Here is a 71,399-nt window from a genome sequence, read left to right on the forward strand (position 1 = left end):
ATTGGTTAGTTTGTACATCAAAAGCATGCTCTCAGCTGAGCCCTTGCTATTTCTAGGAATTGGCTAGGCCCTGGGAGAGGCAGTCTCTCCCCAGCTAGAAGGTATTCTAAGATGTCAAAACATTATAACATTCATGACTGACCGGATACCAGTCAGATGCCATTTATCCTTATTTTAAGCACCATCCTAATAACTCGGGTTATTTGTCTATCAGACTGCCAGCAATTTATGGAGTAGCTGCGGGAGATAGACAGCCTAACAGCAATGAGAAGTGGCAGTGGAGATAAGGGCAGAGATAGCAAAACTAGGGAAAGCAGACCGAGAACCCGCAAAGTGCAATAGCCTAGGTCCATTTCAGAAGCAAAGTGTTGCAGGGCCCCTCTGCAGTTTGCACGTAATTCTATGCTCTTACCAATGGCTCTGAATGCACATCTCTAGAAGCTCAACAGGTGAGTTGATGGCTAGGATCGTTCCGACAGGCCCACTTTCATTCATCCATCCAGACAAGCTCACACTCTCTTCAGTATTTATGAGCGATGGTGGTAGTGTTACCTTGCTACCCTCATCACCTTTTCTTTTTGTCCATTGAGGAGACAGCCCAGAAGGAGGAGCCCTGGCCTGGGTGTCTGGTGGCCTGAGCTTGGCCTCCACAAGTCACCCCATTCACCCAACCTTTATTCTTCAAACTCCTGCTCTGGGGCTCAACTTCCTCTCTTGTAAAGTGGAGGTCGGTCCACACAAGCTCAGTCTGACAATCCCGATGTTCAAGGAGAGGCTGTTCCGGGCTGGGCAATAATGATCAGGGACATTTTCGTGGATTTACCATGCCCAGGTGCTTTCTAAGTGCTTTACGTGGTTAACTTTGTTGAGTCTTCCAACCCCCTGAGGCTTAGGCAGTTGCATAGGGTCCCCTGCAATTTGAAAGGCCCTGTGCCTGTTTTAATTCTCTACTGTCGAGGTCTTAAAATTCATGCTAGTTTTGAATCAGGGGCCTGGCATTTTCATTTTGCGCCAGGACTAAAAAATTATGTGATCAGTCCTGGGTTCAAGGTCTCCCTTTTAGAGGAACTGAGTAACTTGCCCAGGGTCAACTAACTCCCTGCCACTCAAGATGTAGTCCCTGACCAACTGCATCCTCATCTCAGAGCTTGTTAGAAATGTAGATTCCCAGGCCTGACAGAGTCAGATCTGTACTTTACCTAGATCAGATCCAGAGCCTGCTCTCTCAATCATTGTTTGCTATTTTCTTCTATTTCTGCATTTATTGGAAACATTCTCAATTGCACAGGAAAAGACCTCAATTTCGGATCTTCAGTTAGAGATGATTCGCCTTCACCCTACTGTGGAAGGTGAGTTTCTAAGGGCCCCAAACTGCAGGACAGTGTGGGTGGGTGCCCCACAGGCGCTCAGAAGTGCCAGCTAATTGAGACATCCTACCTCCTGAAATGTTGCACCCTAAGTTCCTCGCTTGAGAGTCTCGGCGCTGGCGAGGGTGGGATACCTCAATTAGCTGGCTCTTCTGACTGCCTATGGAGTGTCTGTCCACGCTGTCCTGAGATTCAGGGCCTTTAGAAGTGCCAGGCTTCCAGTCTTGGGAATTTCTGATTAGGGCAGTTTCTCTACAGGAAACTCCAGAAAGGAGCGTGATTGGTCAAAATCAGAATTCAATCCTCCCACTATCGCTTCCTATCATTAACCTCAGGAAGTCAGCAGTCACCTGCTACCTGTCACACGTCCCTTTGTTCACAGCTCCGCCTTGGATATTGTTAGGGCTGGCGTCACCCCCCTTTTAATCTCCCTAGCAAACTGCTCCACCTAGCGGCGGGCAGCATCTCCCAGAGGCCGAGCTGGGTGTATGGAGACAGAGGGTCTCTTCAGTGCCAGCCTCAGAGGACAGGTGGGAGGCCAGGATGGAGCCTGGCCAGTCACATCACCTGAGAGTGGCAGAGACTTTCTGGGCAGTGTCTGCCTGGCACCTGGCTTCAGCTGGGGGCTTTCAGCAGGCATGCCATGGTTGTTGGCACTGAGAGGGCCCTTCCCTAAGGAGGGCTGAGAGGTTCAGGGATTTTCCAGGGCCCTGGTTCCCAGAGCCATCTCATCTTCAGAACCACCTGGAAGTGAGAGATTTCTTAAAATGAAGATTTCCCAACCCAAGAATCAGAGCCTCCTGGGTATGGACATGATTCCTGCTACTTTTCCATGAAATAGAAAAAAGCACCCGCTCTGGGGAGATGCAGACCCACTGCCATGTGGCTTAGCGAATGGATGTAGCCTCTTTTTTTTTTGGAGGCGGAGTCTTGCTCTGTCGCCCAGGCTGGAGTGCAGTGGCGCGATCTCAGCTCACTGTAAGCTCCGCCTTCCAGGTTCATGCCATTCTCCTGCCTCAGCCTCCCGAGTAGCTGGGACTACAGGAACCCGCCACCAAGCCCGGCTAATTTTTTGTATTTTTAGTAGAGACGGGGTTTCACCGTGGTTGCGATCTCCTGATCTCGTGATCCGCCCGCCTCGGCCTCCCAAAATGCTAGGATTATAGGCGTGAGCCACCGCCCCCGGCCTGGATGCAGCCTTTATGAGATGAGAACCCCCCTGCTTTCTTTGGGGAAGGCAGCCCTGTGTGGAGGCATGCCTTTGGTAGTTGAATGCAGACTGCACCTCCGGCCCCCATTTGCCTTCTTAGCCAGGTTCCTTTTGTGCAGTAAATAGCCTGCATTGTTGTAAATGATACTCTTAGGTAGGGTTGGGAAAAACAGTGCAGGTGATTTTGATGACCAGCCAGGTGGGAGCCCTTGAGGCCTGGAGAGCAGCTGTAACTACAGGGGCCACGCAGGGGTGAGCATAACACCACGGATACTCCCTTCCTATGCTGGGGGGTCCTCAGACATCCCTAGGCCAAGGTTCTGCCCCTCTCTTGTTTACCCACTCAAAATAAGCAAAAACAAAAGCCTAGCCTCCAGGAATAACATTTAGGGAAGGCAGTGAGGAAAGGAGAATGGAAGGAGGGGAGGGGAGGAGCTCTTATCTATATCCAGCAGGTCCAGCCCTGCCTGTGCACACAGCTGAGTCACACCTCACGTCCTGCTCCACCCCAGCCCTGATGGCCCTGAGACATCTGCCAAGGGGCATTTCTCCTTCCAGGCTGAGTTCTGGGGGGTGGCAAGGTGGATGGCACTGGTGGAGAAGCAATGGGTCTGGGCTCTCATCCCCAATAAAGCCTTGCAGAGCACCCTGGGGAGAGTGACTGACCTCTCAAGGTGTTCCAGCTTTTTCAGTGGAACAGGGAGGTAGGTTTCAGGGTGTTAATGACAGGGAGAGGGCACCCACCCCTCCATGGCAGGGAAAGGCTCCAAGTCACGTAGTCCCTTTGGCATTGCTTTGTAGCATCACAGTGTGACAAGTGTGTCGATCAACTTTGACTAACTTCCATGGTGGTGACAGTATCCTTTACCCCCTCACTCCACCCCAGATCTCAGTGTTTACAACAGAGGCTGACTTCGCACTCACATTGGCTGCAGCGCTCTCTCCCAGTCACCTTCATTCCTGGACCCAGAGTAGGAGCAGCCCCTATCTGGGCCATGCAGGGCTTGTGGCACCAAGCAAGGGTGCTCAAAGCTTCTGCTGAGATATGCATGTGAGGTTGCATTGTCCAAATCGAGTCACAAGACCAAACCTGAGTCAATGAGGCAGGGATGTGTAATTCTATCACAGGGGATAGGGGAATGAATAATTGGGAATAGTAATGCAATCTACCGCCATGGACCCCTGACTTAGGCTGAAAGGATTTCGTCACAGGAAGAGAGAACATAATTTAGCCAAAGAAGACCGTGTGGAGTAGTGGAAAGAGCAAGGCTTGGACCTGGACAGGCCTGGATTTTAACCTGGACTCGACCATATGCTAGCTGTGTAATGTTGGCCAAGTTATTTAACTTCTCCAAATTTTCATTTCCATCTACAGAATGGGAATAATAACTAATTCAAAGGGCGATTTTGAGAATCAATTACATAGTAGATGTTAAGTCTTTGGCACATAGTAGGAACGCAATAAATATGACCACGCTACTCCACCCACTCCCCAGCTTTAACATTTTATCCAGGCCGGGCATGGTGGCTCACTCCTATACACCCAGCACTTTGGGAAGCCAAGACAGGAGGATCACTTGTGCCTAGGAGTTCAAGTCCAGCCTGGGCAACATAGGGAGACCTCTGTCCCTACAAAAACATTAAATAATTAGCCAGGCATGGTGATGCATGCCTGTAGTCCCAGCTACTCGAGAATCTAAAGTGGGAAGATTGCTTAAGCCTGGGAGGTTGAGGCTGCAGTGAGCCGTGATTGTGGCACTGCATTCCAGCCTGGGCAACAGAGTGAAACCCCATCTCAAAAAACAGAGCAACAACAAAAAATCCAAACAAAACAAAAATTTGGCTCATGCCTGTAATCCCAACACTTTGGGAGGCCAAGGCAGGAGGCTCACTTGAGCCCATGAGTTCAAGACCAGCCTGAGCAACATAGGCCATCTCTACAAAAAAAATTTTTTTTAATTAACCAAGTGTGGTGGTGCACGCATATAGTCTCAACTTCTCAGGACGCTGAGGTAGGAGGATTGCTTATGCCTAGGAGGTGGAGGCTGCAGTGAGCTATGATGCCACCATTGCTGTCCAGCCTGGGCAACAGAGTAAGAACCTGTCTCAAAAATAAAAATATTTTATCCATAACTTCAGAGGTGTTGATTACCAATGCTCACTCCTTCTACCAACCTCACAACATGGGATTGAATGGAAATGAAAAAACCTATTGTGTGTTTACTGTGTCCCAGGCACCGCACTACATAATTTGTTGTCATAATCTCATTTATTTTCCCCAAACAACTCCTTGTATGCTATTAGCCCATATTAGAGATGAGGAACTTGAGGATCAGAGAGGATAAGTAACTTGCCATCAGTAACATGGGTGGCATAGGAAGGGTTTGAACCCATGCTGTGGATTCCAGAACCCATGCTCAAGAGCAGTGCTGTTCAAGAGTGATCTGGTACTGCTCTATGATGAAAGAACAGGAACTGAGAGTAAATGCTTGGAAACTTTTATAGCAGCTGGGCATTACTACAACATTCAAGCACACAGTTCGTGTCCTTGATTCACTGAACAGAATATAGACCAGTTTGGGTGACATAGAAGTCTCCAATAAATCACTTGTGGCAGAGGCTGTTTTCTGGTCATGCACAGTAGGACCACTCAATGGTCACAGCTCAGAAGTCCAGTCTTCACCACAGATAGTGTGAGAAGCCTCACCTTTACGGTGGAGCATCTGCCCTGTGAACTGTAGTGTCCCCGGAATTAGTACAAAAGATGCTGTTAATCAACAATGCTGCTGTTAATGGAAAAGATACCTTGTTTACAGTGACATATGAGGCCCCAGGACAGGTCTGTGTGTCACCCATGGCACTGTCTATGTTTTGTGCACAGGACATACTCAGTATCCGTCTCCCTGCTTCAGTGAATGAATGAATGAATTGACAGATGAATGAATATACATTTCTGCTGTAGCACAGCAACTAGCTGGATGGCCTTGGGCATAGCCATGAATTAGGCAAAATTTCTCTTTAGTCTTTTCCTGCCTGTACTTCTAGCTCCTTTCTCCTCTGGCTTTTTGCCTCTGCCCAAGCTTTTCAGTGCCTTCAGGGTGCTCTCCTGGCTGCCGGGGACCCCACACGCCCTCCTTTTCCTACAAGTGATGCCCTACTCTGGGACTTCACTGCCCAGTTCTCTAGCAGTTTTCCAGCAACTTCTTAGTTCTGAGTCTCTTCCAGGGGACGTCCCTCTAGCTGGCTGTCCCGCAGGTAGCAGGGCTCAGCCTTGACTGAGATAACACACAACTTAACGCAAGTGGGGGTTGTCCCTGCTGGTTCTGAGAAAATCAGCAAAGCTTTCTACTCAAAGCATGATGTGGGCTGATAAAAAATAAATAAGCAAATACATTTTAAAAATCAGCTAAGCTTCTTGTTTAGTTATTTTAAGTTTCAGGGTACATGTGCGGGATGTGCACGTTTGTTACATAGCTAAATGTGTGCCATGCTGGTTTGCTGCACCTATCAACCTATCACCTAGGTTTTTTTTTTTTTTTTTGAGACGGAGTCTCGCTCTGTCGTCCAGGCTGGAGTGCAGTGGCGCAATCTCGGCTCACTGCAAGCTCCGCCTCCAGGGTTCACGCCATTCTCCTGCCTCAGCCTCCTGAGTAGCTGGGACTACAGGCGCCCGCCACCACGCCTGGCTAATTTTTTGTATTTTTTAGTAGAGACGGGGTTTCACGGTGGTCTCGATCTCCTGACCTCGTGATCCGCCCGCCTCGGCCTCCCAAAGTGCTGGGATTACAAGCGTGAGCCACCGCGCCCGGCCTATCTATCACCTAGGTATTAAGCCCAGCATGCACTAGCTATTTTTCCTGATGCTCTCCCTCCCGCCACATCCCCTGACAGGCCCCAGTGTGTGTTGTTCCCCTCCCTGAGTCCATGTGATCTCAATGTTCAGCTCCTACGTACAAGTGAGACCATGCGATGTTTGGTTTTCTGTTCCTGTGTTAGTTTGCTGAGGATAATGGCTTCCAGCTTCATCCAAGTCTCTGCAAAGGACATGATCTCATTCCTGTTTTTGGCTGCATAGTATTCCATGGTGTATATGTACCACATTTTCTTTATCCAGTCTAACATTGATGGGCATTTGGGTTGATTCCATGTCTTTGCTATTGTGAATGGTGCCGTGATGGACATACACATGCATGTATCTTTATAATAGAATGATTTATATTCCTTAAAATACTATACTGAATGCTGGCATAGACGCAGTGAGACTGGCATTGTCATACGCTGCTGGTGAGGATAGCATGTGATACATTTCTAGAAAGCAGTTTTGTGATATGCTCCAAGAATTTTAAAAATTTACACCATTTAACCTAAAATTATACCTTAGATGTTTATCTGAAATAATCAGAGATCTGGCAAAATGTGTATGTACAGAGATATTTATCATAACATTATTTACACGTGAAAAAGGAAATTCAACCTACATGGGAATGATTAAATTCAGTCACCATGAAATTTTATGCAGTTATTTAAATTATGTTTTTAAATTACTTTTAATGACCTGGTAAGATGCTTATTAGCTATTATAAGTTAAAAAAAAAAGGCAGGGTTCAAAAATTTTAAATAAAATTTAAATAAAAAGTATGTGCATATAAACATACTGATCATCTGTCTGAGAGATAGATTCGGGATGGTTTTATCCCTTTTGGTATTTTCTAAATATTCTATAATATGCACAAATGTATTTTTATGTTCAGAAAAAAATGTAGAAGGATTTTTTGAAGTCTTTTCCAGTTCTGCAGACAGAGCCCTTCCAGGCCTGCAGCCCCCCTCTCACTGCAGGATGCTCTGATGCAGGTCGCTGCTGGGGGCATTGCCCTGTATTTGCCAGGAGCCAGCCTTGAGCTCTGTTAGCCTGTATTCTGGCCCTGGTTTTACCACTAACTGGCTGCAAGACCTTGGACAAGTCATTTTATTTCCCTGGGCTTTGAGGGTCCTCATTTATAAAACAAAGCATCTGGATTTGATGATCTTTAGGGGTTAGATTCTGATTCTGTGATTCCAATAAACTCAAGAAGTCCAGGCATTTTTTGTGAATAAGTTTCCATGATTTATCCTTTTCCACTCCATGTATCTTAAACAGGGGATTCTTATATGAAGCTAAAAGAATGAATCTCTAATGATAGATTCTCATATCAGGCTGTGAGTCACCTATACTTAAATAAACACAGACCTAATAGTTTTCTGCAACTCAGCATCCTAGGCATTATCTGTCCCTGCCCCTTCAGGACAAAAAGAGGAAGAGCTGAGAGGGCCAGGGACCCTTCCACATCAGCCTCCAGGCCTGAGAGGGAGAGGAGGGGTGTCTCTCTGAAAGCTTCTTTCTCGTCCCTGCCCCCTCCCCCAGCTGTTTACTACTGTCTGCTTCCTTCTGTCTCCATCCTCTTCCCTATAGGTGAGTTGGGCTTATGTCATCATGGTTCCCTGGTGGGCTGGTGGCTCAGCCACCACAGCCTGGGGAAGGAAGGGGTATGACTCATGCCCCAGATCCAGTGAGTCAGGCAGGGTGGGCTGGACCAGGGGTTTCCTAGGACAGGAAGCAGGTTCTAGGTGTGCCTTAACTTCTTCCTGGCAGGGGCCCTGCCAGGAGAGGGTATCCATCTTTCTCCCATTCCCATTTCTGTGAATTCATTCAAGAACCCCTCCTGCCAAAGAAAATGCCACCTCTTCTAAGCCTCAGAAGATTGTGTCTGGGTGGGGCCAAGACAGCCTCTTTGAGGAAGGAGATGGATAGATCACTGTTAGAGCCGAAGAGGATGAGAACTTCCCAGCTCAACCTCTCAAGTCCTGGCTTTCAGCCCAGCTAGGTTTCAGAGCTGGGACAATTCCTTAGGAGGCAAGAGTATTTGCAATGCCCTGGAGCTGCGTAACCTTGGGCAAGTTATTTAACTGCTTGGAGCTTCAGTTTCCTTGACTGGAAAATGACATAATAAGCACCTCATGGGGTTGCTGTGCATTAGATAAAACCTAGCACCTACTACTACAGGCCTGGCTTCAGAAGGTGACCAGCCGATGTTCATTCTGAATCAGAATGGAAGCCCCACTGCTTTGGGGCTTCCTGGGAAGTCTGAAGGCCAGTTAGTGCAGAAGGCTAGAGTGGCCCATTGGGCTGGCACGCAGTGACCCAGACCCTGCAAGTTTTCCTTGGGGCTGGCAGGTGGGAGGGGGGTTGGGGGGAAGTAATATGTCTACTATAGACATGTAGAAGCAGCACTGTGTCCAGAGCTCCAGGGCAGGGACTGGCCTGGGAGCTGGCTTCAGTCTGGTTCTGAAAGGCACCCCCTGCCTTCCACAAGCTGGTTCACCTTCTTCCTCTCTAGAACCTTCTCTTCCCTTACAGGCATCTGAGGGCCTTTCCCATGCCTGGTGAAGAGTCCTGACAGGCCCTTCAAACTGGAGCACAAATAATATGGGCCTGCCCCATGACTCACGCCCACAATCCCAGCACTTTGGGAGGCTGAGGCAGGAGGACTGCTTGAGCCCAGGAGTTCGAGACCAGCCTGGACAATATAGTGAGACTCTGTCTCTATAAATAAAAATAAATTTTAAAAAATGTGTGACTGTGTTCTAAGGATTGCTAGACAGAATCAGTACTATTGTACTGAGTTTCCTTCTGTTCCAGGCTCCAATATGGCCTAATAGAACATTGTTGTTGATCCTATCTATTTAAAATGTTAGCATTTTGTTCATCGTGGATTTTTTGACATTAATTTTGATTTAAAAAATGCATTAAAATATTATTTTTCTAGGTCTTACATGGTGGCTCTTGCCTGTAATCCCAGCACTTTGGGAAGCCCAGGCCAGAGGATTGCTTGAGACCAGGAGTGAAGACCAACCTGGGCAACACAGCAACACCCTATCTCTACAAAAAATAAAAATAAACCAGCCAGGCCTGGTGGTGCACTCCTGTAGTCCTAGCTACTTGGGGAGCTGAGGCAGGAGGATCTTAAGCCAAGAGTTTAAGGCTGCAGTGAGCTGTGATCACACCACTGCACTCCAGCCTGGGTGACAGAGAAAGACCCTGTCTCAAAAAACAAATAAAAAAACAAAAAACCTATCATCTCTCTCTCTATATAATTTATCTAGATTACTGGACTCCTTGGTGTCCCCTTAAATTTTGTCCTTAATGATGGCATTTTTGGCTTCATCTTTTTTGAGGGAGCGGGGTATATCTTGGGGACAGGGGGCCCTGCAAATGTGCCTGCCGCCTTAAAACTGTGACCTTCCTGTTACTGAGAGGTCTTCTCTGCCCCCATCAGAGGCCAGGATAAAATTCCCAAACCAGTTTCGGCTCACCCACTGTCCCATCTCCTACTTCCAATGAGCTCAGGAATGGCTCCAAATCCTGGAGTCCTGTCGGTTATGTTCAATTCGATAAGCGTTCCTCGAGGGCAATGCGCTAAGTGCCCGGGAAGCACCTGGCGAAGGACGCTGAGTAGATTGGAACAGTGAGGGGCGGGGCTGGCCGCTCTGTACCTGGAGGACCAACTACCGACCCTGGAGCACCTTTTGGTGGAAACGTCACGTCAGAAATCCCGACCTGGTCTGACTTCCTGCCCCGGGGCCTCAGGCTCTGGACACGCGCCAGGGAGGCGTCGCCCTGCCGCGTCGGAGCTGCTTCCTGGGCGCCGTGGGCGCGGACTGCGCGGGCTACGCGGGTGCCGAGGAGCGCGAGGCGCGGGGACGGCGCACCTGGGGTGGCCCTGGCGTGCGGGCGGCAACATGGAGGACGGCGTGCTCAAGGAGGGCTTCCTGGTCAAGAGGGTGAGTGCGCGTCCGAGCCTCGGGACAGTGCCCGGGTGGGGCCCCGCCGACGCGGCTCCTTAGAGCGGGGCCAGACGCGCGCCCCGGAACGGGCGTGCGTCTGGTCCCCATCCCCAACCCCCATGGTGGGACCGGGCTGCCTGTGGCCCTAATGGGCAGAGCTGCATGTCCGAGGGGACGCGGGGTGAGCGGTGGCTCTGCGCACAGGCAAGGAGGAGAATCCCACTTGGTTAGCGCAGTATGGAGTCGGGGCAGGGGTACTGAAGCCTGTGCCTTTTTTTTTTTTTGAGACGGAGTCTCACTCTGTCGCCCAGGCTGGAGTGCAGTGGCGCAATCTCGGCTCACTGCAAGCGAAGCCTGTGTCTTAATTAAAACTTGTTAAAATATTATGAATTTAATATTATGATATTTAAATAAAATTTACTAAGATAATATAGGCGTGCTCTGTAATTTACAACCTGTGAAGAAGGAGGAATGCTACTATGTGTCTTAAGCACTTATTGTTGGCCAGCCCTGGATATTGTCTCATGTCATCCTCCCTGCAGCTCTGCGGGTCAGTGGTACCTAATTGCCCCCCTTTCATCAAGGGGGGAAAACGAAGCCCAGAGGAGTTAGGGAACTTGCTCGGGGTGGTGAAGGCAGTGGGTGGTGGAGCCAGGATTGGGATCAGACCCACTCAGGTTGACCCAAACCTTTTCCTGCCTCCCGAGTGCCATACATGGTGGGTATTGACATCACTCTATTACAGATGGGGAAACTGAGGGCCAGAAAGATGAAGTGGCTTGCCCAGAGCTCCAGAGCCAGTAATAGCTGGGACAGGAACTGCATGTTCTGACCTTCCCTCCTCAGTCCTTCCCCACCACCCACCCCAGCTGGCCCAGGGCAAACAAGAGTGCAAACAAAAACTCGGTGCCTGGGATTACGGTAGAAGATGAACAAAAGAGCAGCTGCAAAAGGAAGTTTGTTATTTCAAAATTTTTTCCTGATTTGACCTTTTTTTTTTTTTTTGAGACGGGGTCACCCAGGCTGGAGTGCAGTGGCACAATCCTGGCTCACCACAGCCTCGACTTCCCAGACTCAGGTGATCCTCTCACCTCAGCTTCCCGAGTAGCTGGGACTACAGGTGTCCACTACTATGCCCAGCTAATTTTTGTATTTTTTTGTGGAGACAGGGTTTCGCCATGTTTCCCAGGCAGGTCTCGAACTCCCGGGTTTAAGTGATCTGCCCACCTTAGCCCCCCAAAGTGCTGGGATAACAGGCGTGAGCCACCACACAGAGCATAATTTGAACAATGACATTAACACTAACCATTTATACTGCCATGATGGCATAGCAAAGAGACATATAAATCCAGGGCTGAGCTTTCTGGTTCTTCTACTGAGTTTTCAGCTTTGAGAGGGGAATGAAGAGGGATGAGGGGCCCTTCCTTTCATTGCCTCCTAGGGTGGCTGGATCAGCCCTAAAGTCTCAGATCACTTTCATTTTCCCCACCAAATGTGTCCACATGATGTTGCACGTTATTTGTACGGGAGAGCGGTGGCTGTTTGCTGTAAACAGTAAGCAAGGAGGGTAGAAGCTGATGCCAGATCAAGGGTCAGACTGGATAGAGCAGTACGAAGCGCCACGCCCACTTGCCACTGTGGCTGAACTGATAGGCCGGTTTCTCGCAGCATGTGGAGGTGGCTGCACCTCAGAGAGGCTACACATGGGGAGCTTCCGTCGTCCTAATCTCACATTTAACTGCAGCTTGGGAGGTGGGAGGGAGAGTGAGAGCTGGGCACGGGGCTTTTGCTTGGCACTGTTGATAGCTGGGCCCTGGTAGGGCCTGTGGAAGGATGGAGTTAACATGGAGACAGATCCTTCTGAGAGAACTTTGGGAGTTTTGGGGGCCTCCTCCTGTTCCTGGGGGTTACCTTCCATCATTCCCTGTCACCCCCACCACCTCAAGAGTCAGAGGAGGGCTAAGGGCAGAGCCACAGAGCCCCCAGGATATCGCCAGGAGAAGGATGGGACTTCTCTTCTGGGTGGCCTGATTAGGGAATCCAGGGTGCAGAAAATGAGGAGAGTCAACAGATCTGGTGCCCATAAGCCCTTGGAAAAGACGGGGCTTGGCTGAAATACCTAGAGCTCATTCCAGCCAAACCCAAAGACTGGGATGGAGCCTGACCCTGAGGCAAGCGGAAGTTGTCACACCCCTCCCTGCAGGGTGAAGGATAGAGCCCCAGAACCCCTGTCGTGGTCCCAGCCTGCTGAGTAATCCCAACTTTTTCAACCCTCCATATCCCCTTTCCTCTTAGATGGCAATAGCAGTCCCTATGTCCACTGGAGAAGTTGCAGGCTGTGGCAGGGGGATTCCGTAGTCTTAGGAGAGTTAAGAGCTCAGAGGTGGGGCAGGCCCTGAGCTGGAAGCCAGAATGCAGAGCAGTCATCACCGGTGAAGGCGAAGCCAGAGACAGGCAGGGACATGATAGAGTTGGCTCTTAATCCCGCCCAGATGAGAAAGAAGCAGAGTTCCAGGCAAAATGCAGGGAGCTCATTGGGCCTGGCTCTCAGGGGAGTAGGGGGAGGAAAGTGGGAGATGAGCCGAGAGCAGGAGTGCTTTTCCTGGGAGAAGAGGCAGCAGCACTGCTAGGCGTTCCTGCCCGGCTCATATTGTGAATAACATTGCAATGAGAACATGCTCTGGCCTAGAAATTTTATGTGTAGGGCTCTATCCTTTGTTGTAAAGCTCTGTAAAAGCTTTATAACAAAGAGTTATTTTTATTTTATTTTGTATTTTTGTAGAGATGAGGTCTCACTCTGTTGCCCAGGCTGGTCCCAAACTCCTGGCTCAAGTGATCCTCTGGCCTCCACCTCCCAGAGTGCTGAGATTAGAGGTATGAGTCATCACACCCCCCTGTTATTTATTTATTTTGTTTAGAGAGGGTCTCACTCTGTTGCCCAGGCTGGAATACAGTGGCATCAGCAAGGCTCACTGCAGCCTCAACCTCCCAGGCTCAAACAATCCTCCTACCTCAGCCTCCCTAGTAGCTGGGACTACAGGTACATGTTACCACACCCAGCTAATGTTTTGTTTTTTGCTTTCTTTTTTTTAATTTCTTTTTTTTTTTTTTATAGCAACAGGGTCTCACCATGTTGCCCAGGCTGGTTTTGAACTCCTGGGCTCAAGCAATCCTCCCACCTTGGCCTCTCTAAGTGCTGGGATTATAGGCGCCAATAAAGAATCATTTATGTGGTGAAAAAACTGAAAACTACCTGTCTGTCCCCACCAAATTACTAATTAAATTATGGTTACGCAGATGTTGAAAATGTTTATAGTATTAAAATCCGAAGAGTAAAGTGGTAAAATGTATGAGTAAAGAAAAAATATGCGTAGAAGAAAAAGACCAGAAGGAGTTCTGGAGACTAGAGGTGCAAAATTAAGGTGTTGCCAGGGCCGTGCTGCCTCTGAAACTTGTGGAGGAGGATCCGTCCTAGCTTCTGGTGTTTGCAGGCAACCCTTGGCATTCCCTGGCTTCTAAATACTTCACGGCAACCACTGTCTCTGTTGTCACGTGACCATCCTCTCCCTATGTGTCTCTTAGTGTCCAAATTTTCCTCTTCCTATAAGGACACCAGTCATATTGGATTAGTGCCCATTCTAGTCTAGGGTGACTTCATTTTAACTTGATTACATCTGCAAAGACCCTATTTCCAAATAACATCACACTTACAGGTCCAGAGGTTAGGACTTCAACATATCTTTTTTGGGGAAATACAATTCAACCCATAGCAAGTACCATCCCATCTTTGTTTTTTGTATTTTATTTTTTATTTATTTATTTTGAGACCGAGCTTTGCTCTTGTTGCCCAGGCTGCAGTGCAATGGTGCAATCTCAGCTGACTGCAACCTCTGCCTCCCAGGTTCAAGTGATTCTCATGCCTCAGCCTCCTGAGTAGCTGGGATTACAAGCATGTGCCACCACGCCTGGCTAATTTTGTATTTTTAGTAGAGACAGGGTTTTCCGTGTTGGTCAGGCTGATCTTGAACTCCTGACCTCAGGTGATCCACCCACCTGGCCTTCCAAAGTACTGGGATTACAGGCATAAGCCACCATGCCCGGCCCTCTATTTTATTTTATTTTCAAGAGACAGTGTCTCACCATGTTACCCAGGCTGGAGCACAGGGACTATTCACAGGCATGATCATAGTGCATTGCAATGTTGAGCTCTTGTGCTCAAGCGAACTTCCTGGCTCAGCCTCCAAGTAGCTGGGACTACAAGTCCATACCACTGGGCCCAGCTGGCATCTCTGCTTTTCTCAGGGTTATGGGCAAGACCTTTCTGTGCCTCTGTTTCCTTATCTTTAAAGTTAGGGGTCTGCCGGGTGTGGTGGCTCACACCTGTAATCCCAACAATGTGGGAGGCAAAAGTGGGAGGATTGCTTGAGGCCAGGAGTTCGAGAGCAGCCTAGGCAACAAAATGAGAACTCATCTCTACAAAAAATAAAATAATTAGCCAGTCATGGTGGTACTCACTTGTAGTCCCAGCTGCTTGGGAGGCTGAGGTGGGAGAATCGCTTGAGCCCAGGGGTTTGAGGCTGCAGTGAGCTATGATCATGCCACTGCACTCCAGCCTTGGCAACCAAATGAGACCCTGCCTCAAAACATTTTTTTTTTAATTAAAAAAAATAAGGTTAGGGGCCAGGCGTGGTGGCTCATGCCTGTAATCCCAGCATTTTAGGAGGCCGAGGCTGGCAGATCACAAGGTCAGCAGTTCGAGACCAGCCTAGCCGACATAGTGAAACCCCATCTCTACTAAAAATACAAAAAATTAGCCAGGTGTGGTGGCGGGTGCCTCTAATCCCAGCTAGTCAGGAGGCTGAGGCAGGAGAATTGCTTGAATCCAGGAGGCGGAGGTTGCAGCGAGCTGAGATTGTGCCACTGCACTCCAGCCCGGGCGACAGTGCAAGACTCCATCTCAAAAAAAAGTAATATTAATAAGGTTAAGGAATAGAGGAGGCTTTTTCCTAGGGTCTCTCCAGCTGTGACATTCTGTGTCTCGTAAGCCCATCCCTGAGGTGCCATTCCAGCTTATGGGCCCCTCATCCTTCCCTCCAAAAGGGATCCAGGGAACTCCAAGCACCCCCTGCTTCAGCTGGCCTCTGGCTCTAGCTAGCTGATTACAGACAAGAAACCTAAGAGAGAGGCTACTCTCTGCCCAGGGACAAGTGTCCAGGTGGAGGGAGGCCTGGGTTCTTCTTAGCATACCATCGTGTTATCGGCCTGTGACTCACTTTGCCTGGTGGTTTTAGACCAGTCACTATGCCCTCTGTGCATGGTGTGGTTTATCTGTAGAGCAGAACCGGTGGTGCTTTCCTGCCAGGTTCGTGAGTATTCCAGCAGCCTCCAGCTGAGCTCCTCACTCCAGTCTCACCTGCTTCCTTTGGCTATTCCTGTGTTCGGAGTGATAGGTTTAACATGAAAACGTAAGCTTGCTGTCTTTCTGCTTAAAATCCTTCAAGGACTCCCCTTGAAGATCCAACTTTGTGGCAGAGAACCTGAAGCCCTTGCTAACTTGGTCCCCATCACCTCCCCTATGGAGCCCAAGCCATATAGAACCATGGGGAGTTTCCCCAAAGTGGCAGGAGTCCTATGCTCACTGCTTCTTGACTTCCTGACCTGCCTAACTCCACACAACCAGAAAGACTGAGCCCCAGTATCACTCCTGGGAATGTACCTACCCCCACCTCAGCCTCTCCTGAGCCCCTCCTTGGGGTTTGTATCATGCCCTATGTTAATTATTGATTGCTGTATAACAAATTATCCCAAAAGTTAGCATCTTTTTTTTTTTTTTTTTTTTGAGATGGAATCTTGCTCTTTCACCAAGGCTGAAGTGCGGTGGCGCCATCTTGGCTCACTGCAACCCCCTCCTCCTGGGTTCAAGTGATTCTTGTGCCTCAGCCTCCTGAGTAGCTGGGACTACAGGCACCCACCACCACGCCCAGCTAATTTTTGAATTTTTAGTAGAGACGGGGTTTCACCATGTTGGCCAGGTTGGTCTCAAACTCCTGACTTTAAGTGATCTACCCGCCCTCAGCCTACCAAAGTGCTGGGATTACAGATGTGAGCCACCGCGCCTGGCCAAGCATCTTAAAACAACAAGATTTGTCATCTCACTGTTTCTGAGGGTCAGATATCCAGTAACAGCGTAGCTGCAAGACTGGCTCAGGGTCTCTCTTGAGGCTGCAGCCAAGAGTGACAGTCACCTGAAGGCTTGACTGGCTGTAGGGTCCAATTCTGAGCTCACCTACATGGCTGTTGGCTGGAGGCCTTGGCTCCTCACCTCTCAATCAGGCTGCTTAGGATATGGCAGCTAGCTTTTCTCACAGCAAATAATCAGAGAGAGGGAGAGAGAGAGGCAGAGGGAGAAAGAGAGAGAATGCCAATAAGAAGCCTCAGAAGACCTTTATAACCTAATGTCAGAATTGGGATCCCATCACTCTGCCATATTGCCATACAGACCAACCCTAGTAAAATGTGGAAAGAGACTATGCAAGAGTGTGAACACTAGAAGGAGGGGATCACTGAGGCCATGCCAGTCATCTGTCCTGGAACTTTTCATACTGGGCGGGGTAGGTGTCTGTCTTCCCCACTGGATTAGGACAGAGTCTTGTTCATCTTTGCCTTGGTGCCATATTATTAATCATTGATTATTAAATGAATGAATGATTTCCCTAATCATCTCATCAGGATTTTTGTGTATTTAAATTTAAATGCATTTTTTTCATGGTAAAAATAATACATTTGTATTAGTAAACAAACTCAAACAGTACTCAAGGAAATGAAAATGAAAATAAATTTCTATTCTTTTTTTTCTTTTTTTTTGAGATGGACTCTTGCTCTGTCGCGCAGGCTGGAGCTCAATCTTGGCTCACTGCAACCTCCACTTTCAGGATTCAAGCAATTCTCCTGCCTCAGCCTCCTGAGTAGTTGGGATTACAGGCGCCTGCCACCACACCTGGCTAGTTTTATATTTTTAGTAGAGACGGGGTTTCGCCATGTTGGCCACGGTGGTCTTGACCTTCTGACCTCAGGTGACCCGCCTACTTTGGTCTCCCAAAGTTCTGGGATTACAGGTGTGAGCCACCGCACCTGGCCACCATTCTTATTACTCTGTATCCACTCTTACTCCTTAGGGGTGACCATTGTTTACATTTCTGGGGTATCCCTCCAGAAATTTTCTAAACTACAAGAAATACTTAAGTGTTAGAAATACTTATGTACTATATATATTTTTTCTGAGATGGGGTCTCACTCTGTTGCCCAGGATGGAGTTCATTGGTGTGATCATAGCTTACTGCAGCCTCGACCTCCCAGGCTCAAATGACCCTCCCACCTCAGCCTCCTGAGTGGCTGGGACCACAGGTGCATGTCACCACACCTGACTAATTTTTTTTATTATTTGTAGAGACTAGGTCTTGCTATGTTGTCCAAGCTGGTCTTGAAGTCCTAGGCTCAAGTGATCCTCCCATCTTAGCATCCCAAAGTGCTGGGATTACAGGTGTGAATCACCACACCCAACTCGAAATTTTAAATATTTAGAAGTATTTTCTAAAATACTACTACTAGAGGTTTGTTGTTTAGTTTTGTTTTTGAGACAGGGTCTCACTATGTTGCCCAGGCTACACTTGGACTTTAAGGCTTGGGCAATCCTTCTGCCTCAGCCTCCTGAGTAGCTGAGACTACAGCTGCATGTGGCTACCAGATTTTTTTTAGGTATCATATGAAGTAATATGAGTAAAAGTGCTTTGCTCATGTCAAAGACATTGCCACCTATTCTTGGTGCTTTAGACTGCTGAGTCTGACCTTGAAGGCTGTGCCAGTGGCCTACCATCTCTTAGGATTGGAATTCTTGCACTGCAGCTACACCAGGCACTACGTTGTTACCATATACATTTAGATTATTTTTCATTTTTTCATTATTATAAGTGGTGTTCCTATAAGTGTCAATACATAAAACCTTTTCTATAATCTATATTATTTTCTTTCAAAAATCTTTTTGGCAGTCTCACTGTGTTGCCCAGGCTAGAGTGTGGTAGCACAATCACAGCTTGTTGCAGCCTTGACTTCCCAGGCTCAAGTGATCCTCCCACCTCAGCCTCTTGAGTTAGCTGAGACTACAGGAGTGTGCCACCACATCCAGCTAATTTTTAATTTTTTTGTAGAGATGACTTCTCACTATAGCGCCCAGACTGGTCTTGAACTCCTGGGCTCAGGTGATTCTCTCTCCTTGGCCTCCCAAAGTGCTGAGATTATAGGCGTGAGCCACTGCACCCAGCCTCATATTCTAAATTATTTACTTAACAGAGATCCCTAAAGTGGTATTATTGGGTCAAAGGATTTGAACGTTTTCATGAGGGCCACCAGCTTCTTTGAATTTCTTGCCTACATAGTACATCTTTTGTCATCAGTTTTTCTTCTCAGACTTCTCTCCTTTGCTATCAGTTAGGATTCTCAGTTGCTTGTAACACATTCCACTCTAGTGACTTTGAACAGAAGGGATTTCTTGGAGGGCATATACAAACTCGGGAATATTTGACAGGCCAGAGAATATTTGGCTGGGATGCCATAAAGCCGGGGACCATACAGTCAGACAAAAACCCCCACAGTACTAGGTTGGTGTAATTTCTGTTGGAAGATGTTTCTATTGGAAGCATCACTGCTGACACTGCCACCTGTCCCTGATAACTCTGAGTCTGGGTATCAGAACGATCTGCTCTTTTGCTACTGTCTTTGCCAAAATTTCTTGTTTTCCCATGTTGGACTACCATCAAACATGCATCAGTGCAAAATGGACAAAAAATTTGAATAGACATTTCTCGAAAGAAGACATACAAATGGCAAAAAGGTCTGTGAAAAAGTGCTCAACACCATTGATTATCAGGGAAATGCAAATCAAAACTACAATGGGATATCATCTCACCCCAGTTAAAATAGCTTTTATCCAAAAGACAGGCAAACACAAATGCTGGTGAGGATATGGAGAAAAGGGAACCCTTATACACTGTTGGTGAGTATGTAAATTAGTACAACCACTATGCAGAACAATTTAGAGGTTCCTCAAAAAAAATATAAACAGAGCTACCATGTGATCCAGCAATTCCACTGCTGGGTATATACCCAAAACAAAGGAAATCAGTATATTGAAGGGATATCTGCACACCCATGTTTGTTGCAGCACTGTTTACAACAGCCAAGATTGGAAGCAACCTGTGTCCTCCAACACATGAATGAATAAAGAAAATGTGGTACATATGTACAATGGAATACTATTCAGCCATAAAAAAGAATGAGATCCTGTCATTTGCAACAATGTGGATGGAACTGGAGGTCATTATGTTAAATGAAATAAGCCAGGCACAGAAAGACAAATATCACATGTTCTCACTTATTTGCCGGCTCTAAAAATCAAAACAATTGAACTCATGGACTTAGAGAGTAGAAGGATGGTTGTTACCAGAGGCTGGGAAGGGTGGGTGAGGGGCTGCAGGGGAGGTGGGAATGGTTAACGGGTACAAAAAAAATAATTAGAAAGAATGAGAAAGACCTACTATTTAATAGCACCACAGGGTGACTATAGTCAATAACAACTTAATTGTACATTTTAAAATAACTAAAAGAGTATAATCGGATTGTTTGTAACACAAAGGATAAATGCTTGAGGGGATGGATACCCCATTCTCCATAATGTGACTATTATGCAATGTATGCCTGTATCAAAACATCTCATGTATCCCATGTATATATACTTACTATGTACCCACAAAAATTAAAAATAAAAAAATTTAAAGTAAAAAAATACATCAATGCCCCATGCATGGAATTGACAGAAACTTCCTTAAGTGGAAGGTACTCTGGGAAATGTAACATTTCGTCCAGGAAAGTATAACATCTCTGTATTTTTGTTGTTGTTGTTGTTGTTGTTTGAGATGGACTCTTCCTCTGTCACCCAGGCTGGAGTGCAGTGGCACCGTCATCTTGGCTCACTGCAAACTCCACCTCCTGAGTTCAAGTGATTCTTCTGCCTCAGCCTCCTGAGTAGCTGGGATTACAGGCATGTGCCACCATGCCCAGCTAATTTTTATATTTTTAGCAGAGACAGGGTCTCACCATGTTGGCCAGACTGCTCTCGAACTCCTGACCTCAGGAGTTGGGTGATCCGCCCACCTCGGCCTCCCAAAATGTTGGGATTACAAGCGTGAGCCACCGCGCCGGCCTGTATTTGTATTTTCTGCCCAATATCTGTTGGTTGCATTTTTCTCCTTTTATATCACTAGTCTCCTTCCTTTCCCTATCATATTAGTTTATGAGGGCTGCTATAACTAAATATCACAGAATAGGTGGTTGAAACAACTGAGATTTATTTCTCATGGTTCTGTATGTTAGAAGTCCAATATCAAGGTACCAGCAGTTTGGTTTCTTCTAAGGCCTCTCTCTCCTTGGCTTGCAGATGGCACCTCCTCACTGTGTCCTCAGTGGTCTTTCCTCTCTGTGAGCTCTCTGTGTGTCCAAATCTCCTCTTCTTTTTAAAATTATTATTGTTGTTTTAGAGACAGGGACTCACTCTGTTGCCCAGGCTGCAGTGTAGTGGCTTGATCTTGGTTCACTGTAGCATTAACCTCCTGGGCCCCAGCAATCCTCCCACCTCAGCCTCCCAAGTAGCTTGGACTACAGGCACGTGCCACCGCGCCTGGCTAATTTTTATTTATTTGTTTGTTTGTTTATTTATTTATTTTTATTGATCGAGATGGGGTCTCCCTATGTTGCTGAGGCTGGCCTCAAACTCCTGGGCTCAAGCAATCCTTCTGCCTCAGCCTCCCAAATTCCTGGGATTACAGGCCTGAGCCACCGCAGCCAACCTAAATCTCCTTTTCTTATAAAGACTCTAGTCAGATTGGATTAAGGCCCATCCTAATGACCCCATTTTAATTTAATTCCCTCTTTAAAGGGGATGTATCTCCAAATACATTCCCAGTCTCAGGCACTGGGGCTAGGCATTCAACATACGAATTTTGGAGGCACACAGGCACACGGTTCATCCCATACTATTATTATTTTTTTTTTTTAAGAGGCAGAGTCTTGCTCTGTCACCCAGGTTGGAGTGCTGTGGTGTGATCATAGCTCACTGTAGCCTCAAACTCCTGGGTTTAAATGATTGTCCCTCCTCAGCCTCCCAAGTAGCTGGGGCTGCAGATGTGTGCCACCATGCCTGGCTAATTTTTAATTTTTACTTGTAGAGATGGCATTTCACTATGTTGCCCAGGCTAGTCTCAAACTCCTGGTCTCAAGTGATCCTCCTACCTTGCCCTCCCGAAGTGCCGGGATTACAGGCATGAACCACCGAGCTCAGCCCTAAGATTCTTTTGCCCTCTCCTCTACTCCACCTCCCACCAGTCCACATACCATTAACTTAATTGCCTTCTCCACTCCCTTCCAGCTACAGCCTTGGGTGCCAGCAGTTTACTGCCTTGGATTCGGAAGCACCCAGATGTCCCAGACCAGTCCTGCTAGTGCTGCCCCAGGACCCCTGCAGTTGGGGCGGGGGGTGGTCATAGGAAATGGGGACCTGAGGCTGGGCTATGTGCAGAGCAGTAGAGAACCCCAATAGCTGCGAAGTCAAAGACAAATCTTTTTGTTTCTTTAAACATGTCTGCTTGTGTCAGGTAAAACTGTCAATGCCCATACTACGTGTGGATGTAAGTAAGGAACAAAGAGAGCAAAAATGTGCAATTCTGCTGGACTGCACGAACCCTCTCATGGAAACAGAGTGATCATCACGTAGCATAATAACACTGGGACATGTTAATAAACTCTTGTCAGATTAGCTGTGTTATAAGTCTTATTTAGTTGTCACAGTAAATTCTGTTTGGGCTCAAGTCAGTGCTCACAAAGCTCAGTTATATGCACAAATAAATTTGGTGCAGACGATTCCTTCTACAACTTTTGGCTCTCTAACAGCTCTTAGTACATGCTGAGTGTGGAATAGAATCATAGCACCAGAGATTGAGAACTAAAAGGGCCTTTGATATGAATCCGTGCTAGGCAAGGAAATGAGTGAGTTGGAGCAACGGACTTTGATTCAGGTAAAGCACCTCTGTCGGTTAGAACCTAGCCCTAAGCTGGGCTTTGGAAATATCCCAGGAAGGTGCTTTTGTGACTGTGTACTAAACTCATTCCTTTCTGATCCCTCAGCAGACATTTCCCCATCCACTGATCTTTCTAGAAACAGGCTCTCCATGTTCACCTGACTATTCTGCCCATTGGCTCTACCACACACCTGAGAGCCACCTAAACTACCCTTCTCTTTATTCCTGTCACCTGAGAACCACCTAAATTACACTTCTCTTTATTCCTGACACCTGAGAACCACCTAAACTAACTTCTCTTTATTCTTGCCACCTGAGAACCACCTAAACCACCCTTCTCTTTATTCCTGCCACCTGAGAACCACCTAAACCACCCTTCTCTTTATTCCTGCCACCTGAGAACCACCTAAACTACCCTTCTCTTTATTCCTGCCACCTGAGAACCACCTAAACTACCTTCTCTTTATTCCTGCCACCTGAGAACCACCTAAACTACCCTTCTCTTTATTCCTGCCACCTGAGAACCACCTAAACTACCCTTTTTATTCCTGCCACCTGACAGCCACCTAAACTACCCTTCTTTTTAAGCCTGCCACACCTGGCTAGGTAAGACTGTCAGAGTCCTTAGCTCTGGGAGACTGTAAGTGGCCTCATATTGCACACATCCTTTGACTAGTAATATTCTTTCTAGGAATATATCCAAAGGAAAAAAAATAGATGCAGGTCAAAATTTACATGTAAGGATATTCATTACAGAACAGTGGAAAAAATGGAACAACCTCAGTTGCAAACAATAGAAGTTGGCAAGTAAACTATGTATCCACATAATTGTCATTAAAAATATGTTTTACAGAAATTTAATGGTGTGAGAAGATGCTCAGCAAGGCCAAACAAAACAGGGACCGGGCATGGTGGCTCATGCATGTAATCCTAGCATTCTGGGAGGCCAAGGTGAGAGGATCACAGAAGCCCAGGAGTTCTTCAAGACCAGCCTAGGGAGTACAGTGAGACCTCGTCTTTACAAAAAAATTTAAAAATTAGCCAGGTGTGGTGGCACACGCTTGTAGTCCCAGCCACTCAGGAAGCTGAGGTGGGAGGATCACTTGAGTCCAGGAAAGGGAGGCTGCAGTGAGCTGAGGTCATGCCACTGTACTCCAGCCTGTCTCTTTTGAGACCTTGTCTATAAAACAAGAACAAAAAAAAAAAACTAGAAAATAAAACTATATGTAAAATAATCTTAATTTTTTAAAAAAACCAGAAGGCAAAAACTGAAAGGAAAAAAGACTGGAAGGAAATACAATATGTTAGCAATGGCTGTCTCCTAGCAGTAGGATTACAGGCGAGTGATTTTTCTCTTCTTTTTACTTTGTAGTTTCTTTCAAGGTTTATAACCCGAGAAATGGCCAAATAGGAACTAGAAGGTCAGTGCCAAAGGTCTTTGCTACGTAGTCAAAAGAGATCCAGACACAAATCCTGCTGTCTTCCTTGGAGAGTGATTTCCACAGCACAGTCTGGTTACCTGTGCCACCGGACACCCCTCCCTGAACACCACACCCTCCCCTTGACCACCTCACCTCAGGGCTTTCTTGTCTGTCCATAGGGCCACATTGTCCACAACTGGAAGGCACGATGGTTCATCCTTCGGCAGAACACGCTGGTGTACTACAAGCTTGAGGGGGGTCGGAGAGTGACCCCTCCCAAGGGCCGGATCCTCCTCGATGGCTGCACCATCACCTGCCCCTGCCTGGAGTATGAAAACCGACCGGTAAGTGACGGCCCCTGCTGTCCAGCTCCTCTCTGTTCCACAGCCTTCCCACCTCTGGCCTCTTTGGGAAAGTGGTGTGGGTAGGAGGAAGAGCTCAGAGTTAGAATTGAAGAACTTGGATTCAAATCCTGGCTCCGCCACGTACCAGGTATGTGAGCTTGGACAAGTAGCTAAACCTCTCTGAGCCTTCGTTCCTCATCTGTAAAATGGGATGAAATAATTACCCCTGAGTGTCTCACATGGTTGTGGTGAGGACCATGAAGGTCACAGTGTATTAGAGTACTGTATGGGCTGGGAGGCAGGCACCACACAAATGCTATCTTGGGGTTCACTATGATGGCTTTCATCCCCTGAGGGGTCTGTGTTCCAGAAGTAAGGGGTGGCTTCAACCCTACCATTAAAAAAGTCTAGGCTGGGCCTGGTGGCTCACGCCTGTAATCCCAACACTTTGGGAGGCCGAGATGGGCAGATTGCTTGAGGTGAGGAGTTTGAGACCAGCCTGGCCAATATTTTTACTATTTGTACTAAAAATACAAAAATTAGCTGAGTGTGGTCGCAGCGGCCTGTAATCCCAGCTACTTGGGAGGCTGAGGCAGGAGAATCGCTTGACCCTGGGAGGCAGAGTTTGCAGTGAGCCGAGATCACGCCACTGCACTCCAGCCTAGGCGACAGAATGAGACTCCTCAAAAAAAAAAAGTTTCTCCCAATAAATTATTTATCAAGGGCCCATCATGTGCCAAGAAATTTGCAAGGCATGGAGGAATCAAGGAAGAAAATGGTAAGATTGTTTCTTCGTAGAGTTGCTCATTTTATTGGGAAAGCAAGTGGTTAATTGAAAAACATTTGGCATTCCAATGCCACAGCTATCAGGAGCTGCAGAAAACCCTTTATCCCTAAGAGGAAAAAGATATTTCAGGCTGGGTCAGGCAACGCTTCAGGAATAGAGATGTGGGCAAAGATGGAACAAGGAGAGAGGCAGTCATTCTGGACAGGTAGAATGTCTTGAGTAAAAGTAAGAAGAGAATGCATGCAGAGAGGTGGGTGTGGCTTCTGGGGAGTAGGGCCTCCAGTGTGGTCAAAGGGGAATGTTCACCAAATCAGTGATAGGAGTTTGGTTTGGGCCAGATGGAGGTAATGGAGAGCCATTGAAGATTTTGAGTGAGAGCATGGTCTGATGAGAATTCTCTTAGAGGCCAGGCGCATTGGCTCACACCTGTAATCTCAGCACTTTGGGAGGCCAAGGCTGGCGGATCACCTGAGGTCAGGAGTTCAAGACCAGCCTGGCCAACATGGTGAAACCCCGTCTCTACTAAAAATACAAAAATTAGCCAGGCGGGGTGGTGGGCATCTGTAGTCCCAGCTACTCAAGAGGCTGAGGCAGGAGAATTGCTCGAACCCAGGAGGTGGAGGTCGCAGTGAGCCGAGATCATGCCATTACACTCCAGCCTGGGTGACAGAGCAAGACCCTGTCTCAAAAAAACAAAAAAAAGAAAAGAAAACTCTCTTAGAAAGACCAAAATGAAGGCTGGGTGTGTTGGTACACACCTGTGACTCTAGCTGCTCAGGAGGCTGAGGTGGGAGGATCACTCAAGCCCAGGAGTTTGAGACCAGCCTGGGCAACATAGCAAGACTACATCTCAGAAAAACAAAAATATAGGCCTGGCACAGTGGCTCACGCCTGTAATGCCAGCATTTCAGAAGGCCAAGATGGAAAGATAGCTTGAGCCCAGGAGTTCAAGACCTGCCTGGGCAACATAGTGAGACCCCATCTCTAAAAAAAAAAAAAAATTGGATGGGCGTGTTGGCAGGTGTTGGTAGTCCCAGCAACTTTGGAGGCTGAGGCAGGAGGATCACTTGAACCCAGGAGTCCAAGACTACAGTGAGCTATGATTATGCCATTGCACTGTAGCCTGGGTGACAGAGTGAGACTCTGTCTCTGAAAAAAAAAAAAAAAAAAAGTGTAGAAAGAATAAAAGGAAGAACTAGTTTTAGTTCAGTTACTAATAAGATTTCTAGGTCCATAAAAAGGAATCTCACCATTTTCTTTCTTATCGTGTTTTTCTTCTTTGACTCTCCTATGCTTGCCGTGTTCAGGAGAGGAAAGGACTGAAGACAAATGAGGTCAATTAAGGAATCTTCTAAGTATAAGAAAATATTAATGATGGTTCATTCTGGGTGGTGGGTTTACTGGCATTTGTTATGTTTACCTCTGTATTCTTCTGTAATTTCAAATTTTTCTCAAATAAAAAACAAAAGGAGCTATTAAAATAATCTAGCCATGAAATAAGGCAAGAAGAAGGGATGAACAGGAGAAAGCATTATGAAAGAAATGTCAACAGGACTTGGTGGCTGACTGGCTGTTGAGGGCAAGGGAAAAGGAGGCATTGAGTATCATTCCAGCCTAGGAGGCTGCACAAATGAAATGTCATTCCATTATTTCCACTGCAAGCTTGGAGGTGTCACTGATTAAAAGTGAGAAGTCAGGCAGGGGTAGCTTTCTGCTGGGGTAGCTGTAGGACCACTAGAGGATGCTGAGCCTGGGAAAAGATGGGCTCTGCATCCTCTTCCTTTTAGCATCTCAAGACCAGACACGGCCAGGTGCAGTGGCTCACGCCTGTTATCTCAACACTTTGGGAGCCTGAGGCAAGTGGATTGCTTGAGCCCAGGAGCTCAAGGCTGCAGTGAGCTATGACCATGCCACTTCACTCTAGCCTGGGAGACAGAGCAAGACCCTAACTCGAAAAAAAAAAAAAAAAAAAAAAAATCTACATAAAATTCTCAAATTGTCACCTGCCTGGTTCATGCGTACTTGGGCTAGATCAAGAGGAGCCAATAGATTCCCTAAGAACAAATCATGAAATATATACACACATACTTTTTAAAATTAGAGAACATGTAAAAAGAGTGCCAGAATTTTGTGTGGAATTTTATAGTGTGTCCTAAAATTCTGTTCATTGAAATGGTTAACTACAGGCTGACAGCATGGGTTCAGGAAGCTGGCTGAACTCTGTTCTTCCACAGTGGTGATGAGATCACTGCCAAGCTACTACTACTGGAGGAGCAGCTCCGTGGTGTGTGTGTGTTTTTTAATTTAGATAGAGTCTCACTCTGTCACCCAGGCTGGAGTTCAGTGGCACAATTTTGCACCATGCCCAGCTAATTGTTGTATTTTTAGTAGAGATGGGGTTTCACCATGTTGGCCAGGCTGGTCTTGAACTCCTGACGTCAAGTGATCTTGACCCTGGGAGGCGGAGTTTGCAGTGAGCTGAAATCATGCCACTGCACTCCAGCCTGGGCGACAGAATGAGACTCCTGAAAAAAAAAAAAAAAAAAAGTCTCCCAATAAATTATTTATCAAGGGCCCATTATGTGCCAAGACATTTGCAAGGCATGGAGGTATCAAGGAAGAAAATGGTAAGATTGTTTCTTCATAGAGTTGCTCATTTTATTGGGAAAGCAAGTGGTTAATTGAAAAACATTTGGCATTCCAATGATGCCACAGCTATCAAGAGCTGCAGAAAACCCTTTATCCCTGAAGAGGAAAAAGATATTTCAGGCTGGGTCAGGCAACACTTCAGGAATAGAGATGTGGGCAAAGATGGAACAAGGAGAGAGGCAGTCATTCTGGACAGGTAGAATGTCTTGAGTGAAAGTAAGAAGAGTATACATGGAGAGAGGTGGGTGTGGCTTCTGCCTCCCGAAGTGTTGGGATTATAGGCGTGAGCCACTGAGCCCTGCCTGTGGTGTTCTTTAGGACCATGAGTCAGTCATGTCTTTTTTTTTTTGAAACAGAGTCTCTCTCTGTCACCCAGGTTAGAGTGCAGTGGCGTGATCTCGGCTCACTGCAAACTCTGCCTCCCGGGTTCAAGCGATTCTTCTGCCTCAGCCTCCTGAGCAGCTGGGACTACAGGTGCCCACCACCACGCCCGGCTAATTTTTGTATTTTTAGTAGAGGCGGGGTTTCACCATATTGGCCAGGCTGGTCTTGAACTCCTGACCTCGTGATCCGCCCACCTCGGCCTCCCAAAGTGTTGGGATTACAGGCGTGAGCCACCGCGCCTGGCCCAGCCATGTCTTATTCACCATTTAGTTTAGATGAGGGACATTGACTACGTTTGTAAGCAAAATAATAAGCCAAGAGAATCCTTTGGAAAATAGATTCAGAATGAAATAAAATGCTTGTTTTCCAGCAGAAGTGATGGATCCAGCCTACCACCCGATTGATAGTCTCCTATCAATCCCACAATTGATAAAAAAAAAAAAAACCATAAATGTGCACTTAAAAGATAGAGAAGTGGCCTACATGAAAAAGATTCTCTTCTGACAGCACTGAGTGAGTCTACAGTGCCCTGCAGCTGCCCACAGCCAGTGGGCTCAGGCTTCTCCTGGAGCTGCGTGTTCCATTCCATGCACCGTATTTATGAGAATGTTGACCAAGTGTAGGACACTTAGCACAAAGTGACCTGGATGGGGTCGGGCACGGTGGCTCACGCCTGTAATCCCAGCACTTTGGGAGGCTAAGGCAGGCTGATCACCTGAGATCAGTAGTTCGAGACCAGCCTGGCCAACATGGTGAAACCTCGTCTCTACTAAAAATACAACAATTAGCCAGGTGTGGTGGTGGGCGCCTGTAATCCCAGCTGCTCCGGAGGCTGAGGTGGGAGAATCGCTTGAACCCGGGAGCCGGAGGTTGCAGTGAGCTGAGATCGCGCCATTGCACTCCAGCCTGGGCGACAGAGCAAGACTCCGTCTCAAGAGAAAAACAAAGAACAAAAAACAAAAAACAAAACAAAGCGACCTGATGGGAAGGAGCTGAAACTATATCCTATGAGAAATGTGTGAAAGACGTGATGCTTAGACACAGGAAAGAGGACGGAAGGGAGCATGACTAACCGTCCGTTTGAGGTAGGCATTAATATCCTGTCATTTCCTAATGAGCCCGGGAGTCCACAGCCAAGTGGCAGAGCTGGGGTTTGTGTTCAGATGGGTCTGACTTTAAAGCCTGGGCATTTCCCTCTTCAGTGTAGGGGCTGTCATAGGAGGTGAGTCTTCATCTGTGTGGTTCTAGAAGAGAGAACAGAACTAGTGTGTCCAGGAAGCAGGCCCTACAGTAACTACTTTGTCCACAAGGGAAAGGCTGCAGTGTGAGGCCACCAGCTTCCTGTCACTGGAGGTGTCCAAGTGAATCTTTAAAGACCACCTGCTGTGTGGCCGAGGGCTCTGGGCATTTGGCAGTCACTGTCACCTAGATTCTCCCGGGGCCCCCTCATTTTTGCTGCCCAGAGTCCTCTTGCTCTGCCTGAGTGCTGGCCTGACTGGCTCTCTCTTCCCACAGCTCCTCATTAAGCTGAAGACTCAAACATCCACAGAGTACTTCCTGGAGGCCTGTTCTCGAGAGGAGCGGGATGCCTGGGCCTTTGAGATAACCGGGGCTATTCATGCAGGGCAGCCGGGGAAGGTCCAGCAGCTGCACAGCCTGAGAAACTCCTTCAAGCTGCCCCCGCACATCAGCCTGCAGTGAGTGCCCCGCTTGCCGGGCTCTGTGGCAGCCTCTCCTGCCTGTGTTTGGTGGGCAGGGGACCCTGCCCCTTGTGGGGGCTCTGTGCTTGCTGCACAGCCTGGCTGGTGCCACCACGGTGCTTCAGGGCCTTCAGCTGTTCCTGTCCCATGTATATTATTTTCTCTGCTTGGGAGTGGCCCTACCTACCTGCCCCATTCCTGTGGGATCTCTTGTGGCTCTTGCCACCTCTGCACACCTCCATGACACAAGACCCCCATTCCATTTCAGCCAGGGTGCTCAGGGCTGTGTCACAGCTCCCCCCAAATCTCGTCTTAGTCTGTTTTCTGTTACTTATAACAGAATACCTGAAATTGGGTAACTCATAAGGAGGGATTTCTTATTATAGAGGCTGGGAAGTCCAAGGTTGAGGGGCTGCATCTGGTGAGGGCCTTCTTGCTGGTGGGAGCTCTCTGCAGAGTCCTGAGGCAGTGCAGGGCATCACACAGTGAGGGGGCTGAGCATGCTAATATGCTTGCTCCGATCTCTCTTCCTCTTATAAAGCCACCAGTCCCATTCCCATGATAATTCATTAACTCATTTAACCCATTAATCCATGAATGGATTAATCCATTCACAAGGGCAGAGCCCCCATGACCCAATCACCTCTTAAAGGCATCACCTCTCAATATTGCAACATTGGGGATTTTCAGCATGAGTTTTGGGATAAACATTCAAACCACAGTAAATCTCCACCAACCTCCCAGGCAACAGAACTGTTAATACCCATCAAAGATGTATGAATCCATTCCTGGGCTCACAAAAACTCCCTACCAGGCACTGAAATCTTGACTGTACACCTCCTATGGGTCTAGGGAGCTGCTGAACACTGGTGGGTGCAGGGAGGATCAGCTGCAGATAAGGGTGGATAGGCAGCTGGGTTTAAAGATAGTTCAAAAAGTAGCTGAGGGGGTTTGGACTTAATGCAGGGGATCACAGAGAATCATGTGGGCTACTGTGCACTCTTGGGGCTTGTTTTTCTCTTTTGGGGACGGGGTCTCACTCAGTTGCCCGGGCTGGAGTGCCGTGGCTCGATCATAGCTCACTGCAGCCTTGACCTCCTGGGCTCGTGATCCTCCCCCGTCAGTATCCCAAAGCACTGGGATGACAGGTGTGAGCCACTGTGCCCAGCATACACTCTTGTTTGTAAGTTAAAAGTCACACCTTTTTGGTTTTACTACAAAAGCAGTGTGTGTCTGGCATAGAAATATAAGAGCATTTAGATAAGCAAGAAGAAAAGAAATGTCTGAAAATCCTGCCTCTCAAATTTTGATGCATAACTGAACACCCCGTTCTGTGGTGAGGAGGTATAAACAAACCTACCTACAAGGGGAGCTGAGAGGCAGGAGAAAGAGGCTGACAAATCCAGTTTCTCACAAAGAGGCATTTAATAGGGACTTACAAACAGAAGTGATGTCCCTGCTGGCCTAGAGACAGTGAATCACCACACTTGTCCTCCAGAAAATACCCTTTATATAGCAAGCTTTTTTGGGAAAATGTGCAGCTAGTCGTGCCTCAGACTTTCTTGTGAAACCTGTGACTGCTGGGTGAGCTGTGCTATGGGAACACCGTGGTATGCAGGAGTCAAACATCCATCATCAGGCCAGGCACGGTGGCTCACACCTGTAATCCTAGTACTTTGGGAGGCCGAGGCAGGCGGATCACTTGAGGTCAGGAGTTCAAGACCAGCCTGGTCAACATGGTGAAAACCCGTCTCTACTAAAACTACAAAAATTAGCTGGGTGTGGTGGCACACACCTGTAATCCCAGCTGCTCTGGAGGTTGAGGCAGGAGACACTTGAACCTGGGAGGTGGAGGTCACAGTGAGCCGAGATCGCGCTACCGCACTCCAGCCTGAGTGACAGAGCGAGACTCTGTCTCAAAAACAAAACAAACAAAAAACAACAAAAAAATCAATCATCATGGTGCTTCACTTCAAGATGGCATTGCTCTTGCCATGCAAAAGGCTGCTTTCCTACACCCCCTTGCTTTGTGATGTGTGTCACACCATTTGCCACTTGCTTTATACCTTTAGCAGTGATTCAGTACCCTCCCTTATACCTGCCAGCGTGATGAGGGTTCCCTCTCCTTTGCCTTCCCTTCCGTGTAGTCGCATCGTGGACAAGATGCATGATAGCAGCACCGGAATCCGTTCAAGCCCCAATATGGAGCAGGGAAGCACCTATAAAAAGACCTTCCTCGGTGAGCCTGTCCCCCAGGGCCATGCTGGGCAGTCAACCTGGGACATGGTGATGCAGGGCTCAGCTGTGTGCTTGACCACCCTGTATTGAGGTCAGAGCTGCCTGCTGGGCAACAGGCTGGCCTGAGATGGCCATGTGTGGGTGTGCAGCCACGGCTCTATGCAGCAGGTGTGGCCTTCAGTCTGTTCTTGGGTAGAGCCCGGAGGCTGCCCAGAGGGCCAAAGTCAGTGAGGTCATTGGCCACACACCCCAAGGACGCTGGTCCATCACCCCTCATCTGACTGGTGCGCCCTTGGCTAGGCTCCTCCCTGGTGGACTGGCTCATCTCCAACAGCATCACGGCCAACCGTCTGGAGGCGGTGACCCTGGCCTCCATGCTCATGGAGGAGAACTTCCTCAGGCCCGTGGGTGTCCGAAGCATGGGAGCCATTCGCTCTGGGGATCTGGCCGAGCAGTTCCTGGATGACTCCACAGCCCTGTATACTTTTGTAAGTTGGAGAGTGGGTTCTTCTTGCCACCAGGGCAAAAGCTAAGGAACACACAACAGAGTGGGGGCCTGGGGGCCACAGTCATGGGAGGAGACCTTGGGCTTCGGGGACGCCTTCATCCTGATGCAGAATGAGGTTCCTGTCCTGAGGAATTTCCTTTCCCCTCTGACAGCTGCCATAGCCTGGGCCTGGGTCTTTTCTATAGCAGAGTCCTTGCTCCCTCCTTCCCCCTAGGCTGAGAGCTACAAAAAGAAGATAAGCCCCAAGGAAGAAATTAGCCTGAGCACTGTGGAGTTAAGTGGCACGGTGGTGAAACAAGGCTACCTGGCCAAGCAGGTATGGCTGCTATGAGCAGGGAAGAGAGATGGACAGTTCTCAAGCTTAGGGGAGGGAGCAGTGAGCCCAGAAGAAGGGAAGGGCTGAGGCTGCTGGAGGGCACCAATTACAGCAAAATCTACGAAAGCAGGAGCCCAGCGCCAGCCACCAGGAGCAAGTCAAAGAACAGGCATATGCCCACACTCACACACACATGTGTACCAGACACAAGGACTGTTCAGGAAAAATGTACTATACACACACACAATTATCACAACATCAAAAAACAACTTCTACAGAGTTGCCCAGCTTCATGTATTTGTCTTGGAGGCTTTTGCTGACTGGCTTGAGGTTTTACATTTGCTGGCCTTCTGTTCCTTGGGGTGTCCTGGGGTCTCTGCCTTCCCTTGTGAGATTCTGTACACCCCCTTGATACACTTTCTGAGCTAAAAACAATTTTCTCCACCATGTTGGTAGGTGGAAGATCAGATTCTCCACTGTAAGGCTCAGTGTTCAAAGTCTGGCCACGGCCACTACTCCTAAACCGTGTTTGGGAGAGCAGCTGTGTTGAACCAGAGGCAAGCCGTGTCCTGCAGCATTCCTACCTGTGCCTAACAAAAAGGGTATTCTCTGAACAAAATCATCTGTCCTTGGCACAGGAAGTGTAGCAGACATTTTGCACAGCCTTCGTGTTTGTGCACATATTGTATACCATGTGAATGTGTGTGTCTGCACAGAGGGCACGTACACGGCTCGGCACCACTCCCATCATTATTCAGAGCATGTGCTGTTGCTGTCACCTGCTTCCTGCATGTCAGGATCCTCATCTGCTCTTAGATTCCTATCATCCCCACTGCTGCCTGTCTACACCAAGGCCCTGCTTCTGCTGGGCCTGATAGGAGTCCTTCCCGAGGGGAGGAAGAGAGGCCCCTAGGGGAGCTTGAGAAGGGTGTGGGAGGGACTCTGAGGGTGTTCCTGACTAGGAGGGCTAAGGTTTGTGATCTAACCTTAGCCCTCCTGGTCAGTGAGGCCAAAGAAAGTCTCACACACATACACACACACACGTCAGCTTCTTACACATTTAGATTTTATCATATAATTGATCGTTTCTTGCTTTTTTCCTAATGCACAATGTGAAAGTGGTTTTACTGCACATGTGGGCACGCATGTAGACTGACAAATATACATGTAGCTGAAGGTTTGTTTTTGGACTGACTTGGCCCTTAGCTGGTGCCCTTGGGTTCAAGTTTGCCTGTGTGATCCCAGCCCAGCTGACACCTGCTGCCTCCCTGTCCTCCTTTATGCCCTGAGTATTGTGTGTCCCCTTTCCTTCTGCATGGACTCTCTTTGGCTCTGTCGACTTGACTTAAGGTGATGGCGTTTTTGCTACAGTGTCATTGAGTGGGGGTGCGGGCAGGGAGGTCTGTGACATGTCATTGCTATCCTCAGGTTTCCTACGGATTGGTTTTAGAATGTAGTCCCATTGGAGCGGGCTGGCTTGTTGGGGGTTTGGCATTACATGCATAGATGCAGGAGAGAGGGACATGCAGCTATCACCAATGAGCTTTGAACCATTTCTTTGCCCCAGGGGCACAAGAGGAAAAACTGGAAGGTGCGTCGCTTTGTCCTAAGGAAGGATCCAGCTTTCCTGCATTACTACGACCCTTCCAAAGTGAGTGCGCATGCTGGCTTCGTGCTGGTCCCATGTCGTGATGCCCCCAGACACTCCTCTCCTGGCACAGCGGGCAGCTGGCTGGACATCCTGCCTTCCCCTGGCACCCGCCGTAAGGTCTGCTGCACCATGCCTTTCCTTCCACAGTCCAAGCTGCTCTGCCCTGTCATCACATAGGTGCCTGCTTCTAGAGCGATTTCTTCTATGCCTAATCCCCCACTTTTTTATGGGAGGGCATCTTTATCATTTTCAGAGGAAAAGCATCTTTTGTTCTTCCCCAAAGCCTGCTTTGTGAATAGGGAGGATGAGGTAGGCTGACAGAGACTCCTACTGGCACTTCCCAGCCTCTCCACACTTTCCATTCAAAGATCCCATTAATTCTGCCTCCCTCCACTTTTCCCCACCTATGTTTTGAAAAGTTTCTGTTACCATATGATATTTAAGCCATAATTTACTAATTTGCTTTTTAAAAAACTTTGATGGCAAATTAAAAAAAATCATTTTTCTGTTTCTGATACTAGGTATTACCACATGCTGAGTGGATCTAATTCCAGTCAAAAGCAAAGAAAAAGGGCCCTTTAGTTAGCTGTTCAGCCTTGTCTTGGGCGATGTATGACTTTCATTAGTTTTTGTTGAAACAGTGAAGAGTGGGCAGTTCCTTCCTCACTGAGCTTCAATCAGGAACCGCCTGGACCCAGCTAGGCCACAGGAGGGCCCAGGGCCAGGGAGGGATGTGGCAGGAGGAGCCTCCAAAAAGCTCCAGTTGACCTCTCTGTGGGTCATGGTGGCCTGGCTACAGGATGGAGTTCAAACTCCTTCCTTCCTGGCTACCTCAAATCCTGTTTGAAGCAAGGAAAAAATAAACAAATGAAAAAACACTTTAGTTTTGTATTTAACTCTCACCGTGGTCTAGCCTAACCTACTTTCTTTGTGCCCCTGATGAGTCTGCTGTCTCGGCTTTTAAAATAGGAAACTGAGAAAATATATATACACACATATGTGCCTATACACACCTATCTATAAATACATATACATGTAAATATACATACATACATATATATGTACACACGCACAAATGCTCACATACGTACGTAGATGGAAACAGTGCAGAAGAGATTACTCAAAGCAAGTGTGCAAAGGAAATAAAAGAATTGCCAAATTTCTGGGCTGTAGGTACAAGATAAGGAACCATCTCAAAGGCATTCTGCAATTAATTTGTTCCGCACTTTACTCCCACTCCTCCTGTTTAGGCTGAATGCCCCTCTCCTGTCCTGGGGACCTACTCTCCTATCCAGGCCCAATTCAAGTCTCCTGTCCTCCCTGAGACTGCTCTTGAACCCTCCCGGCTGGGGCAGATCCCTTCCTTCTCTGAACTTTCCTCCCGTTGGCATTTAGTAGTACAAATATTTCCAGTATTTTATTTAACCATTTTATTTTTTGCCCTACCTCTTGCTGGGCCCAACATACAGTATGAAGTTGATTATTGATTAATTGAAGGGCTCCTAGGGCCTGAGGCACGTGGTGTGTAAAATTGCCCTGAATCGTCCAGGGATACCACCGATCGCAGTTTTGTATCACACGAAGTTTCATGCTAGGCACATGCCAGACTGTGTAACGATGTCCTATGTGCAGGAATCTATCAACTTTGCAGAAATAATTACTATAGCTGGGTGCGGTGGCTCATGTCTGTAATCCCAGCACTTTGGGAGGCTGAAGAGGGCAGATCACTTGAGGTCAGGAGTTTGAGACCAGCCTGGCCAATGTGATGAACCCCCGCCTCTCCCAAAAATACAAAATTAGCCAGGTGTGGTGGCGTGTGCTTGTAATCCCAGTTCCTCAGGAGGCTGAGGCAGGAGAATCGCTTGAACCTGGGAGGCAGAGGTTGCAGTGAGCTGAGATCGTGCCACTGCACTCCAGCCTGGAAGACAGAGTGAGACTCCGTCTCAAAAAAAAAAAAAGATTACTATAAATATATATTTCTGATTGCTTTGTAAGATGCACACAAGGGTTAAGGAAGCCAGTGAATGTTTTTCCGGGTAGCATATTGGATCAGAGCCTCTGTTTGAGACATCTCCAGGAATGAAAAGCAGATTTGCAAGTCTGCGAGACTTGGTAACTGCAACATTGACGGGCACTACTGCTGCCAACATTGACGGGCACTACTGCTGCCGACTGTTAAACGAAGAGGCCCCAGCTTCCTTACTGATGCATGCAGCTTTGGCCATATGATGTCCAAGTTCAGCTTCATCTTCTATTACAAATGATTTGCATTGACTTCTTTAGCTGGCCTGAGTTGTAAGGGGAGTGCAACTCTTCCCTTTTGTGCATTCACAAATTCCTAATTGGGTCTCTTTTCCTCTGCAGGACGAGAACAGGCCAGTAGGTGGGTTTTCTCTTCGTGGTTCACTCGTGTCTGCTCTGGAGGATAATGGCGTTCCCACTGGTAAGGTGCAACTTCAGCCCTGGCCTGAAGATCTCAGGGGCCTCCCTCCTGCACCTCAGTAATGTCCCACTAATGAAACGACAGCTTTGGGAGCTGAGCAGGGCTTTCTCCATGAGACAGAGTGGTGTGAGTTTTGAAGCGAATTTCAGAATTGAACAAAGGATATGTTCTTGGCATTTTAAGAATATAACTAAGTAATCCTTATGTTAATAATCTTTCCCCTCAGTTTCTGTGCTGATGGCCTGTAAGCTTCCGCCTAAAAATAATAGCTGAGGCTTACACAATGCTTTAGGGTTAACAACATACCTTAATATGTATCATAATACTAATTTCACAATAGCCAGCCATGGTAAGAAGATATTATTCCCATCTTATGGCTGTGGAAACTGGGGTTCCAATAAGTTAAACAATTTGAGATCAAACTCCAAATTCTGTGCTTGCTTTTAACATAAACATACTGGATTCTTTGATGTGAATGAAATGGTAGATCTATGGCATGCTACCATCTTGACCATAGGGAGCAGGCAAGAGGGCTTCCAGGAATATCCAGACATAACCATTGGCAGGCCTTAGGGCACTGGTGAGGGACAGGGAATGGGAGGAAAAGGGGACCTCATCTGATAGGATTCTCTAACTGTATACCTTTTATTTAATAAATATGTCGTTGTATGTTTTTGTCCATGTCTCAGTTGACTTTCTGCTGGTTCAAGGTGAAAGTACACATGGCTATTCAATCACTGATTTTTCCCCCCTTTTTTCTGCCTAGGGGTTAAAGGGAATGTCCAGGGAAACCTCTTCAAAGTGATTACTAAGGATGACACACACTATTACATTCAGGCCAGCAGCAAGGCTGAGCGAGCTGAGTGGATTGAAGCTATCAAAAAGCTAACATGACAAACACCTGAGGGAATCAGGATTCCTCCCTCCTACCAGATGACACAGACAGGAGTTCCTGGAGAATGGGAGTATGTTAAGACTTCCCACTTTGTAAGTTTTGTACTGCTTTGGAGAGTGAATGCTGAAGAGTTCCTCAGATTACAAACAGCAGTGGTGCCATTTCCTTCCCCATCTTCATGTTACAAACCTGGAAAGGCTAGAACAGCCATCAGGCGTCAGCATCTTGACTTTTCCCCAGCATCACAAACAGCCATTTCCTCGGGCACCAAAGTAGGTTCCCTTTGTTGGAACAATTACACTGGCCATGCCATAATGTTGAATAAAACTCTCTTCTTACGCGGTTCTCTCTTCTTTGGAATTAGTAAAAGCTGACATTTGTTTCTGGCTATTAGAATCCCATACAAAGTTTTATAGTTTTCGAGCAACATTTCAAGTATCTCTGTCATTAAGACATACTTCATCTTAAAGTGGGGATGGTGGCCAAACTTTGTACATTGAGAATATTGTTTTGCTTTAGAAAACAAGCCTGCATAAATATTATACATTACAGAAGTCATGGACTCTGTCGGAGAACTTAATCATATATACAAAAAATACATACATAGCTTTTCTATGAAAAATGGGCATTTAGCAATGCAGAGTAAGAGCGCTCTAAAGGACAGAAAAAGATGTAAATGGGGAAGATTTATATCAAGGCATTAAATTTTGGTTTTAAAATGAACATAAGCTGAGACAAATAGGTACCAAGAAACTTCACCAGTTGGGAGGTTATTCTGTAGTGAAAAGTCTGTATCATACAATACTTTTAAAGAACATTTTTATTACTTTCAAGTTTATACAGTAATCTGGCACAAGCTATTGCCAGCATTCTTGCCAAGTACAAATGCTTGGACCTCCCCTTAATCAACAGATAAAATACATAACTTACATTTAAGGGGAGTGGATATTCAAAGTGCTTAAGTAAAAACTTGTTCTCTTAAATAGTTTGAACTGTCCCTTGTTAGTCGCGTCTAAAACATTGACCTGAATAATGAGAAATCACAAGCTAATGTTTTACTTATTCCTTATATGGTAAGAGACTACCTTTTAAAGCACCATTTTCCATTTGGCATTTCACCAAGGTCTAACGTCCCTGGAATTAGTTTTTTTGTTTTGCCTTTTGAATCTCAATAGGTGTTTATCTGAATTAAACTACTTTTAGTTTGATGGCTTCCTGCCTCCAAATTGGCAAGTGTGCCTCACTTTGTATGGGAGCTATCAGGATCTCCATAGGTTGCAAAGTAGATGACCATTACCTTGGGGTTGGGGCAAATCAGTGAACAAGTCTCAGCAAGGTACTGGTATTTGTATTTTTAAAAAAATCTCTAGCTATTTTGTTCTTGGTGTAAAAGTAGAATGGCTAGAGTACGGCAGCTGAGTAATAACTGTTCTGCTTAGCATGATGTAGTGCTTAGCATGTCTCTATGGGTCCATCTTTGAACATTATTAAGAACTAGTTTGTCTTGTTTTGCTATAACTGATATGAAAAATGGTTTGGGTGGGGCATGGTGGCTTACATTCTTACAGAGGCAGGATAGCTTGAGCCCAGGATTTCGAGACTGCCCGAGCAATATAACACCAATTGCCAAAAAAAAAGAAAAAGAAAAAAAGTGGTTTGAATATTCGTATTTCTTCCTGGCCATTACTGATTTTCAATTATTATTTATGCATAAATGAGACCCAAACTGTCACTAATTTTCAGCTATATGAATTGATAGCCACTTGACATCAATTAAAGGTACAGTAGGGAGTAGATGAAATTGTGTATTTAATGAAAAGGCTTTGATGGGAGATTCAAGATTTTTGGTTTTTTTTTTTTTGAGACAGGGTCTTGCCCTGTCACCCAGGCTGGAGCGCACTGGAGTGATCACAGCTCACTGGCCTCAAGTGATCCTCCTGCTTTGGCCCCTTAAGTGCCAGGGTTACAAAGGCATGAGCTACCATGCCTGGCAGAAATTCAAGGTTTGGATAAACTCACTTCTTTGCCAAGCTATTCAGAACTGGGTGTATAACTTGTCCTCATACACCCAATGTTGGGTGTATCTTGTCCCTGCTGTCTTTTAGCTTAGCAAGGTGTATGAATACTTTAAGTTTTGTTTGTTCTTTTCCTCATGGTATCAGTGAAATACTGATCTATTCTCTGGCTAGGGACAATTTACAAAATTGCCATGAAACTGAGCAAAAGGCCCACGTGGGATAAAAATCACTCACCATCGATGCCACCAGTGTTTTTCAAGTTATGGCTTTTGAAGTATAACAAATTTCAGTAAACAAAATCAAAAGAAAAAATTCCTCTGTGTACAATAAAGGGGCACCTGTTATATTTTGAATGCATTTTTCATGTTGCCAGCTTTCTAAACTGGTTTTTTTGATGCCTCAACAGACAGAAGTGAAAATTATGTGCCACTCTTAAGTACATCCAGGTTCTCTACATATTCCCAATGTGGAATGCTGGCTAGCAATCGTGGCACTCTCTCAGAAACCAGCCAATGGAAGTTAAAACTTCTGTATTTCAAAATCTAGTACAGGCTGCTAAATTTAACAAAGGAACAAACCTTCATAAATGGTACAAACTATCTGCCCAACACACTCTTCTATTTTCCAGACCCTTTAATATTGAGTAGTCTAGTCTTGGATTGACTATAGTGGGTTAGGTCTAATCTAAGTATCTTAATAGCTATCTAGGGATAATGAATAAAATTACATACAACTGGTACCTCAAGTATTGTAAGAGAATAAATTTATGAAGACAAGCAGACCAAAGCAACTCAAGATTTTCTACACCTGACTACTGTAGCTGTAACTTCAAATGTTACCTATGAAACTTATTATGTACAAATTAGTTCTTAAGACAGAAATGATGGAAACATGTTAAAAAAAAAAACACAACAACAGTAAGTGTTCAAACAGATCCCCGCTTTGTTATAAAGAACTGGAGCTCTAGGTGGCACCTAGTGGATATTTTAATAGGAATAAAAATCAAAAATTGGGTGATACTCCAACTAAATAAAAAATGCAGCTGCTTTTTAAATTTTAAAAACATACTTTACCACCCTGAATTATAAACTCAAGGCAAGTAGCTTACTATACCAATAAGGACGTGGTGTGATAAATTCTCTCACACAAGTTGTCATCAATCTCAAATAGATAAAAGGCACAGAACCAATCTAATTCTTTCATTGCATTTTAAGGCTTTGTCCCGCTAAGGGTCAACTTTCACTGTGGTTAAAGTTAAATTTATTTTCTCTAAACTCTTCTTTTGAAAGGATCTGTTATAGAGATCCTTTATTCACCTGCTCCTACAGTTCCACATCAAGACTAAAATAAAGATAAAAGAATGAGGGTCTTAGTATTCAAAATGCTTTTAACTGATGACAAGAAGGAAGAAGCCTATAGTTAAATATCCCAGAAATTTATTTGATGTTTGCTTGAATACATTTTATATAGAAAGATTGGGATTGTTTGCCTTGGATGCCCCTGGTAAATCTCGTGAGGCATTGAACTAGAAAGGGGTGCCAATCTGGAGACATCAGAAATGGAAATTACAAGCCCAATTTTAGGACTATTCTTAAAGATTTGTCTCTAGTGAAATGAGGCCACTCCCTTAAAAATGCTCAAAGTATTGGAGCTACTGTGTGACAACAGCTGACATTTAGGAGGGCATTTCATGTTCTGATCTGTTAGAACATTTAAATACTTAGAAATAAAAAATATTCAGCTTTGAAGTTTTCAATACTGGAAAACTTTCAAGTCTAGGATTTACAGCCAGGAAGGGCTGCTCTGTGTTCCTTAAATTGGACTCTGTTTCCCACAAAGTTAATCTTCAGCTTTGGCTTCCATTTCTTCTGCATCATCATCTCCATCCACTTCGGCATTTTCTCTTTCAAGCCTCTCCATCTGCCTCGCCAGTTCAGTCTCATCTGTATCTGTGACCACTTTGGGCTGTGGAAACAGAGGTATAATTTCAAACTGAAGTAGTAAATACTATACAAATTTAATTTCAATACTATTACTGCCTAATGTTTTCTCTAACACTTTTCTAACAACTCTGTCATATCTGTTCACTTTTGAGTGACTTATCACTAATAAATTCCATTACATAAATAATAGGTGAAACTTATGAGCATAGTATAGAAAAAGGATTTATGTATTAAAATGGAAAATTATTTTCTGTCATTTTTATAAGCTAAAACTGAAAACATGAAATAACCCCAGTGGCTGTATCTTTCAAGATCACAAATAGATGTCCTGTTAAAAAAACCCGTCTTCCAGGCTCAAACTACTACTTACTAGCTTACTAATCCTTTCCATAGAAGGAACCATAACACACACACACACACACACACACACACACACACACACACACACACACACACACACACACGTTTCTTTCTTGTTGGACAAGGAAAAGACAGGAGACAACTGTTTTTTTTTTTTCCAATTCTGAGATCAAATTTTAGACATGCCACATCCAAATTCAAACCATAAAAAAACTTCTCATTTATATTGTTTATTCTCTTGCCCCTGGCTGGGGGCGGGGGGTGACCCCTAACACCATTAGTGATCAAAGGCCTGAATGACCATCCTACGATATGACATTCCAAGGCTGATAGCTCTTATTTACCTACAAGAACTCCTTTTAGGAACCTCCTGAGTCATTATTAAAAATGAATCTATTGATCTCACCTCCATTTGAACATTGAACACACCCCTCTTTTCCTCAATCTTTTCTTTGATAACAGCCATAGCTTGACTGAGGACAGAAAGGCCTTCTGTTCTCTCCAGGGTTGTCGTAGTCATTACATACCGAGGAGGAGCTATTAGATTAATCTAAAAGAAAAAGACAAAAATTCAATTATGAATGTACCTACAGAACCCACAACTATTAGGATGCTTGAGATTTTATTAATCTGCTGTATTAACAAATCACCCCAAAATGTAATTGCCAATTCTACAGACAGTAATTTAGGGTCCTACAGAATTGGCAATTATGTTTTGGGGTGATCTGTTAATGTAGCAAAAGCAAATCAATACAGGGATCTAATGCAGTAGTATAAACAGTCCACTGCAATACTGAATAGAAAGAATGATCATTTCTGTGTATTTTTGGTGGCTAAATTAACTGCAATTATCATCAGTATAATGGATAATTTGTCTCTGAACTAAACTGATGGAAGAATCCTTCTACGACATTCTGAGTTACAGCCATCCAGTTAATTTTATCACTAATGAAAGATTCTGATCAAACCTCATAAAATTTATATGTGTTCAGATGGAAGAAAGTGTTACTCTTTTTTAAACTGCTATCAGTATTTTGGGCACAGCAACTCTTTATTGTAAAGGAGGTTTGGCATCGCTGGCTTTCTACCAATAGGAATCTCCATCCACTGTGATAGTAACAGTAGAAACCAAAAAAGCCTAAACATAAATCACAAACATCTAGAAATATTACCAAGAACCACTGCTCAATTTTAAGAGTAAAAAACCCACTTTTGTTATGAAATGTGATTAAAAAAATCGAAACAAAGATCAAAGATCCTATTTGGTTTAGGTGAGCATTTCAGCAGGGAGGGAGACAACTGACGACTCACCTTAATGGGCATGTTTTCTGTAGAACAATTCAAACCTGCTCTTAGGGCTTCTTTTACAGCATCAATGCCTTCATAACCATAACAAGCCACTTCAATATCTACAATTACAAAAATTCAAAAGTTGATACCAAAAAATGCAAAAAAATTTGAAAGTTTAAAGGAAATCAAACACGTGGCAGATATACTAGTATTCAAATACTTATCCTGAATCCAACCTCTCTATACTGCAATTTCTTATTTATAAAATGGAGGTAAGGTGGAGTGTGGTAAAGATGGAATATAACAATAACTGCAACTTATCTAAAACGGTTTAGAAATTGCATTACCCTTTGACTCAGAAATTCTACTTTTAGGAATCTGTCTTGAAGAACATTTGTATAAATGGGTAAGTATGTATAATATAAGGGTGCTAATTTGTACCTTTTTTTGTTGTAACTGTGAGAAAACTGGCACAACCTAAATGTTCATCAAGAGGGGACTGGTTTATGTTAAGATTTATCTGTTCTATGAAACATTACCCAGCATAAAAAAGAATGAGAAAGATTCCTATGTTCTGCAATGGAAGGGTACCTATGATACACTGGGTGGAAAAGGCTAGTTGGAGAAAATTCTGCATGGTATGTCCCATCTTTGTAAAAATTTGGAATATTTTACAGTATGCACTAAAACAAAACAATCAAACTCCTCTTTTTAAAAAATGGGCTACCTTTAGGTTAGCTGAACTCACAAGACTGTTTCTACTCGTGTCAATATATAAATTTTATGATTCAGAAGCCAAAATAATTTCTTAAGCTTTTGTTATAAAAAATAAACATTTAGAAAAATTTATAGATGTTGATGTAGCAACATATTCTTTGGTAAGTCTCATTATTTAATAGCTTTTTTGATGCATGCAAAATATTGTAAAAATCATTTAAAAAATCATTTACCTGCTCGAATTTTGACAGCCTGTGGGGTCAAGCGCCTATTAATATTATTAATGAGTACTTCCCGTTCATCTTCATTCAAATCTAAACTATCCAAAATAGATGGGTCTCTGGTCAAAAACACGAATAACAAAAGGTCAAGGTTATATTACTGATAAATTTGAAACCAAACACCATGGAACAATGCATATAATAGTTAAGCACAGGCTTTAGTGTCACAATTAGAATTCAAATCTTAGCTTCGCACTTACACCCCAACTGATTATTAGTGAAATCAAAATTTTAGTGATCTAAAACAAGCAATTTAATGTCTAATACATCTGATATTCTACTATAATTGATTGCTTCCATGCAATTAGCTGTCCCTGGCTCAAGGAGTTTATAATCTAGATTGAATAGAAAAAAACACATGGAAAAATTTTTAAATTTAACAGTACATCTGTGCGCATCAGGACAGAAAGCTATTACTTCCAGTTAATGAGGTCAGGAAGGGCTTCATGCAAAAAGTAGCATTTCATCTGACCCTCCTAAATGCCACAGGACAGGGACCAGGGTCTTACTAACTGGCATGTTTGTTGAATGAGTGAGCAAATGAAAATGTGAAATAAAGACTAAAAGAGGAGTAGCACTGTAAAAAGTAAACGTAGAACTATTGTAAAAAAGTTATGATACATAAGGCTGGGCACCAGTGCCTCATGCCTGTAATCCCAGCACTTTGGGAGGCTGAGGCAGGAGGATCACTGGAGACCAGGAGTTCATAGACCAGTCTAGGCAACACAGCAAGACCTCCATCTCTATTAAAAAGAAAAAAAGAAAGTTATGTCATATAAAAAAGGAATAGCATGAGCAAGCATCAGGCTTAATAAGCAAGGGGACTTACTGGGAATAAAAGGCAAGAGAATTTGGGTGGAGGGAACTTTTACTCAGCTAACATAAAGTAACGAGAAGACAACCAACATAAATGTCTAAGAAACAAGATGACAAACAGAAAATGGGCAAATGAGGTGAACAGATGTTTCATAGAAGAAATACAAATGGTCAATAAACATGAAAAACTGTTGACCTCTCCAACAATCAGGAGTATGCAAATCAAAAGATACTACTGTGAATTCATTAGACTAGAAAAAGGAGGAAAAAAAATCAGATATATAGCAAATTGTGGCGAGGATGAGGGGAAACAGGAATACTTACACAAATGCTAAAGGGAATATAAATTGTAGAATCAATTTAAAGAATAATTTGGTGAAACATAGTCATTTTAAAGATATATAATCAATCCTATGACCCAACAATTCCACTCCTAGGCATATATATTAGAAACTCTCAAACAACTACATATAGAGACACATACACTATTCATCACAGCCCTGTTTGACAAATGGGACAAAAGGGAAAATTACCTAAACAACTCTTAATAGAGGAACAGATAAAGCATATTCTCACAATGAAATACTATATAGAGATTAATATGGATCAAGTATACATCTATCAATGTGGGGGAATCTTGCTTAATAATAGCCTTATATGTAAAAATGCAAGCTACAAAAAGATACAATAGGTTACATTTTAAATAAAAAATGATTATAGACATATATGTAGTAAAACAATAAAAACAAATGATATTGACACATAATAATTTCAGAATAGTGGTTATCACTGATAAGTGAGGAAAATAGGTCTGGAAAGGTAAAACATTGTTTCCAACTATGTCAGAAATTTTATGTAATTAAAATAAAATGCAAAGAACTAGCATTAGTTAAATCTGGACAGTCTCCACATGAATGAAGCAAGAAAAGAGTGCTAAGGAAAAGGGAATAACACATGCCAAGCCTTAGTGGTAACAAGGGGTTGCTGGAGCTAGAAGTTAAACAGGTAACTAAAGAGGCCAGATGATGACAGTTGAGACAAGTTAAGAAATGTACTGAGGACTGCAGGACAGAAATATAAAGTTGTGTTTAATAGCTAATAGTGCAAACTCTGGATGGAGCCAGAATGCATGCGTTTGAATACTGCCTGGCTCTATGATTTGTTAGCTGTGTGACCTTGAACAAATTATCTCAGCTTCAATTTCTTCAACTGTAAGAAAAGCATAATAACAGCATTTATACCATAGGTTGTTGTTAGAATTATATAAATGTTAGTTATCATTATTACTATTCCCACCTTTTCTACCACGTGATATACCCAAAAAAAAAAAAAAAAAAAAAGTCACATGAGAATAAACTTGAAGGGATTTGGAACCCCAGAAGAGTTGGCTTTCTGGGGGACTCTTAATGGTACTGGGTCCTACTCATTCTCTTTTTTTCACCCCTCTAACCCTTAACATTTAGGAAGGAGTGGGTGGTAAAGAGACAGCAAGTGTACAGAACTGAAAGAGTCTGGCTTTTTTTTTTTTTTTTTAAGAGACAAGGTCTCACTCTGTCATCCAGGCTAGAGTGCAATGGTGCAATCACAAATCACAGCTCACAGAAACCTTAAACCACTGGACTCAAGTGATCCTCCTGCCTCAGCCTCCCAAGTTGCTGGAACTACAGGCACATGCTACCACACCTGGCTACTTTTAATTTTTTTTTTTTAGAGATGGCAGTCTTGCTATGCTGCCCAGGATGGTCTCCAACTCCTGGCTTCAAGCAATCCTCCCACCTCAGCCTCCCATAGTGCTGGGATTACAGGCATGAGCCACCATGCACAGCCAAGTGTGGCTGTTAAAAGCAGAGGATGCAGTGTTTGCTCCAAGAGAAAGTACAGGAAAAGTTGAGAAGTTGTTTTATAGTATAAAAGGAAGGAACTAGAGATATTTTTATGCTGATGGAGCAAAACCAATAAAGGGAAAGGTGACCCAAGAGAAAAAGTAACTGATAGAGATCTCTGAGCAGCAGCTGGGCATAGGTGGCAAGACTAGTTTGAGAGCAATTAGGACACAAATTCCAGTGACAGCAGCATAGGAAGAAATAACAGGTGGGACGGAGATATGTAAGTTTGCTGAGACAGTGGAAAAGTAGTTCTTGTGCAATGGTTTCTATTTTCTTTATAAAATAAAACAGGTAGTGAGCATACCAGCCAAGAGGCAGGGAACAGGGATAGAGTGGTTTTCTGAGGAATAACGTGGAAAGCTCTAAAATAGCCATTATAGAAGAACTGACCAGGAGCAGAGAGAATGTGGAACAGCTGAGGCTGGAGACCATGAATATGCAGTGGACCAACCTGCAAGACTGTGATTTTTCCTAGCAGCACCCAGCAGTCTACAAGTACAGAGATGGCAGGAACATCGATCCAAGGCTGGATGTATCAGAAGGAAAAACAAGGCAAAAGCTCACAATAATGGCAAGAAAGTCGTTGAAATGATGGATCATGGTGTGCCTATGTTGGGTAAGAAAGAGAAGGCAGGAAATGGCGAAAAGACAGAGAGAAAAAAGGTTTGGAATCAGAGCCTAACATACAGAATTAAGATGACAAATAAAAGGACCAACTGGGAGCTAGATGAATAGGAGGCAGGGGCAAAAGAACAGAAAAGTGTGAATTAAAGATTTTAGTGGCACAGCAAATCCTGGTGATAGTAAGGCCCAGGCTAAGGCTACATGGAAGACTGGCTAAAGTGGTGTGGGCTGAAAGTCAAAAGAGAGTCAAAAGAGGTAGAGAAAACAAGAGGTTATAGTTTTTGGTGAGACATGCTCTTTGGTCCTATAGCCACTTAGGACAATAACTAGGAAAGGAAAATGTGTGAGATAAACCATATGGTTTATGAATCTACATAACTATGATATATAAAACTACACAGACTTGACCATATAGGATTGGCCCATTTATTGGCCAATACAGAATATTTTAATCTAAATTTGGCAAGTATTTTATACATGGATGCTATGCTGTTAAATATCATGCCAAGAGTTTTGATATCAAGGTAGAAGAGAGTCAAGAAGGTATTCTTACGAGACTGCATGCTTAAATGCATCATAGGCACCATATCCAGGTCTCTTGTACTTGTCATCAAAGACCCAGGCAGTCCTCTGGAATAGGCTTTCCAGCTGCTCATCCTTGGTGTATTCTAACACCTCAGCAACATGACGAAGAATGCTATAAACCTAGAAATAAAATGAAAAGCTCAACAATTCAAAGATAAGAGATCTATAAAAAATATTTTTACATTTTAGTAAATAACATAATTTGACTACAATAATTCCTTAACAATAAAAGATCTCCATGCAAGTTCTTTCTCCATAGGGAAATACTCACTTTAAGTGGGTATAAAAAGTAGAGATAGTATACAATTTAGGGTCCTAAGACCTGGGTCAAGTCTTGACAATAACACAGTATCTCTGAACTTGTTTCCTCCTCTGGGAAAAGAAGAAACTAGTATCTCTCCTTACTACAGAGAGTGCTCGCATAGATCAAATATATAGAAACCACACACTATAAATGGAAAACGGTTATACAAATACAAGTTGTTATTATTACTCCATGAGGACAGAATCACGTGTTTTTTTTTGCTGTCATCTTACCCACCTGCCAAACTTTTTCTTACCTCCTAAAATTAACATAGGGTGTAGATAAAAAGTATTAAGGTCTTCATCATAGTTACACATAAAAATTGAGTGAGAAAAGGTACTGACACTGAATAACTCTTCCATTTCAATATCTCGATAAGATCTATTAACACACTCATTTTAACAATATCCTAAGGAGACAAAAAAATATGGAATTTTCCCAGAAAAGTGCTTCTCAAAAGTTAGTGGGACCTGAGAGTCTGTATTTCTAAAAAACAGTCAGGTGATGTCAATGCTGCTAGTTTAGAGACTACATTCTAAGTGGTAAGGTCCTAGAGTTTATTAAGAAGATATTTTACTGACAGTGTTTTCAAATGTGTAAACCACATTGCATAACTGTAAATACATCAGTAAAACAAAGGAAACGATTTGGGTAACTGATGGCTTTTAGACCTTTATTTTCTCTCTTACTGGGATTAAGCAAGATTTTTTAAAATCTCTTCATTGAAATTTTTTTTTTTTGATATTTTATCTTGAGGACAGAAACACTCATGGCAGAAAAGGACACCAGAGAAGGGCAAAGAAAACAGAAGCAATACAAACAGTACCACTAAGAACTGAGGATAGGCTGGGCACACTGGCTTACGCCTGTAATCTCACATTCTGGGAGGCAGAGGCGAAGGGATCACTTGAGCCCAGGAGGAGGTGGTTGCAGTAAGCTGAGATTGTGCCAGTGCACTCCAGTCTGGGCAAGACTTTGTCACACACACACACACACACACACACACACAGAACTGAGGATGTAGAGGATGAAGGATAACTTAAACAGAACCTGAGAAAAGAGAAATACTGACAGAAGAAATGTGAAGAAATTAAATGGCTATCTTTGTTTTGCTGGTGCTTACTGTGGATGACAAGTAGGAAGTAATAGCAAAAATAAGAAAGTAAAAAGAAATAATCCTAACACGCCAGTGGAGGGGGAAAAAAAAACCAAAACTAGTAACAGGCCTCTGCCTTGCTTTCCTGGATTCACAGACATTTTATAAACCCCTGTTCATTCTTAACATATAACAGCTGCTTGTCTCTGTTACCCTTATCCCAGAACAGGGTTGAAAATCAAGAACTGTATTTTGGCCAAGTGCATTGGCTCACTTCTGTAATCCCAGCACTTTGTAGGGCTGAGGTTCAAGGATCACTTGAAGCTCAGGGTCTGAGACCAACCTGGACAAAATAGCAAGACCTCATTTCTATTTAAACAAACAAACAAAAAAACCCCGTATTTTATGAGGCATTCCAATTGGAAACAAGTTAAACCAGTTGAAGTCACCCACAGTTAATTTAACCTAAAATGGCTTCAAAACACTTCTAGTACTAATTTGAGAATATCAGATCATAAGCAATACTTTAAGATAGTAGCAGTATGAAATTAAGATTTCAAATTATTTATTAAACACACAGATAGTGGACTAATTTGACTCAAAGATCAACTTACAGTTTTGGATTTTGTGAATTTGTCTTCACATTTGATTGCTTCCTCTGGAGAAACTCTTCTTTTTGACAAATCAATATATCCTGTACAAAAAAATTGTGAAAAAATTATCTCTGTCCAGGTACCACTGTACTATTGTAACCAGCTTTGAAGACCAAATTAAGTGTTTGATTGGCATACTTATAATTATTTTCTACTAAAATCATATCAACAAAATACTGCGTAAGTATTACAAGGCTGAGTATCCCTCATCAGAAATGCTTGGGACCAGAAGTGTTTTGGATTTCAGATTTTGGAATATTTGCAATGTATTTACTAGTTAGAGCATCCCGAATCTGAAAATCCAAAATCTGAAATGCTCCAATTAACATTTTCTTTGAGTGTCATGCTGGTGCTCAAAAAGTTTCAGATTTTGGAGCATTTTGGATTTGGGGATAAGGGATACTCAATCTGTATAAGATGAGAGATTCTGAATTGTTTTCAGAAATAAACTTTTATTATCAGGTAATTATATATTCTCCATTACCTTACTGGAGAGAACTAATAATTTTCAATTATCCAAATGAAAGCTAGTCAAATGCCTGTCTTTCCCCTATTTCTTCCTTTTCCTTCTCCAGAATAGGAATTCACTAATACGTTCATTTAGTTTAAGGAAAGAGGCTATCGTCACAGAAGATACACATACACACACACACACAGACACACACACACAAACACACACACACACTGAACAAATTAAAACTATCTAATCTACTGTATGACTACCATATACAAGTAACTATGTTAGGTGCTTAAACATCTCCTTGAACCCTCACAACAATCCTGCATGGTAGATTATCACCCTCTTTCCCACAGCCCCCTACTCTTTTTAACCTGAAGAAACTAAAACCCACGAGAGGTTAAGTAACTTGTCAACGTCAAATAGCCAAAAATGGCTGAAACCTACAAACCTGTGCCTGGCAATGACTTCCAGTACAATGCTGAGTAACAGTGGTGAGAGTGAATGTCTTGTTCTCAATACTGGAGGACTATGTTCTCCGCATGTCTGTGGCGTTTTTCTAGACACTCTTTATCAGATTAGCAAATTCCCTTTTAGTTCTTGTTTGCTGACTTATTATGAATGGGTGACAAATTTTGTCAAATGCTCTTTCACATCTATTAAAATGGTTATAGTTTTCCTCCTATATTCTGTTCATATACACTGATTTTATTTCAGATTCTGAGCATTCTTCTTCATTAAAAATGCTATGACTTACATATAGTAAACTTCACTTTTAGTGTTAAGTTCTTTGTGTTTTAAAAAAAAGAACAGTCATTTAACCACCACCAAAATCAAGTTCCATCACCCCTGAAGCCACTAAAAACTGGATACAAGTTTCTTTGTGAACATAAATTTTCCTAGAAATGGCACAGCTGGGTTATATATTAAGCACATATTAATTTTAACTGCCAAACTTTCCCAAAGTGAATGTGGCACTCTGCATTCCCACAAGCAATGTGGAGCAGTTAGAACTGCTCCATGTCTCTCAACTGATTTTTAAAAAGTCAATCTATTGATTGTGCAGTGGCATCTCACCGTGGTTTTAATTTGCATTTTCCTAATGACTAATGATGTTCAACATCTTTTCATGTGCATATTTGCTATCCAATTATCTTCTCTGGCAAAGTGTCTATTCAAAACTTTCGCTCCTTTAAAAATTGATGGTTTAGATACAGGTTTTTTTTGTTTTTTGTTTTGAGATGGAGTCTCGCTCTGTCACCAGGCTAGAGTACAGTGGCGCAATCTCCGCTCACTGCAACCTCTGCCTCCCGGGTTCAAGTGATTCTCCTGCCTCAGCCTCTTGAGTAGCTGGGACTACAGGCACGCACCACCACGTCCGCTAATTTTTTGTATTTTAGTAGAGATGGGGTTTCACCATGTTGGCCAGGATGGTCTCGATCTCCTGACCTCATGATCTGCCCACCTCGGCCTCCCAAAGTGCTGGGATAACAGGCGTGAGCCACCGCTCCCAGCCTAGATACAGGATCTTTTAGGTTGTTCAGGAGTTTTTAAAATATGCTGGTTTGTCTTTTTATTCTCTTTATAGTGTCTTTAAAGAACATATGTTCTTAATTTTGATAAGGTCCAATTGATCAATTTTTCCTTTCATGGATAACGCTTTTAGTGTGCTATCTAAGAAATCTTTGCCTAATCCAAGGTCAGAAAGATTCCTGTTTTCTTCTAGAGGTACTTAGAAGTTTACATTTTACATTTACATCTATGATTCATTTTAAGCTAACTTTTGTATAAGGTGAGGTGTTTGAATTGAGGTTCTTTTTGGCATATGGACATCCAGTTGTCCCAGCACCATTTGTTAAAAAGATAATTTTTTCTTTGATCAGCTGCCTTTGTACTTTTGTTACTTAACTGATCATATAAAAGCACACATACATTTTTTAAAATTTTTTTTAAATAAAAAGAAGTGAGAAACAACAAAAGAGGTGGGGTCCTGCTATGTTGCCCAGGCTGGTCTCGAACCCCTGGGCTCAAGTGATCCTCCCACCTAGGCCTCCCAAAGTGCTGAGATTACAGGCCTGAGCTACCATGCCCAGCCAACATAAAGTTATGACTGTTAAACCAAAATGGCATTCCATACACTCCACTTGGTCATGCTTTATTATCCTTTTTATACATTGTTGGATTTGAAAAACGTATTTTATCAATTGTTTTATTTATGCTAATCACATATTTGGTCAGTAATTTGCTTTTTTACAAAAACATGTCTTTGTCGAGTTTTCTTATCAGGGTTATGATGGCCTCATAAAATTAGTCATGCACTACATAACATTTCAGTAAACAATGGATTGCATATATAGCAGTAGTGCTGTAAGATTATAATACTGTATTTTTACTGTACCTTTTCTGTGTTTAGGTACACAAATATTTACCATTGTGTTACAACTACCTAATCAGTATAGTAACATGCTGTACAGGTTTGTAGCCTAGGAATAATAGACTATACTAAACAACCCTTGTGTGTATGGGCTGTACTATCAAGGTCTATGTAGGCAGCATACTCTATGATATTTGCATGATGAGACATTTTTCAGAATGTATCCTTGTCATTAAGCACCACATGACTGTATTTCGGAAGTGTTCTCACCTCCTCTTTTTTTTTTTTTTGTGGGAGACACAGTCTTGCTCTGTTGCTCAGGCTGTAGTACAGCAGTGTGATCACAGCTCACTACAGCCTCAAACTCCTGGGCTCAAGCTGTCCTCCCACCTCAGCCTTCCAAGTAGCTGGAACTACCTTACAGGTACACACAACCACACCCAGCTAATTTTTAAAAATTTTTATAGAGATGGGGTCTCCCTATATTGCCAGGCCGGTCTTGAACTCCTGACCTCAAGCGATCCTCCTGTCTCAGCATCTGAAATTGCTGGAATTACAAGTGTGAGCCACCGTGCCTGGCCTACCTCCTTTCTGAAATTTTATTATGACTCCTATTATTTCTGCCTTAAATGTCTGATACAACTCATCAATTTAACCATCTGGCCTAGAGTTTTCTTTTTTTTGAGACAGGGTCTTAGTCACCCAGGCTGGTGTGTAGTGGTGTGATCTTGGCTTACTTCAGACTTGTTCTCCTGGGCTCAAGCAATCCTCCAACCTCAGCTTCTCTAGTAGCTGGAACTGACTAGAGGTGCACAACACCATGCCTGGGTAATTTTTCTATTTTCTGTAGAGACGAGGTTTCGTCATGTTTCCAGGCTGGTCTTGAACTCCTGGGCTCAAGCAATCTGCCCACCTCAACCTCCCAAAGTGCTGGAATTAGACATGAACCACTGTGCCTGGTCAGGACCGAATTTTCTTGATGAAAAGATTTTTTACAATAAATTCAATTTCTCTAACACATAGGACACTCGAAATTTCTATTTTATACTGGTCAGTTTCAGTAAGTAAAATTTTGCAAGGAATTCACTAATTTCACCTAATTTGTTGAGATGATTGGCATAAAATTGGTAATGATATTCCCTTATTAGCCTTTTAATGTCTGTAGCATCTGCAGGGATAGCCCCATTCTCATTCCAGAGATGGGTAATTTGTGTTCTTTCCTTTTCTTCATCAGCCTAACTAGGGGCTTACCAATTTTGCTCTTTTTTAAAAAAACAAAAAACAAGTTTTTAACTTTGATACTGTTCTCTGATTTTCTCGTACTCTATTTCACCGATTATCTTATCCTTATTATTTCTTTTCTTCTAGTTACTTTGTGTTGGGAGCAAGCCCCCCAAAATCTGGCCATAAACTGGCCCCAAGACTGGCCATAAACAAAATCTCTGCAGCACTGTGACATGTCCATGTTGGCCCTAATGCCCAAGCTGGAAGGTTGTGGGTTTACAGGAATGAGGGCAAGGAACACCTGGCCCGCCCAGGGCAGAAAACTGCTTAAAGGCATTCTTAAGCCAAAAACAAAAGCATGAGTGATCTGTGTCTTAAGGACGTGTTCCTGCTGCAATTAATTCGGCCCATCCCTTCGTTTCCCATAAGGGATACTTTTAGTTAATTTAGTATCTATAGAAACAATGCTAATGACTGGTTTGCTGTTAATAAATATGTGGGTAAATCTCTGTTTGGGGCTTTCAGCTCTGAAGGCTGTGAGACCCCTGATTTCCCACTTCAAACCTCTGTATTTCTGTGTGTGTGTCTTTAATTCCTCTAGTGCTGCTGGGTTAGGGTCTCCCCGAGGGAGCTGGTCTCGGCAACTTTGAGTTTACCTTTTTCTTCTTTTATCCTCTAAAACGAAAGCCTAGGTAACTGTTTTAGATATTTATTCTTTTCTAATATAAGTAATTAAAGCTATAAATTTTCCCCTAAGGCTTTAATATATGAATTATTTGGAAGGGCTTATTTAATACTGCAAACTCTTCTCTCCCAAGATATGACACTGATTTCAAAATTAGTTCCAGTGTGATCAGAGAACATATTTGTATTCCAATCCTTTGAAATTTATTTAGAGTTGTATTAATATTATAGCTCACCTTATTGTCTATCTTGGTGAATGTTATGCACACTTGAAAATAATGTGTATTTTGCCTTTTCTGGGTGCAGTGTTCTAAGTATCGACAAGTCAAGGTCTTCATTGATCTGTCTAATTGTTTCACCAATTGTTCAGAGCTTGTTCAAACTTCCAACTATGATTATAGATTTGTCTATTTCTCTCTTGAATTTTTTCAATTTCTGCTTTATATTTTGAACTCTATTATTAGGCACATACACAGTGATGACTATTGTTTTCCTTCTAACAAATTGACCCTTTATCATTACAAAATATCCCTGTTTAAATCTGAAAATACTGTGTCTTTAAATCTACTTTATCTAATATTAATAGACACTGTCTCCTTAAGGTATTGTCTGCATAGCGTATCTTTTTATATCCATTTATTTTCAACCAAGTATATCTCTTGTAGACAGCATTATCGTTGAGTCTTGCTTTTTAATTCATCCTAACAATCTCTGTCTTTTAGCTGGAATATTTACTTGATTTATATTTAATTACTGATATAAATGAATTCAGTTTTATCAATAACTGAATAATTGATTAACTGAATAACTGAATACCTACATTTTAGGTATTTGGTTTCTATTTGTTCTTTCTGGTTTTTGTTTGAGTTTTCTTTTAGGTTAATGTTTTCTAGAATTCCATTTTAATATATCTTTGGCTTGTACAATAGTGTATCTTTGTATTTTACTTACTTATTTCTAGAGATAGTTTCACTATGTTGCCCAGGCTGGTCTTGAACTACTGACCTCAAGTGACTCTCCCACCTCAGCCTCCCTAACAGCTGTGACTACAAGCAAAGACCACTGCAACTGGCTTATTTATTTTAATAGTTGTTCTAGAATTTACAATATACATCCTTAACCTTTTTACTACTGCACATAAAATGTAAGAATCGTTAAGAATCATATAGATCTATTTACCCCACACCTCCTGGCCTTTGTGATTAAGTTGTCAAGTGTACTAAGTCTGCTTTAAACAGTATTCTGTTTTCTTAGCTTCTATATTTAACTATTTGGCATCCATTAATCACAGAGCCAACTGTATTAACTATATATTTTATTATTAATATTATTAGCAGTAACTAAATATTTTCTTATTTTCTGTATTCTTGAGGCTCTGACATTTGTGGAGAGACTGCCCCTCCATCAGGTGGGGAGGAGTCAGCAAAGGGCTTGCTTGGGAGCATGCCTTTCTTACGCAGAGCAGCCAGTCTGGAGCCCATAAACTCACACACCAAGCCAAAATTCTCCCTGCTGTAAGTCAAGGGCCAGGTATTAGACAAGCAGGGCGGTCCTTACGCCCCAAGGCCCTCCAAAAGCATTCAAACTAGCCAACTGCAAGCCGTTTACGCTGCTCTGCCTTGCTTTTCCTGCAGAAACTCCAATAAAACCTCTGACCTACTTTTTCCCCTAGTTCCTTGTGACTCCTGACTAAAACTGGTGCTTCCCCATATGGCCCTGCATGGCACATCAGGCCCCCTTCTCTCAGGCAATGTAAGTAGTAAAAGTTTTCTTTCAAGGGCATTGGCCTGTGTCATCACTTGGTCACCTCTGTAGATTACAATCCCACGGGCACAAATGAGACAAATAGTTAAAATATATTTTTAAAGAAACTAAGAAGGGCAAAAATAGTCTTTTACATTTACCTATGTATTTTCCATGTCAGGTCATCACATCTCTTCAGCTTAAAGAACTTCCTTTACCTCTCTCTCTCTCTTTTTTTTTTTTTTTTTTTTTTTTGAGACAAGGTCCGGTTCTATCGCCCAGGCTGGAGTGCAGTGGTGCAATCTTGGCTCACTGCAGTCTCCACCTCCTGGGCTCAAACCATCCCCCTACCTCAGCCCCCCGAGTAGCTGGGACTACAGGGCATACCACCACGCCCAGCTAATTTTTGTATTTTTTGTAGAGATGAGGTTTTGCCGTGTTGCCCCAGCTGGTCTTGAATTTGTGAGTTCAGGCAACATGCCCACCTTGGCCTCCCAAAGTGTTGGGATTACAGGTGTGAGCCACCACGCCCAGCCATGTCTTTAGTTTCTATTTACCTAAAAATGTCTTCATTTTGTCCTTTATTGTTGAATATTACCTTTAGATACACAATTCTGGTTTGAGTGCTTTAAAGATATCATTCAATGCTCTGGCCTCCATTATTTCTAGTATGAACACCATAGTAATTTGTATCACTGTTCTTCTGTAGGTAGTATGTTCTTTTCCTCGGGCTACTTTCAAGATTTTCTCTTTACCTTTTTTCTTTAGTGTTAATAGTCTGATGTGCCTGGATATGATCTTAATAGCATTTATCCTGCTTAAGAGCTGTGGAGCTTCTTCAATTTGTAAATTTGTGTTTTTCTCCAACAAATAAGGGAAACTTTTAGCCATTATTTCTTCAAATCTATTTTCTGTTCTCTCTCCTCTTTCATTTCTAGAATATATATATATATATATATATATATTTTTTTTTTTTTTTTTTTTTTTTTTTGAGATAAAGAGTCTCACTCTTGCCCAAGCTGGAGTGCAGTGGCACGACCTCAGCTCACTGAAACCTCTGCCTCCCTGGTTCAAGCGATTCTCCTGCCTCAGACTCCTGAGTAGCTGGGATTACAGGTGCATGCCACCACACCCGGCTAATTTTTGTATTTTTGGTAGAGATGGGTTTTTGCCATGTCTGCCAGGCTGGTCTTGAACTCCTGATCTCAAGTGATCCGCCTGCCTTGGCCTCTCAAAGTACTGTGCTGGGATTACAGACATGAGCCACCGCACCTGGCCTTAGAATTTATATTTAGTTATGCAACTGCATAATGATATTTTGTTCAACACCGAACTGCATATACAATGGCGGTTCCATAAGACTATAATGGAGTTGCAAAATTCCTATTGCCTAGTGATGTAGCGCATTTAGTTTTTATAAATTTAGTGTCACTTAAGTGTACAGTGTTTCTAAAGTCTACAGTAGTGTAATGTCCTAGGCCTTCACACCTACTCATCATTCACTCACTGAATCACCCAGAGCAACTTTCAGTCCTGCAAGCTCCATTCATGGTACATGCCCTACATAGGTATACTATTTTTTATCTTTTCTACTGTATTTTTACTGTACCCTTTCTGTGTTTAGATACACAAATACCATTGTGTCAACTGCCAACAGTATTCAATACAGTAACAGGCTGTACAGGTTTGTAGCTTAGGAGCAATAGGCTATACATCTAGGTTTGTGTAAGTACACTCTATGAAGCTTGCACAACAAAATTGCCTAATGATACGTTATCTCAGAATGTATTCCTGTCATTAAGCGACACTTGACTGTGGTTCTTTCTGGAAGTTTCTAATTTCTCTGAGATTTCACTTTGTTCATTCCTTATAAGCATATTTCCCTAATGTGCTTGAGCAGTTATGTCTGCCTTAAAATCCATGTCTGGTAGTCCCAACACCTGGATCATCTCTCAGTCAGTCTCCATTGGTTGCTTTTCTCTTCTGTATGAGTCATATTTTCCCACTTATTTGTATGGTTAGCAATTTTGCATTGTATCCTGGGCCTGTGGCAAAGACTCTGGATTCCCATACATTCTGCTTCAGAATAGATTTTGGCTGGGCATGGTGGCTCACACCTGTAATCCCAGCACTTTGGGAGGCCCAGGCGGGTGGATCACAACGTCAGGAGATCAAGACCATCCTGGCCAACATGGTGAAACCCTGTCTCTACCAAAAATACAAAAATTAGCTGGGCATGGTGGTGCGTACCTGTAATCCCAGCTACTCTGGAGGCTGAGGCAGGAGAATCGCTTGAACCAGGGAGTCGGAGGTTTCAGTGAGCCAAGATAGTGCCACGGCACTCCAGCCTGACGACAGAGCAAGACTCCATCCCAAAAAAGGGAATACAGATTTTTTGTTTTAGCAGGCAGTCAGAATCTGAACTCAAAACTATAAGCTCTGTCTCCCCAGATGGTAAGCAACTGAAATCTGTTCAGATTTTTTCCCAGTTAGGCTACTTTGGAGTCCACCCTGTCTTTCAGTAGTTCAGGGACAAACGAGAGATTTGGGAATTTATATACAGACTTAGGGGATCTCCCTTTGTGACTGCCGCCTCCTTTCTCTAACCCTCACCACTGTCACCACCAGTTTCCATCTACTATGGTTGTCTGGAACTCTCGCCTCCAGTTCTAAAGCCAGTAAGACCATAAATTTTCTGCTAGAACCTTAGCTGCCTGGCTTGAAGCTGTCTTCAGCATGTACTTAGGTCAAAAAAAAAAAACAAAAAAGGTGTAAAACAGAAAACATATCCTTTCTTATAAGTGTCGACTCACCTTCAAATTTTCAATTTTGGCCTGCTTTTGGCTGCTTCTCATTGTCTTTAGGTAGTTATTTTTCATACTTGTTCAAGGTTTATGGCATTTATGTTGAAAGGCTTGTCTAGGAGGACATAATTCTCTAGTATCAAAATGAATCCTCTCTACAGGCTCTTTTGCACTTTGCTCTTTTTCTCATCCTGTCCTGGAGATCTTCCATATCAGAATATTCAGATCTCATTCTGCATAAAATTGCATTGCACGCATTTGTACTGATTTATTTAACCAGTCCCCATTTTGGTCATTTCCTGGTTTTAGTTAATGCCATACAAACAAATGCTATGGAAATATCTTTATATGTATCTACTGTACGTAAGCAAGTATGCCATTCCATATTTTTTGTGATTGCAACTAAAAACATATTTGATTTCTCCTTTTGTGTATATTTTATACAATAGAAAAAGAAGGCTGAGCACAGTGGCTCACACCTGTAATCCCAGTACTTTGTGAGGCCAAGGCAAGAGAATCACTTGAGCCCAGTTCAAGACTAGCCTGGGCAACAGAGCAAGACCCCATCTCTACCAAGAAAGTTAGCTGGGCAGGGTGGCACATGCCTGTAGTTCCAGCTACTTGGGAGGACTGCTTGAGGAACACTTGAACACAGGAGTTCAAGGCTGCAGCGACCTATGATCACACCACTACACTGTAGCCTGGGTGACAGAGCAAGACCCCAACTCTTAAAAAAAAAAAAAAAAAGGAAGTACAAGATTAGACACTACTTTAGGTACTACTAGGACAGTGATGTGAAGACTTACCTAAGTTTAACAAATAGTCTCAAAGTAGTTTAATAATTTTGGGCGGGGCTATAGCTAAGTCATAGCAAAACATTTAAAACAATCCATGTGCTAAGTAGCAGTCACTACCTAAGGCATAAGACATCCTCAGAATCTATGTATCATCTAAGGCTATAAGAAAAAAAATTAAAATGTCAGTATGTATAAAATTAATCACTTGCAGAAGTGAGAAAGTATCAGTAAACTAGACGGCTGAGGAGATTCAGAAGGATAAGCTGAATCAAGGTGACTGATATGCTGCCTTTCAGACATGATGGTAACTAATGACCTAAAACTAACAACTAACAAATTATAGTAAGATGGCTGAAACTAAAACCTATGTAATGGTATTGTATACCATGTTTAAAAAAACAGTATTCACAAAGATGATGATTTACATGGGGCCCAGAAAAGGCATCCAATAAGTAAAAAATGAATGCTCATCCAAAACTGTCTGAAAGATACCACAGGATCTGGTAGATGCAAACATTCTAATTACCAGCAAGATACACAATGTTGGATTTCAGGTGTGTATATGCACACATAGTATATTGCTTTTTCAAAGCTTATATAAAAGATTCCTAAAATCCATTTGCCCCATTTTCATGCTTACCCAATGATCTCATTATTATTTTAGCTTTAAATCAAGAAAAAGGCATCCAACATATTCAGGCCTACCAATATAAATGAACTAGTACTCTGGTTTACTTATCTGTCTCTAAGTTTGGTTACCATGAGTCAATTACCAAGATCCTGATAAACACTAGAAATAAAATTCAAGTTATCTAATCCATAAAATCCTAGGATGTACTAACTAAACTACTACTAACTTAAGAGATCTTGCTTAGATAGCTAATTGGCATCCTTTTCTAATAATTTTGTATGTAAAAGGTTTAAGTATAAAAGGAGCTTTTTTTTTAAGCTGCAGCATGCATTTTACAAAAAAAGTATTTTTAAATAAACCATTTTAAGTCTGAAATTTATATTATATTTTTCTCACTTACCTTTTTCTTTGTCCACCCTAATGACAACCACACACTCATTCCTGCCAATTCGGATGAGTTTGTTGATAGAACGGATACGCCTTCTGGATAATTCACTAAGAAGAATCATGCCTTCAATGTTGTTGTATTCCAGCAAGCTGACATAAGCCCCCATTTCAGCAATGGATCTGACATTCACCATCACTACATCTTCCACCTCAGGAAATTTGTGTTGATAAAATCTACAACTTAGACCCGGCATTCTGCAATTTAAACAAAAGAATTAAATAAGTGTTCAGTTAAGGTGAAAATAAAATCAATTTCCACATCCTGCCACTGAAAGAAAAGATGAAGAAAAAAATAGTTATTAGTCTTAGTCTTCTCATCCTTTGAAACTTCTTAAGTGGTAACAGAAAAGTTAATGTTCAGGAACCAAGCTTTAATTTTTATTTTGCTCAACAATTTTTGTAATGCTTGGGTGATTCTCTCCCTTTAGTTTCAGAGGAATCATAAAAAATAATGACCATCTATAAAGTACTCCAAGACCTAAGGATTAAAGGAATACCTCAAGAGTAAAATACTACTTTAAGGCATATCAAATGATGGGAAGCATCACTATTATAACTAATCAGAAAACTAAAGCTACTCTTTGCTAAAGTGAGCAAACATTTTATACGCTACCACTCACTATATAAAGGAAAAAGTTTTCTACCTAAATCCTAACCAATATACCAAATGATACATTCTGTCATTTATTATAGTCAAAATTACAGTGTCACATGTCAAAGTAACAAAAACTAAAAAAATTTTAATCACAAAATAAACTAAAATGCATCCTCCTCTCATAATTCTTTTTCCTTGAATTCACAATGTCTAGCTTCTCTTATTCCAAATACTCCCAAATATTCCTTTCTTTTATTGAATAGGTATACCTAATCTTGAGAATAGCTTTAATCTCCATTACTACAAAGTTCAAGTTTCTCTTAACCTCCAAGCATTAAAGATATTTACAATTATTCCCTTTGATCCACCCAACCTACTTTCAGCACTACTCCTTTTATGATCCACAAGCCTGAAATCATAACCTGGGTAGAAGCATATTTAAAAAAGGAAGCTCTCAAACTAATGGCTGATGATTTTCATGTTTTTCTGTTAACCTTAACTGTTGTCACTGCTCAAAACATAGGTAGTAACAGAACTTAAAGGCCTAAGAAAATCTTGTGAAAATTCATTTAATAACTTATTAATTGGCACTTGCCTGTATCTTCTCAGTGGCTTCCTACTGACTTACGTATCTTTTCACTACCTACAGAATCCTGTATGATCTGGCCACTGCCTATCTCCTTGTAGTACAACTTTCTCCCTAGTTCTCTTCATTTTATAGATTAAAAAAGTGAAGCACAGGTTAAGTTACTTGTTCTTTCACATACTGCTAATAGGTGATGAGTCAGGATTTGAATCCATGAAGTCTGGATCCACAGTCTGTCCTCTTATCAGTAAGACTATATTCTCTCAAAACTATTCATAAATATATTATAATTAGAAATATTTTACTTAAAAAGCAACATTAATATATATATTCAGTGCTAGAGTACATAACACCAATAAGTGCAAACTATTAGTACTCATCTGTTTAACAACAAAAAGCAGCATATTAATGACAGTAGCAGAGATGTATTTCTTTGTAGGGAATACAAAATCCCTACAAAATAGGGATTTAGCAAATAAAGAGAAGTAGACATTCAATGGCCAGAATTACCCACCAAGAAACAGCTGACTGGTTGTTTCGTTTTTAAACAGGGCTTTTCGGGGGATGGGGGTGGGGAAACTGTTGTTGAATATGTGTATGTAAAGCTCTCAAATTTGAGAGCTAAAAAGTTTCAAATTGGGCATCAAAATAAACTATGTTACAGAAATGTGTGGAACAGTTTTAAGACATTTAACAGGTGAAAACCACATTTACTTACCAAGTTTCTCCAAATAGTAAAGGTGATGCTTTTAGGGGAAGCAAGGCTTAATTTGATGGTTAAAAAACATGGGCAATCATGTAAGAGAATCCTGGAGGGATATGACTATGAATACTATTTCTTCAGGAGGCACAAGTCTCTTTGCAACATAAAGGGTAAGTAAAGGAATACTGTTGATGGTATGTTATTCATAGTAAAGACAGACAGTAGTTAAGTACAAAAAGAATCCATACCACAAAAACTGCACATTGGTTGACAAATTTTGAACATATTGCCTAATGAAATGCTAATAAATTTTTTTTAACTTAAAAAAATCATTCGGCAATATCGAAGTCACACTAGGTGACTTCACCTCTTTATCTTTTTCACAGCATTCTGACTTATTTTATTTGGTCCTCAAGAAGTGTCAAATCAGGCAATTAACATAGTAAACTCAGGGAACAACTCTAGCCTTGTCTTCCAGTCCTTGCTCTGCTACTTCCTAGAAGTGGCTGCTTGGGAAAGATAACCTCCTTTGAACTGTAGTTTCTCATCTGTGCCATGTACATCACAGGTTTACTGAGGGTATCACATGTATACGTAAAAACATTTTGAAAACCATAATGTGCTAGTCAAACATAAAATATTAAAATAAAAAGAAAGTATTTCCATTTTGTAATATAATAATTTGTTAATTTTTTTTTTCAGTAGCTACTATGTACTAAGCACTAATGATACAACAAGAAAGACTCTTACCAGGCCAGGCGCGGTGGCTCACACCTGTAATCCCAGCACTTAGGGAGGCCGAGGAGGGTGGATCACTTGAGGCCAGGAGTTCGAGGCCAGCCTGGTCAACATGGTGAAACCCCATTTCTACTAAAAATACAAAAATTAGCTGAGTGTGGTGGCAGGCACCTGTAATCCCACTACTATAGTGGCTGAGGCAGGAGAATCCCTTGAACCCAGGGGAAGAGGCTACAGTGAACTGAGATCGTGCCACTACACTCCAGCCTGGGCAACAGAGACTCCGTCTCAAAAAAAAAAAAAAAAAGAAAAAAAGACTCTTACCTAAGTAATTAAGTATAGAGTGGGAAACAAACTAGCAAGCAAATAATTACAATATAAAGTACTATGAAAGGGCACAGTGAAGCAATGAATAGGAAAAGGAGGAAGAGAAATACTAAATTATAATACTTAAGAACAAATGCTTAATAAGTACTAGCGCAGGAGCTAAACTCAAGTAATCCAACATCAAATCCAGAATGTCTTTAACCCACAGAACCTCAATATCACAACACGCTATAATACTCTTACGTGTTCTGATATAAAAAGTATCAGCCACTTTTCAAAATATATCAATCAAATTCCAGGCTAATTTCAAATACCCTGCATAGTCAGTTATTTTGCAGGACAAATGGCAGGTAGGACTTCTTTCTCAAAACAGTGTATGGTCAAACTGCTATAATGGATACAGAAGTTCACATTCCTTTCCAAAATATATTATGTGATGGGGACAACTCTCGTGATAATTCTAATTTGGATCTAATACATATTAGGAATGCTCTCTGAATGCTAGTTCTTGGTATAGGAGTGCTACATAAGTAAAGCTTTTATTTCATCATTATAGTTGAAAAAGAAAGTTATCACCAAATCTCTACAAACATTACTGTGCATGAGACAACTACATCTTTTGGCACCAGATGAACTAAGAATAGGTAGTAAAGTTCTGTACAAGTCACCCCCAAACTATTGACACAGAGATTGTTCTTTGAATAACAACTCAATTGAGGGGAAATAAAGAATTCTCTGCTACACTTTTTCTCGAAGAAACCATGTTTTTTGCTTAATAAAAATTTAAAAAGCCTAAGTTTTGAGGATAAAGAGACCTCAGGATGACTGTGTATTTAACCCGAAAATATTTCCTTATCTTAGGTTTTAGTTATGTTTAACTAACATAGTTAACCTAACATATGCTTAACACAGTTCTATTCTCATTGTCGCCAAAATACGACAAACTGATAGTAACAGTAATAAACTCAAGTCTCATTTAGTTTTGATTCAAGGGGTGACTCATTCAATCATCAGATGAAAAACTACTCGGACCCCGCTCTTTCCAACACGGTGCCCGTCCCACAGGTTTCTCAGGTAAGAGTCAAGTTTGGTTTCCACTGAGAAGCAGGGGAAATTTTTGGTAGAACTGTTGGGGCGGAAGAAAAGATGGAATTCTCAGGCCTGGAAAAAGCAAAGTGCTCAGCGTCCTGAGCTGGGGTTAAGAGTTACGGTGTCACAGCGTTCTCCCGAGGCCGCCCCATCGTCATGGCATTCTCACTTTCGGCATATTGTAGAGGCTGTACAATCCACTCGGCCCACTTTCCTTCACGAGATTCCTCTGCTCGCATAACGATGCCTCTGGAACACAGGATGACCTACACGGAGCCGGCGAGGAGGCCCACGACAGCGCGGGTGGTGGCGGTGGTGTCCAGCCACTTCCCGCGCAGGGACGGGAAAGGGAGGTGTTAGCCCGGGGCCTACCCGCTCTCGAACACCCATGTCACTGGACACAAACCAAAGTGAGTTCCTGGAGAAACCGAGCTTGGGATTAGTCACCTGAGGTATGTGTGTGATTCCCGCACTGGAGCCCAGGGCCGCCTTCTTGAATCACAGAGACCAGACTTGCTTCTCTCTCACCGGCCGCCGATACTCCTCAGCGTGCGCTTCGCTCACTCTACCGCGCATGCGGAACCTCCTCGCATTGCGCAAGCGCTGAACGAATAGAGGCCCTCTTCATCATTAACCATAGAGTCTGGGTCCTCCGAGAACAAGGACGAATGTAGATCATGGAAGGACCTGAAAAGTACTGTTTCTTGCTATCTTAGCTTTAGCTAAGTAACCTTCAAGGCGCGAGAAGACATAGGACTCTGATTCCTTGCCTCTAAGAATGAATCCTCTTTCAAAGTTTCAGCTAACCATGAGATGGCGCTGTGACCAAAGACGAAAGGTGGAGAAAGACAAGGCGTGCACGCTTCGCTCCTAGTCTTTGGCCTGGCGCGTGCCGCGTATTGCGCAGCCGCAGGGAAGCTGGATGGGGAGGGGTTGGGAGGCGAACTCGGAATTGAGGGGTGGTTCCGCGGTGCGCGCGCCTCGACATCCGGGCAACGCCTCTGTTCTGTCCTCTCCTTTCCTCGCCTGTGACAACCGGAGGCGGAAGTGAAAATGGGTGTCTCTGCTGCCTCTTAGCAACGAGAGGGGTCAAGTGACACAAGCAGCTGACTCCCGTAGAGGAAGACACTGTGGAGGCCAGTTCTGGAGCTGTTGTAGCCTCGGTTGCCCGGCCGGGGACCCGAGCCGAAAAGTTATCGTCAGAATGTCGGGCAAAGACCGAATTGAAATCTTCCCCTCGCGAATGTAAGTAAAGGAATGGGATAAGCCGCTTTCACAGGTTTAGGAACCCGGAGCGCGGTCCCTTCAGACCCTGGGCCACAGTGAGGTTCCTTGTTTTCCTGGGCGGATCCTGAGCTTTTCCCAGGCTCTTTTCTTGAGTCTAGGGCGAGGCTTCCTGACGGCCTCTTCGCGCATTCCTCCTGAGTGAATCAGGCTGAGCGATCCCAGCTGGTAGGAAAAGGCGCTCGGCCGGCAGGTTTTTGTGGAGGTCCGGTGTCTTTATTCATTAATGGATTCATCCATTCCACATACCCTTATTAAGCCGGGCACTGGATTTATGTAACCGAACCGTCGCCACCTCTGCCCTCACAGAGCTCACAGTTTACGTAGCCAGACATTCGTCTGGAAAGGCCAAGGAGGTTTTAATAAATGCTCTGAGAAGGGAAGTTTACTGAGGATATAGAAGAGGTCCCTAAGCCAAAGTGGGGATGGAATCGAATCGCCCTAGCATAGCCCTCGGATTCGATCTTGGATCCCCTTACTCATTTAACAAGATCCCGCCAAATGCCACCTGCTGTGAGAGGATATCCCTGTGTTTCTGAGGCACTGCTTTTGCTCTCTCACCGCTGCATCTTGTTCAGACCTGTGTTAATACCAGTCACCACTCTGTAAAGTAGATATTTATGTGTCTTTCTCTCCCACTAGACTGTGGGCTCTCTCCAGGATGAAAGAGTGTCTTAACAATCCGTAGAAGGTCCACAAAAAAATATTTCTTGAAAGAACTCATGCTTGGGAATACGCTCAGTTGTGGGCTGCCTTTCTTTTGGGGCCTGAATTCTTTGTCAGGAAAATGGCATATCACTGTAGGTGTTTGGCTAGTTTGTAAGGAAAATTTTGACGTTTTCTCAAATATGCCTAACAACTTGCTCCCTTTCTCCTCCTCATCCTGTTTATTTTTTATTTAGTTTGTTGTTTGCTTGTTTTAATGGGAGACAGGGTCTCCCAGGCTGGGGTGCAGTGGTGTGATCATAGCTCACAGCAGCCTCAAACTCCTGCGCTCAAGTGATCCTCCCGCCTCAGCCTGCCTGGCGGCTGGGATTATAGATGGGAGCCACCGCGCCTGGCTTTCCCTTTTTCTTTTCAGTGAGGAAGCAGAAAATCAGTTTTGACTCTGACATTTAGACCCTTTTATTGTGGTCCTGTCTCTGTGGGGGTGTTTTGTTGTTTTTCCTCATTCTGTCCTTTGAATCTGAGGATGCTTAAAATAAAAGTTATATTCAAACCTGAAGCCCAGATTTGTTTCTGCCCGGTGACTAAATAGCTTAATGAAATGAAGTTTTTAAATTTTTTACCTTCACCTATTGACTTTCTAATAGCTGTTTGCACTAAGTAGGCAGCAAGCTAGTTGTGGGGAAATAAAGATGAGGACTATCCCGGGGTAGTGACAACTGCAGAACTCCTAGGACTGATGACTTGGTCAAAACTTCTGTACTGAAAGACATCGACACTAGTTTATCTTCTAGCAGTGTAAGGCCTGCCCCTAGGGTGACCCCAGCCCCCCGCCCCCATTAAAATGCCTGCCTGAAAAAGCTCAAAGCTAGGAGGAGAATGTACTGTTTGTTCTAGTCAACACCTAATTGATAGACCCCTCTCGTTCCTTTTTTAGAGCATTTACGAAACAGGCTTACAATTGTGAATATGTATCTCTTCCAACTCTGCACTGTCCCTTCAAGTATCTTTGAGAGCCATTTCTTTGAAACGTAATCATCGGGAGGGATAGGGCCTTTGCCTCCCAGTCTGTGTGGGAGGGTAGAATAGTAACTAATTGCCAGGTAGTATTGCGTTTACACTGACCAACACTTTAAGGTTTCTCTTCTGTGACTCTTCTTGTGGCTGTCTCCCTGCCACTCCCTTACTCTCTTTTTAAAATGGCCGGTCACTTCTGCACAAATGAGAATTGAGCTCAGCCCTTTCCCCTACTATCAGTGGTTTACTAAATAAAATCTGTTTTCACTACTTTAACAAATGTCTGGCTGGGCTTATCTTTGACAGCAGTCAGAATAACTTTTTTGTTTTTACTTTGGAACTTTTACTTTGAGACTAAGAGGCAAAAATAGACATCTTTGGGCTTAGGTAAGAAAAATGATAGGCTCATGAAGGTGAAAACTACTATTTGAAAGCTCTCAGCTTGCTGATTGAGAGGAAAATCAGGTGCAGGAAATCTCTTCTCTAAATATTTTCCCCATGGCTGGCAGCAGGCTTTTTGTCATGTAGTCAGATGTCTTTGATTCAGCTGGAAGAAAAGTCATCATCCTAGCTAAAGGTCAAACTTTTTGAGTAGGACTGAGCAGCTCTGAAACATGTAAAGGAGCAAGTTTTAAAAGCCATAGGCTAGAAAATATACTGGCAGCTTGTTTCGCAGACAGTTCCATTCAACAGTATTATTCTGTGATGTTACTTTCACCCACTTTTGTACCAGAGAAAGCCAGTTACAAGTTCTGGGGAAAGAGTATTTCAGGCAGGAAAAAGAGCTAATGAAAAGTACCTGGAGGACCTTAGGAAGAATGCTCTAAATAAGGTAAGTGGTACAGTGGCTTATGCCTGTAATTAGCACTTTGGGAGGCTGAGGTGGATAGATTGCTTGAGTTCAAGACCAGCCTGGGCAACATGGTGAAACCTTGTCTCTACAAAAAAAAAAAATACTTTAGAGTGGAAAAGATGCACGAAAAATTTGGAGTCAACAGAAGTCCATTAAATCCAGGTGCTGCTACATATTAGCTGTAAGTGTGCAAGCTGCGCTTAGAGTTTCAGGAATTAAAATTGCCCATTTCACAGAGATGCCATTCCCTAGGAGGAAAATAAAATTAACATGGTAAATTCAATTTTACCAACCAGTTTACCTTTTACTATAAACTGGCTGGAATATGCAGTACTACAATTTGACTTAAATTTGATCCAGCTCTTTGAACCCAAGTTCTAGTATTTACTGTCAACAATACATTATGTTAAATGCACACATTGAGCTGGATAGCTCCTTCTCAGGCTGGAAACTAAACGACCTTCACTTGATAAGACCTCTTGTGAGACCAGTCAGTGCAGAGTCAGCCAGTGATAATTGTCTTTAAGGAGAGGCACATGGTTGGGATACAGTGAACCTAGGTTGGAGCCTTAGTTTGAGCACTGGGAAAGTCAGTGGAATCAAAAGTCTGGTTCAAGTTCCTGCCCCGCCTTTTCTTCACTGAGTAACTCTGAGAAAGTTGTTTTACTTTTCTAAGCCTCATTTTTCTAATCTTTAAGTTAATGTCTAAAGTCTCTTTCAGCTATGGAATTGTCTTAGTGATCTTAGCCCTATGGTAAAAAAATTCAAGTATAATTTAAGAATTTGGCCAAATGGTGTTTGTTTTTGTTTTTTTTTTGTTTGTTTTGTTTTTTTGAGACAGGATTTCACTCTGTTGCCCAGGCTGGAGTGCAGTGACCCAATCTTGGCTCACTGCAACCTCTGCCTGCCGGGTTCGAGTGATTTTTGTGCCTCAGACTCCCGAGTAGCCGGGACCACAGGGATGCAGCACTATACCCAGCTAATTTTTGTATTTTTTGGTAGAGATGGGGTTTCACCATGTTGGCCAGGGTGGTCTCGAACTCCTGACCTCAAGTTATCCACCTGCCTCAGCCTCCCAAAGTGTTGGTATTACAGGTGTGAGCCACTGCACCTGGCTAAAAAAGGTTTATTAGTACATGTGATTTTAAAACACCAGTCATATGAAATTATATCCCCTTAAATCACTGTGTCTAGGTTATACTGTGTCTAGGTTATACAATCTTATTGTTGAATTTTATTACCCAAACACTTGTTTTTTTGAGACCGAGTCTTTCTCTGTTGTCCAGGCTGCAGTGCAGTGGCATGATCACAGCACACTGCAGCCTCAACCTCCTGGGCTCAATCAGTCCTCTCACCTCAGCCTTCTTTGTATATGGGACTACAGGTGTGCCCTACCATGCCCAGGTAATTTTGGTATTTTTTTTTTTTTTTTTTTTTTTGTAGAGACAGGGTTTCACCATGTTGCCCAGGCTGGTCTTGAACTCAAGCAGTCTACCCACCTCAGTCTCCCAAAGTGCTGATTACAGGCATAAGCCACTGTACCACTTACCTTATTTAGAGCATTCTTCCTAAGGTCCTCCAGGTACTTTTCATTAGCTCTTTTTCCTGCCTGAAATACTCTTTCCCCAGAACTTATAACTGGCTCCTTTGGCTGTTCTAGTCTCTTAAGAGAGGCTGTTCCTGATCACCCAATCTAAAGTGAACACCATGTTTGCTTCTCTCACAATTCCTTATTTTAATTTTATTGTAGCATGTACTATGCATGGTATGACATTTTATTTCTAGTCTTTTTTTTTTTTTTTTTTTTTGAGACAGGGTCTTACTCTACAGCCTCAAACTGGGCTCCACTTTTTTTCATTATTAAATTTTATCTGGCATATGGCAGCAAGAACAGAAATGTCAGTTTCTGCTCGACTTTGGTATTGGGGCTTCTGATAGGGAAAAAAAT

At 43.3% G+C, this 71,399-nt stretch overlaps 3 protein-coding genes across 4 annotated transcripts in view; 2 read left to right on the plus strand and 1 right to left on the minus strand.

Annotated features, from left to right (window-relative positions):
* The first annotated feature begins 10,184 nt into the window (after positions 1-10,184).
* PLEK2 (pleckstrin 2) lies at positions 10,185-38,407 on the plus strand. The gene is made up of 9 exons (XM_055291374.2): positions 10,185-10,395; positions 24,124-24,288; positions 29,624-29,805; positions 31,956-32,047; positions 32,347-32,534; positions 32,769-32,870; positions 34,438-34,521; positions 36,886-36,964; positions 37,731-38,407. The coding sequence occupies exons 1-9, from the start codon at positions 10,354-10,356 to the stop codon at positions 37,856-37,858; spliced, it is 1,062 nt and encodes a 353-aa protein (XP_055147349.1). The 5' UTR covers positions 10,185-10,353; the 3' UTR covers positions 37,859-38,407.
* A 2,889-nt stretch (positions 38,408-41,296) lies between these two features.
* EIF2S1 (eukaryotic translation initiation factor 2 subunit alpha) lies at positions 41,297-66,281 on the minus strand. 2 transcript variants are annotated; one of them, XM_055291377.2, is made up of 8 exons: positions 66,079-66,281; positions 61,547-61,788; positions 50,394-50,473; positions 48,348-48,499; positions 44,421-44,527; positions 43,492-43,589; positions 42,587-42,730; positions 41,297-41,842 (listed from the first exon to the last, which is right to left on the minus strand). In XM_055291377.2, the coding sequence occupies exons 2-8, from the start codon at positions 61,785-61,787 to the stop codon at positions 41,717-41,719; spliced, it is 948 nt and encodes a 315-aa protein (XP_055147352.1). In that variant the 5' UTR covers position 61,788; positions 66,079-66,281; the 3' UTR covers positions 41,297-41,716. The 2 variants fall into 2 exon arrangements, with proteins under 2 accessions (XP_055147352.1, XP_055147353.1); XM_055291378.2 differs by having other exon boundaries at positions 65,801-66,281.
* Positions 66,258-71,399, plus strand: part of ATP6V1D (ATPase H+ transporting V1 subunit D) — a 23,909-nt gene continuing 18,767 nt past the window's right edge. Inside the window, exon 1 of the mRNA XM_055291382.2 lies at positions 66,258-66,876. Coding sequence (XP_055147357.1) covers positions 66,836-66,876 — 41 coding nt within the window. The 5' untranslated portion in view covers positions 66,258-66,835. The remainder of the gene's footprint in view (positions 66,877-71,399) is intronic.

The sequence above is a fragment of the Symphalangus syndactylus genome, chromosome 8, assembly GCF_028878055.3.
Source record: "Symphalangus syndactylus isolate Jambi chromosome 8, NHGRI_mSymSyn1-v2.1_pri, whole genome shotgun sequence".
NCBI classification, from domain to species: Eukaryota; Metazoa; Chordata; class Mammalia; order Primates; family Hylobatidae; genus Symphalangus; species Symphalangus syndactylus.

Bases quoted from the DNA above. Each gene is read 5' to 3' on its own strand.
- PLEK2 (XM_055291374.2), top strand. From the start codon at position 10,354: ATGGAGGACGGCGTGCTCAAGGAGGGCTTCCTGGTCAAGAGG. The intron at 10,396-24,123 runs GTGAGTGCGCGT...GTCTGTCCATAG, and splicing joins AGGGCTTCCTGGTCAAGAGG to GGCCACATTGTCCACAACTG. The intron at 36,965-37,730 runs GTAAGGTGCAAC...TTTTCTGCCTAG, and splicing joins GGATAATGGCGTTCCCACTG to GGGTTAAAGGGAATGTCCAG.
- EIF2S1 (XM_055291377.2), bottom strand. From the start codon at position 61,787: ATGCCGGGTCTAAGTTGTAGATTTTATCAACACAAATTTCCTGAGGTG. The intron at 42,731-43,491 runs GTGAGTCGTCAG...TTTTTCTTTTAG, and splicing joins CAGAAAACATGCCCATTAAG to ATTAATCTAATAGCTCCTCC. The intron at 41,843-42,586 runs GTGAGATCAATA...CTGTTTCCACAG, and splicing joins TGTTCAATGTTCAAATGGAG to CCCAAAGTGGTCACAGATAC.